Source organism: Coptis chinensis, chromosome 5, assembly GCF_015680905.1.
Source record: "Coptis chinensis isolate HL-2020 chromosome 5, ASM1568090v1, whole genome shotgun sequence".
Lineage (NCBI taxonomy): Eukaryota > Viridiplantae > Streptophyta > Magnoliopsida > Ranunculales > Ranunculaceae > Coptis > Coptis chinensis.
Window position 1 is genome coordinate 8,371,667 of NC_141460.1, and position 63,327 is coordinate 8,434,993.

Genomic DNA, 63,327 nt, shown 5'->3' on the forward strand with positions numbered 1-63,327 from the left:
CGTGTTTGTTAACGTTGGCGGTTGATTACGTTAGGCATTTTCTTCGGCCTGACCTTAATCTCATGCAAAGCTAAGCCAATCTTAATGAAACACAACAACGCTCCAAACAATCCTGATATGCTAGTATGAACCTCTAACAGGAGATGCGAGGTGTGGAAGAAAAAAGTACATGAATGCCTCCTTGCTTCGCTTATGAATAGCGTCTTATTTACGTGTGCTCAGTGTGTATAACAAGTTAGAACACTAAAAACTATGAAGAAATGGAAATTTGAAACAAACCTGTGGAAATCGGGCAGTTTCAACAGAGGGGCAGTCGTCTTTCGCTTCGAAATAGGCCTAAGTAGGGCGCTTAAAGTCAAAAAACATTCGAGTTAAACCGAGTTCCGTGCATTTAAAGCGTGGTTAAGCGGCTGAAGTTAGCCTTGGTAGGCACGGTCACGCCGGGGAAAACCTCAAGGTCCAGTAACCTTGGGGCGTTCGTTGTTTTTGCCTTGGCAAAGCGCTGGTCGTCGGCTTCGACCAAAAAGTGGAGTTCGGGCGTTTGGGCTCGGGTGGCTCAATTTAGCTTGCCTTCATGAATGGTGGTCCGTGTAATTCTCATGAGGAAAAATTTTTAGTGCTGAAATGAACAACCACAGTGAGAATCAAACAAGGGTGGGTGGGTTATGGGACTTTGGAAAACTAACAATTCTAAAGAAAACAATACTAAAGGGAACTAAGATGGCAGCGGCGCCATTTGATAATCCGATAAAATTGAATATATTCTACTCCAAATAAACGATAAAATCTAAACAGAAGTAAAACTAAAACTTTTATGTATACTATTTATCAAAGATTTCTACTCTCAATACTATTGAAGTAGAGTTGGAATAGAAGATTCGTTCCACTCCTAGTTCCTTAGCAATCAAGTTTTCTACGACTATCAATCCTACCAAAGTCAATTTGAGTTTTACGAATTATACTACGATGCAATTTATACTAACAAGATAATGGGATTCAACTACGAAATGCTACGGGTTGAATCTATGATAAGGAATTATGGGGGATTGATTCCACCTTAACTCGACTTAATTTACTAACGACGAATTGTCATAATCCGAATTGAACTGATTTCTTAGAACAATTGGTTTTTCCTAATCCCTAGTTGTTCATGGTAATCTCTACCAACTAACATTTAGCATGTGAACGATCAAACCCATTCTCATGGTGAACTAATCGTTTCTAGAATGGAATGGAAATTACGACTACTCTACGCTAACACAAATCAAGCTTTATCAAGGCTTCTTCAACCCCCTTTTAATGGAGGTTTAGCCTAGAATCATCATGCTATCATTTCCATATGCAATTAAACAAGTCATCATAAAAAGATTGGAACTTTGCTTATTTACACTCAAATGGAAACTACTAATGCAATAATTGATTTAAACTAATAATGACAAATAAGTAAATCTAAGAATTGAAGCTAATAACTAATGGAAAAAGAAACTAGATTATCAAGAACTAAATATTTTATTGATCTAACAACTAAATAACAATCATTCAATACTAAAATTAAAACAAGAATAACAACTAATTAATTAATTGAAAAACTAGATCTAGAACTAAGCTTTAATGGCTACTTGCTATCCTAACCTAATTGATACTTTAGAGCTAAGTCTTATGTGTGGAAATGGAGAAGACCAGATCCATATTTTCGTGCATGGGCTGAGGGTCCATGTTTTGGGCCGGAAAATCGAGCCCAAAGCCCAATTTCTTCAGTCCACAGGGCCCTTTTTCATATGGTTTTGATTTCAACAGGCTTTTCGTCTACTTTTGCTCCTCTGATTAGGTCAAAATTTGAACCATTGGAAAACTCTTTCCGAGCCGGTCGTTTTGACATAAGGTACGCCTAATTCCGAGGCTTGAGTTCAAAGATACGGTCTTCGGAAGTTCTGCTAACTTTTATGTGATGTTTCTGCCCGTCTTGGCCTTTAATCACAGAACTTCTTAGCATCCAACCCTTACTCCTTTATATCGCCAAAGTGGCATATTTCTGCACATAATTGACTTCAATGCCCAAAATACATTAAAACATGTAATTAGCATTAACTCTTATTTATTACTCACATAATTGGTCTAAAAGTATTATTATTAAGGGGTTAAAACTACAGTTTTGGCTCTTATCAGGTGTCATTACTGAAAAACAAAAGTGATGTATATGAAATGTTTACTGGGTTTTATAAAATGGTGGCGACACAGTATCAACAATCTATTAGGGTTTTTCAGTCTGATAATAGTGGGGAATTTGTGAATGGTCTCATGTCTGAATTTTGCCTGTTAATTAGAATTTGTCATCAAACCTCCAATTCTGGTACCCCCCAACAAAATGGTTTAATAGAACGGAAGAACAGGCAGTTGTTGGAAGTTGTTCGTGTTTCCTTGTTTTGCATGAATGTACCTCAATCCTATTGGGGTGAAGCAGTGAAAGTAGCAGCCTATGTTATAAACCATACTCCTTCACAGGTAATTGAGTTCCAGAATCCTTATCATAAACTCCATACATTTTTTCCATCACATCCATGCCTAACTTGGAGCCTCGGGTGTTTGGATGTACAGCTTATGTCCATATCCCACAACCAGATCGAAATAAACTTGATCCTCGTGCGAAGAAGTGTATTTTTGTGGGTTATGCCGAGTTTCAGAAAGGGTGTAGGTGTTATGATCTAATTACTGACAAGATGCATATATCTCTTGATGTCTCCTTCCATGAATCTGACCCATATTACTCAGGGGGAGTTTCCCAGTCTTCCCTTCAGGGGGAGAGTACCAGTAAAGGGAATCCTGATGTCTTTGGGGAATTGGAACACTTGGAGAAACGATTTGAAGTTTCTGAAGCAGAAATTGATCCTGTAGCAGCAGTAGAGATAGAAGCACATGATCCGGATGTATCTGAAACTGTAGTACAAGATATTTCCCCTTCTATATCAATAACTGAAGATCTCGATCAGAATGATCTGCCTCAAGTACCTCCTATAACTGTTAATGAATATGTTGGGTTAGAAAGTCTTGAACCTAGACAATCACAAAGAACTAGTAAGGGAGTTCCTAAGAAACAATATGAACCAAACATCAAAGTCACTGCCAAATACCTTATAACTAACTCTATGTCTAACCATAGCCTTTCTGAGTCACATGTACTTGTCATAAATCAAATTATCTACTGTATCTATTCCTAGTAACGTGTAGGATGCTTTGAAAGATCCAAAATGGAAGAAAGCAATAAATGAAGAATTGGAAGCCATTCAAAAGAATGTAACATAGGAGATAGTTGATATGCCTGTTGGAATGAAGACTGTTGGATGTCGTTGGGTGTTTACTGTGAAGCTTAATGCATATGGAACTATTAATAGATATAATGCGAGATTGGTTGCCAAAGGATACACCAGCAGAGTTATGGAATTGATTATGAGGAGACTTTCGCACCTATTGTGAAAATCAATACGATCCAAATTTTAATTTCGCTTGCTGCAAATAAAGATTGACCCTTGCACCAGCTTGATGTGAATAATGCATTCCTAAATAGGAATTTGGATGAAAAGTATACATGGATATGCCTCCAGGTGTGAAGAACCATCCCAAAGATGTTGGAAAGGTGTGTAAATTGAAGAAGGTTTTGTATGGCCTGAAACAGTCTCCAAGAGCTTGGTTTGGAAGACTTACACAGTCAATGAGAGTTTTTGGGTACAAACAAAGCAATTTTGACCATACCTTGTTTATCAAACACAAGGATGGTAAGATTACAGCTCTAATTGTGTATGTTGATGACATGATTGTTACAGGGGATGATCCGAAGAAAATAAATGAATTGCAAAAGTATTTGTCGAAAGAATTTGAAATGAAGGATCTAGGACAACTGAAGTATTTTCTGGGTATTGAAGTTGCAAGGTCTAAAAAGGGGATTTCACTCTCACAGAGGAAGTATGTCCTAGATTTGCTTGTTGAAACAGGAATGTTGGATTGCAAACCAATGGAGACACCCATTGAGATGAATCATGGACTCGCCATTTATCCTGATCAAGTTCCTACTGATAAAAGAAGGTATCAGCGTCTTGTAGGAAGGTTAATTTATCTCTCTCATACTATACCCGATATTGTTTATGTTATGAGTGTGGTTAGTCAGTTTATGCATTGTCCTAGTGAAGAACATATGGATGCAGTCTCTTGTATTTTGAAGTATTTGAAAAAGGCACCTGGCAAAGGTTTACTGTTTGGAAAGTCTGATGTATTGGATATTGTCGGATACACAGATGCAGATTGGGCTGGTGATAAAATTGATAGACGTTCTACATCAAGATATTTCACTTTTGTCGGTGGAAATCTTGTAACTTGGCATAGTAAGAAGCAGAAAGTTGTTGCCATATCGAGTGCAGAAACTAAATTTCGAGGTCTGGCACAGGGAGTATGTGAATTGTTATGGATATGTACTGTCTTTATAGAATTGGGATTCGAGCTTCAAAATCCTATGGATTTACATTGTGATAATCAAGCCGCCATTCAAATTGCACATAACCCAGTTTAACATGATCGAACAAAGCATGTGGAGGTTGATCGTCATTTTATTAAAGAAAATCTTGACAGAAAGGTTATTTGTTTTCCGTTCATAACCTCAGAGGAGCAATTAGCTGATGTTCTTACCAAAGGTGTATCTCACAAGGTGTTTGACAGCTCAGTTGTCAAGTTGGGCATGATTGACATCTATGCACCAACATGAGGGGGAGTGTAGAAAGTTGTATATTAGTTTTCATGTATAGAGCGCGACCTGCACTCAGATGAAGTACAAATGGAGCGCGACCTGCGCCTCAGGCGTGAGCGAGTTCTAGTAACTTTAGCGCGACACGCGCTCGTCTCCAATACAAACAGAGCGCAACCCGCGCTCCGTGTTTCTCAAGTCACCGATTGTTTTGTTTCTATTTGTTGTAACATCTATATAAACCAAATTGTAATCTCTTAGAATTCAATCAAATAAATATACACTGAATTGAATTGAATCCTCTGGCTCTACAGGGCTGCTATATGGAGGTGTTATAGTACTACCACATAGGTTTTTTGGCATTTTTAGCTGCCCAACCAAATTTAGCTGCCCAAAAACTCAAAAATCATTTCAATGGGCATGTTGAAATTTGAGGTGCTAAAGGGATACGGATGGCACCATTTCTGTCGTCTGGCCATTAGTTGCAAATAAAGGTCGAAATTTTTTAAGTCGGACGACAAAGTTTCTACCCCCTCCCCCCCCCTCCTCCCCCCCTCCCCCCGGCAAGTCTAATGGGGTTGCTAGAAGGGTCTTAAATTTGGCTAATGTGATAAACCCAACCAAATTTGTAGCCTTGTCTAGTAGTTGTCATAATTAAGTTTTGGGATACAAGCAGAAATTGTGTCGCTCGTCTCCCAAAACTTAATTATGACAACTACTAGGCAAGACCACAAATTTGGTTGGGTTTATCAACACATAGATGGCATAAATTGTGTTGCCCATCTCCCGAAACTTAATTACGACGACAAGGCCACAAATTTGGTTGGGTTTATCACATCAGCCAAATTTAAGACCATTCTAGCAGCCCCATTAGACCTGCCATTATAGTGGAAATCTTGGGGGGAGGGGTTCTCATTTCTCCTCATGGTCTACGGGCCATATATGCTAGGATTATTTGGTGAGATACCGAGGCTATCCAAATACCACGTTAGGGCATCGTGTTGCTTGGTTGTGTGTCATCAACACATTTCTCGTCCCAATAGAATATTGGTTATCCGGTCTTAAGACATGAGACAAGTGTGCTTAGTCTCCTCTCAAGTTTACCTGAGGATTTGACTGTAGGTAAAAAAGGGTAATCTTCAGTCTTGGCTATCTGTGAGAATACTTGAGCACTAATGCTTACCAAGCTTGAACTGATGATCGCATATAAGCCGCACAAACCCCTCTCAACCAATGTTTGACACCCCTGGAACGTACGTCATTCACAATTGGGATGCTCAAATTCAAATTAGCATATTACCTGCATCTAACTTGATTGAGATTTTATATTTTGTTACGGTTTTTTTTTCCCCTTCTAGGCACACCATATGTAACACATTTTCCCCAAACAAGTCTCAAAATGAAGTTCTACATGCACCACTCGAATTGCGACTGTGAATAGCTGGAATTTAAAAGAAACAAGGTCCCATATGTTGGTGGCGGCAGTTGAAATCTTTGGCCCTTTCTATACAAAACTCTTTGTCCCGTGTCCTCTGTTTGCATGTTGATCTTGGATTCACACTATCCCTCTCTTCATAATTGACCATAGTAACGCGCGTCCTTTCTCAAGTACATACGTACTTAACTTTACTCACTAGCAATGCCGTACTTAATTTTACTCACTAGGTTCATCATTCACACTTAATTAGAGCATCTTTAGGTGGTGGTAGTATTTCTTTTAAATTTGATGACGAAATTTGGGGAAATTAGATGCAAATTTTAACCAATTCTAAGTGGTGGCAAATATTATTCGCAAATTTGGAATACCTAACATACAAACATTACTAACTGAAATATCAGACATACAAACCTTTAAAGGAAAATGGTCAGTCCTCAAAACCAAACTAACTAATCTCCAAACTCAAATAACTGACCTTTCCTCATTCCCAAAATTCTCAACCAACTCACTTTGTGTTAGAACTCTTTTTTTTCTGTTAAATAAGTTAATAAGCCGTAAACTAAATGGTTTTGGGACAACAGTATAGATTTATGAAGACAGCATATGAGCTTTCGACAAACATGTCCGTTTAATTGACAGATGAACAAATGTATTATAATTTAAGAACATGCAATTGATTAAGTGCGGAGTTGTTAAAGAAAGAGATGTGAAGGTTCTCATCCAGAGTTTGACACTATTACACTAGAATAGTCTAATATCTAGCTATTATATACTAGTAATATCAAGCTACCTACTGTAGTATTATTCAATTGAGTCTTATTAGTTTGACAACCTATTTAATTAAGAATTATAAAGTAAACAAGTTATATTAAGGATAATCATACAAACCATATATTAAAATAGAGGATGTTACACTTGATCGATCATCGATCAGCAAAATTAGAAATTGCATTTGTAAGAATTGAAAAGTACGTCCACGGAATACAAGATTTTCTTTATAAAAAAAAAATAAAAAAATACAAGCTTTTGGATTCACAAATCTCGCTTTTGACGGCGATATAGTTTATGTTAAAAATCCTAGACGCCCGGTCTAAAACCTAACATCTAACAATACTAATTGATAAAGTCGCCTCTTTTGGTCGCAATTCACTTTCTTAACAATTGACTAAGTTAGCCATTAATAAGGTTTCCTGATTTCTTTCAGTGTCATAATAAAGACGGAATCCTGCGTGTTCCCTTTACGAGAAAGACCAGCTCTTTTCCAATATTCTGACTATATAACCATATTTCGGAATTTCAACAGCTCCAGAAACCGGAATTCTAAAATATTATTGAACAAAAATTCGGAGTTTGTATTTTTCAACCCTTATTTTATTATTTTGATTTTTTTTCCAAAACTGAAATATCAGATGGAATTTCAAATTCCATTCGAAATCATAATGTAAAATTTCAAATTCCATTTCTTATTTCAACGCCCATATCTAACTATAATGTAAAACTTTTTTTTTTTGAAAGGCAATGTAAAACTTTAGTATATGAGAGACTTAAAAAATAAAAATGAATGTTTTGCATCAATTAATTTGTCATGGTAAGATGTGGGGGGATGAGGAGAGCGTAAAAGAGATTAAGAGAAAAAAGAACCCAAGGAGTTGGTTGCAAATATCATCGCAGTAGGAAGTGGTGAGTTTAGGTGGGTGATGTGAGGCGTGTTAGTCCATGATCAAATTCAAAAATAAATGTTGATCTCAGTTCGACTCCATGACTAAAGTCAACTTTAGTTAAAGATGTGGTCAATGCTCTCTTTTGGTTATAATGATAATCTTCCAGGTGACCGACTAGCAAAGTCGGTAAACCTTTAGGTGATGATACCAAAGGTCTGGGGGTCGAACCTGATAATCTTACTTAGACATATATTGGGCGAATGAGTTCTTATTCCTCCTCATGGTCTACAGGCCATATGCCAGTAGCTCCTAGTGCATCACGCTACGCCGTGTTGCTTAGTTGTGTGTCGTCATCATATCCCTCGTCCCAATGGAATATTGGCTATCTAGTCTCAATACATTAGACATGTGTGCTTAGTCTCCTCTCAAGCTTACCTAGGGATTGTAGGTAAAGGTAAACAGGAAACTTTCAGTTATGGCTATTCTTAATAATACTAGAGCACTAATGCTTATCAGACTTGTATTGGTCAAATTGCCATGATTATGTACGCCCTACGGACCATATCAACACATGTTTCGGGGGCGTGTTCATGTGAACTTATAAGAAAGAGTAATTGTTCATACCCCAAATAAGTATGAACAATGATTGGTCATACTCCAATAGGTATTCTTACTGATCATACATTACGTTGAGGTGTGAACAGTGATTGTGTCATACCTCAAATAGATATGAACAGTGATTGTTCATATGAACAATGAGTGTTCATAGCCCATGTTGAGCTATGAACAATGATTGTTCATACCCCAAATAGGTGATGTTTGCTCTTTCGTATGTGTATAGTTTTACTCTCACACACTCGAGAACATTTGTCAAGTTACCTTGCTCACGTTCACGTTGAAATATATTTCAAACAAGGGAATCGTTCCAAACCTTGGGACTAGAACACTGAATTTCAACTAACCGGAATTTACTCTCTAGAGAATTTATGAGAAAGATTTTTAAGTTTTCTATTTTCTAAGGATAACTTGATATGCAAGTTAACGTAAAATTACAAAGATTTGGTTACTTAAATGAAAAAGATATATATATATATATATATAAAGAGAGAGATAGAGAATTAAATCTACTCATGATCCTAGGATAAAATGATATACAATTGGAAATAAAGTGGAAGAAGAGAAGAGAAGAAGAATAATAAGTGTTGGATTTAAACTATAACAAGAAATTTTATTAGAAAACTAAGTTTGCTTCCATTAACACTATTACAAGAACTAAAGCTTAACAAAATAAAAATGGAAAAATGCATAAATGGAATCAATGCTCTCATTTCCTCCCTCCATACATATTGAGAGCATTCTCTCCTTGCCCATGTGAAACCACCTCCCTCATTTACTTCTCATTAATTTCATCTTATCACAACACAAATCAAGCCAACTAAACACACTATTCTTGCACAAAAGTCTAGTCAAGGCATTTAAAGACATGCAAGGTGTCAATTTGTGCCAATAATTTACACATTTTGTCTTGACTTGCTCCATGATTGATGACTCATCCAATTTTGTGGGCCTGCAAAGTGGGTCTACGTGTTGCGTCCAGTGGCGGGCTGGGGTTTCAAAATGTTTACAACTTTCCGCTTTTTCGTAGAGCTTATCGCACTGATCGTCTGAGCAGCTCACTCGCCAAAATCGGAGTCCTTGTTCAAGAGATATGGGTTTTGGAAGTTTGATGTTTCTGTGCACGTAATCCCGTTCTGACTTGATTCTGTCATATTTGAGTCTCCGGGCTTTAATCCGGCTTTGTTGGGCTTCACATGGGCTTGGTAGGAAGACTTTAGATATCATCATCTATACATTAATTGCGAAAACTTACAAAAATACGAAAATATAATTATTTTATGATTATTAAATACATAATCAACCAATTTGCTATATCTCTACGGGGTTTAATATTACAGTTTTGGGTGCTTATCAATAGGTATGAATACTGATTGTTCATACTCCAATAAGTGTTTTTACTGATCATACATTATATTGATATATGAACAGTATGAATAATGAGTGTTCATAACTCATGTTGAGGTATCATTGTTCATAACAATGATTGTCCATACTCCAATAGATGCTCTTACTGATCATACATTATATTGAGGTATGAACATTTTGGAGTATGAACAGTGTTTGTTTATACCCTACTCTAATAAGTGTTCATACTGTTCATATATCACATAATGTATGATTAGTAAGAACAATGAGTGTTCATATATATGTCATGTTAAGATATGAAAAATGTGTTCATAACCTAAATAGATATGAACAATGATTGTTCATACTTCAATAGGTGTTCTTACTGATCATACATTGTAAGTACCCTCCGTTCCACACTACAGTGCACGTGTCCATATACCAGGTCGTCCACCTTCAGCTCGTCCCATGATAAAACGATAGAATTGAATAGTTTCTACTCACGAATAAATGATGAAATTCAAACGCAAGTAAAACTAAACTTTATACGAAGACAGTGTTTATCAAAGATTTCTACTCTTAAATCTATCGAAATAGAGTGGAGTAAAAGATTCGTTCCACTCCTAGTTCTTTAACATTCAAAGTTTTCTACGATTATGAATCTATCCAAAGTTAATGAGAGTTTTACGAAGAGAATTATACTACGATGTCAATTCAAATACTAAACAAGATACGAATAACGAAAATGACGGAAATGCTAATTTGATACTAGATAAAGAATTAGGGGGGATTGATTCCACCTTAACTCGACTTAATTCACTAACGAAGAATCGCTGTAATCCGAATTGAACTGCTTTCGCATAACAATTGGTTCTTCCGAATCTCTAGTTGTTCATGGTAATCTCTACCAACTAACATCTAGCATGTGAAACAATCAAACCCATTCTCATGGTGAACTAATCGTTTTCTAGAATGGAATGGAAATTATGACTACTCTACGCTAACACAAATCAAGCTTCATCAAGGCTTCTTCAACCCCCTCTAATGGAGGTTTAGCCTATAATCATTATGTTATCATTTCCAATCGAAATTAAACTAGACATCATATAAAGATTCTAACTTTACTAATTTAACTAATCAATAATTCAAATCTAAATTAACAACTAAGAAATGAAATTGATTCTAATGAATTTAATAATTAAACTAGATTATGATTAACTAATTATGAAATAAAGACAACTAATTTAAGAATTTAACAATACTAAACTTAAACAAGACTTTAATCAATAACTAAATTGGAATGAAATTGAATGCCTTATTATAAACTAACATTTGATTCTAAAAAAAAAATCTATTCGTTCTAATACTAATTAATTGAAAGGGAAAACTAGATCTAAAACAATAATTGAAAACTAATTAATGGAAGAAAACTCAAAACTAGATCTAGAAATCTCTAATGGCTCCTTTCTACCCTAAGCTAATTCCTCCTTAAGAGCTAAGTCTTGTGTGTGGAAATGGAGGAGGCCAGATCCACATTTTTGTGCATGGGCTGAGGAGCCATGTTTTGGGCCGAAAAATCGAGCCCAAAACCCAATCTCTTCAGTCCACAGGACCCTTTTCAGCTAGATCTAACTTCAGCAGGCTTTTCATCCACTTTTGCTCCTTTGATTTGGTCAAGGTTTGAACCATTGGAAAGGTCTTTCCAAGTCAGTTGTTTTGACATAAGGTAGGCCTAATTCCGAGGTCTGAGTCCAAATATACGATCTTCGGAAGTTCTGCTAACTTTTGTGTGATGTTTCTGCCCGAGTTGACTTTTCAACTTTTCAGCTTTTGACCGGGCTTTACAAAGGCTTTTTTTCCTTGAATCTTGGCCTTTAATCACAGAACTTCTTAGCAACCAACCCTTGTTCCTTTATCTTGCCAAAGTGGCACATTTCTGCACATAATTGACTTTAATGCCTGAAATACATAAAAGCACGTAATCAGCATTAACTCTTATTTATTACTCACATAATTGGTCTAAAAATATTATTGTTAAAGGGTTAAAACTACAATTTTGGGCTCTTTTCATCCCACACCATCAGACCGTACTCTACGACCCAACACCCAGGTCGTCCAACAGCATCAATTACATCCATTTATGGAAGCAAACCAACTAGAGCGATCTTAGAGCTCAATCAACGCCACAATCACGAAGACATTAACTTTGTAACATCAAAGTAATGACGAATCATCAAGATAGCACACAAGGTGGATCTACACTTCATAACGACTTGGAGCAAATAAGGAAGGTCAGCTCAAACATCTATAAATAGAGAGAGATGAACTATGTAAGGCTTGATTCAAGTTGACCCCGAGAAACTTGATATGTAGGCAACTCTTATCCCAAGAAGAGTGTAGCCATTCCCTACCCCACGAATCATCAGGTCGTTGTCCAGTAAACACAACATTTACATTGGCACCGTCTGCTGGTTCGTTCTCTTGAGAAAATATACACACCATTTTCTCATGCCCACGAAGCTGGTCACAAACAAGCCACCATGGAAGCATAATTACAAGCATTAGCAAATCAGATGAAGATGCTACAGGAGTCATTCGTGGCACTTCAACAAGAAAACCAGACGATGCGCGAAAACACCACCTCCAACGCCAACAACGGCCCTCCAGACGCAGTGGAGAACAACACTGTCACAGCCCTCACCAACACCACTAATCAAAGGCTGGAGGACTTCGCGCAAAGATTGGAGAAGGCGAATGACAAGGATAGCGCACTCCAAATCGTCCAGAAAATACTCCAGATATACAAGGCATCACCATTCACAACAGAAATTAGTCACAAGCAGCCGTCTTCAGAGTTCATCCAACCAACATTCCCACCAGATGATCGGTAACTTCGTGGTCCAGCCAAAGACGTAGCACGCTTTTCACTGCCCTCGCGACTTTACAACGCTTTACGCCGTAATCGACTACCTTAAGTGCAAACTCTTTCCTGCCAACCTGAAGGACAGAGCCATAGATTGGTTCTACACACTCCCTCTTGATTCCATAGCAACTTCGACAAGCTGGCCGAAACATTCGCGGCAGAATTCGTCCACAACAGGAAGAAGCAGGCCGACCTAGACTCGCTATTCCAGCTAAGACAGGAGCATGGAGAGACAATTCGTGCGTTCCTAGGGCGTTTCAAGAAGGACCTCCTCTCGTTGGAAGCAGGACTCAAAGACAGCTTTGCAACGTCTGCATTCACAAACACCTTCTTAGACGACTCCAACCTAGCAGGGTCCCTCATGCACAACAAGCCAAATACCCTCGATGACCTGTATCACAGAGTCGACAAGTACATCAAATATGAAGAATGGATGGCCCAGCGCAAAGGAAAATAAGTCATTGCAGTAAGCGACAGGCGAGGACCCAAAGAAAGCCATCAATATTCAAACAAACAACAACAACAACAAGAGAGCCAGCTCTAGCAAGCCTTCGTACACAAAAAGGGAATTCTTCAACTTCTCTAGGACACCGAGTCAGATCCTAAAGAAGATATATACAGCACCATACTTCAAGCCCAACATCAACAAGGTGATCGCCATACCAGAGCGTCCATACTGTCATTTCCACAAGCTCCACCACCACAACACCAATGATTGTTGGAGCCTCAAGCACTACCTCCAAGACCTAGTTGAGGCAGGCAAATTGAAAGAATTCTTGCCAGAAAGTGACCTAAGGCACAAGTTGGATGCCAAAGCGCCGTATGGAGCCAGAAGAACGAGCGACCGCCAACAACGTAGGAGCGTAACGTACCAAGATCTAAATCTCTAGGTCGGTCGAGGCACAACAGGAGACAACACTCCTCCGACCACGATGAGGAGAAAGTAATCAACATGATTACAGACACCTCAAACGATGAAACCTTAGGTCGGGAGAAGCGCAGAAGAGTAGAAGCGCTTTAAGAAATCTACCACCTCTCACACAAAGCTGAGGTGATCAATCCCACCAACCCTCAAACAACAACATCAATTTCATTCACAGAAAAGGATCTAGACAAGGTGTGCCTACCCCACAATGATGCCCTGGTGTGTCAAAATCAACGGCTGGACAGTCAAAAGAGTTCTCATCGATCCAGGCAGTTCATGCGACATACTTTTCTACCAAACTTACAAGGACATGCACCTGCCAGACTAGGTGATGATAGAATCAAATGCACCTTTCTATGGGTTCAACGGAGATCGCACAGATGCCATTGGAGATGTCATTCTGCCAGTCTCCATTAGAGAGAAGGAATACATGGTCAAAACTTCAACACGCTTCAGTATGATCGATGTCAAGTCGTCCTACACAGCCATTCTAGACGCGTCGTTGGATTCACAAAATCCAAGCAATCCCATCAACCCTACACTAGGTCCTGCGATTTCCTGGTCCCCGAGGCATCATGGAGCTCATAAGCAACCAATTAGAAGCTCACCCGTGCAATCACGTCAGCACAACGACCTCACCCAAGCCTCAGGTCCTCGAAGACAAAGACGTCCCAAGGAAGCAAGATCCTCAAACGTCCAACACTACAGCAACTGCAGCAGACAAGCTCAAATAGAACCAGGAGAAAAAGTCAATCTAGGCTCAGATGATGACCCAAAGTTTGTTTATGTAAGGGCTGATTTAGACCCCCAAGCTCAAGGAGCAATTTGTCAAATTTCTATCTCTCAATAAAGATGTTTTTGCTTGGTCGTATATCGATATGCCAGGAATCGACCATCAGGTCGCTTGCCACAAGTTAAATGTAGATCCAACTGTCAAACTTGTCAAACAACAACCTAAGAAGCTAGCACTCAAATTTCAAAAAGCCATCAATGAAGAGATAGAAAACCTCAAAAATATTAGATTCATCAGAGAAGTCGAGTACCCGATCTGCCTAGCCAACATTATGGTCGTCCCAAAGAAGAACGGTCAGGTACGACTTTGCATAGACTTCACCAATGTCAACAAACACTGCCCAAAAGACAGTTTCCCCTACCAAGGATTGACATACTGGTAGATCAAACTTGTGGCCATGAGCTTTTATCATTTATGGACGCATACAGTGGATACAACCAAATACTGCTTGCAGAAGAAGACCAGGAAAAGACATCCTTCAGAATCGAAGTAAAGGAACGCTACGTTAAACGCCCCACCATTCGGCTTGAAGAACGCCGGTGCGACCTACCAAAGAGTGGTCACCAAAATGTTCAAAGACATGCTAGGAGAGACTATAGAGGTCTACATAGACGACATGGTGGCCAAAAGAGAAAAGGCGGGCGATCACATCTCACACTTGCAAGAAGCCTTTGAACGACTTCGCCAAAACAAGATGAAGCTCAACTCAGCAAAATACGTATTTGGAGTAGCCTCGGAAAAATTCTTAGGTTACCTCGTGTCACAAAGGCGGATCAAAGTAAATCCAGAACAAATACGAGCTCTCCTTGAGATGCTAGCACCAACTACAAAGCAACAAATTTAAAAGTTATCAGGCATGGTTTCAGCACTCAACAGATTCATCTCACGAGCATCTGACAAATGGAAACCATTCCTGCAATTACTCAAAAAAGGTGCAACATTCACATGGACAGACGAGTGCCATAAAGCCTTCACCGACTTGAAAGCTTACTTATCAATGCCGCCCGTCCTGTCCAAACCAGAAGAAGGAGAAGCACTGGGGCTCTACCTTGCAACAACCGACTTTGCAATCAGCTCAGTTTTTTTTCGAGAACACGAAGGATTCGAAAAACCAGTCTACTTCACCAGCGAAAACGCGTTGGCCGATTTAGAAAAGCACTATTCTCCGATGGAAAAAGCAATGTTAAACTTTACTCTACTCACCGTGGTTCCGACCTTTACTTCCAATCTCCACAAAGATTAAGGTAATCACCAATGTACCTTCAAGCAAGTACTGAGTTCCAGCAACAAAACCGCTCGAATGGCCAAGTGGGCTGAAGAACTCGAAGAACACCACATAGAATTCGTTCCCAGAATGTCTCGTAAAGGACAGGTCATCGCTGATTTCCTTGCGGACTTCCCCATCGAAGACACCAACTGGGAACCCGAGCCCATCACTTCACTCCATCAACCAGCCACCCCTGACACATGGCACCTCTACGTAGATGGAGCGTGCAACAACAGCGGCAGTGGACTGGGGGTTGTGTTAACATCACCAGAAGGCACCCAGCTACAAAAATTAATCAAGATCGATTTTGCAACGTCCAACAACGAAGCAGAATACGAAGGATTGATCACAGGCCTCCGCATGGCACAGCAGCTACAAGTCCCAAAGCTTAAAGCTTACAACAACTCCCAGGTTGTTAATGACCTCATTGGATCGTTCAAAACGTTCTCGTTGGAGCACATTCCCAAGGAAGGTAACAGACATGCATATAGTCTAGCTTTCTTAGCATCAAAGACACAAGAGGTTTGCCCCAGCACAGTCTACATAGACATCCTGGAAAGACCCGCATACCAGAAAGAAAGTGTCAACAACCTCACCGACTTCCAGCCCTCATCCGAAAAGAAAGTCACTCAATCTTGGATCGGCCCATTCCTGAAATACATTTTACAAGGTGAGCTGCAGACTGAGGCAAAGAATGCTCGTGTAATACAACTTCGAGCCCCAAGATATACAGTGAGCAACAAACGATTATTCTACAAATTCACAGGAGGGCCTCACCTAAGGTGCATAACTCCATGCGAAGGCCAACTCATTTTCGACGAAATCCACAAAAGTGAATGCGGTAACCATGCAGGAGCAAGATCCCTGGCACATAAAGCAATAACCCAAGGGTATTATTGGTCAAACATGCATATCGAGGCAAAAAGGTACATTCTTAAATGTCTCCAATGTCAAACATTTGGCCACAACCACCTAAGTCCAGCAATGGAGTTGATCAATATTGTCAGCCATTGGCCTTTCCACATATGGGGGCTAGACATCATGGGACCATTCATCCCACAAAAGAAAACATAACCCAAATACGTCCTGGCAACCACAGATTACTTCACCAAGTGGGTCAAAGCAATCTCACTAGTCCAAGTCAAGGAGGTCAACGTCATCAACTTCATGTGGACCAATATCATCACAAGATTTGGTCTACCCCACACCCTTGTCATAGACAATGGAACCCAATTTGCTGGCACACAAGTCAAGGCCTTTCTACAAAAATGGTGCATCACTCAAGCATTTTCTACACCTAGATATGCACAAAGCAATGGCCAAGCAGAAGTCACAAACAAAGTCATCAAAGGAAACCTCCAAAAGAAGTTAGAGAGCAAGAAAAGCCAATGGCCAGAGCATCTCGAGAACATTCTATGGGCATACAAAACAACAGCTAGAGCCAGTACAAATGAGTCTCCTTTCACACTTTGCTTCGGAACAGAAGCTAGCAGTGATACCATCAGAACTCACACTCACAACCACACGTTCTAACATCGTCGAGTCAGAAGACAATGACATCATCTTGGCAAAAGAAATTGATCTCCTAGAAGAGCGATCAGAAGCAGCTGCAATTACCCTAGCTCGGTACCACCAAACGATCCAACGATTTTACAACAAGAAGGTCGTCCCAAGATCTTTTCAAGCTGGAGACCTAGTCTTCAAAAAGACACTAGCACCAGCCAAGCTCAACCCAACGTAGGAAGGCCCCTATATTGTTGACAAAGTCATTGGAAATTACGCATACTGGATCAAAACTCAGCTCGGTGATATGCTTCCCCGACCTTGGAATACATCTCTCATAAAGCAATTTTATTAATAAGTCTTTCTCCAAATACATAAGTCGATAGGAATAAAATTTCATTAACATTTTGTGTACAACTATCATTTTGTGTATTACATGAGTACCATACAGCTTGCACTACGCAACCCGACCTAGGACATCATAATGCCAGGTCGTACATCAAAGGTGGAGTCTACAACGACTCAACTATAACCACGCAGTGGTTAATTATCAATCAATTCAAACAAGGTCCCCCAAATGGACCCTAACTCAACTTAACACCAACACCAGGGTTATGTATGATTCAACTGTAATTGTCACTCAAAGGCCAATTATCAGACAAGTACAATCCAGGAGACCCCCAAAAGGACCCCAAGTCAACTTAGGACCTCGAAATGGTTTAAGTTAGACTCAACTACAATGGCCATTCAAAGGCTAAGTATAAAAGTGTCCCCCAAAAGGAACGACTCGCACACAACTAAACAGGGGAAAAGCCTAGGTGTCAGCTGCGCAAATCCACCAGATCGTACACAAAAGCACTACAACTTGATACAATCAGATGACATATTACAATCAGACGACCTAGCAACGTCAAGCAGTTCATCAATACGACTATTATGCAACATAGGTCGTTAAACAACAAATCAAAAGCAGCAGAAGCAATCACATGAATGCTTCAAGCCAATTCCAACAAGTAAGTAATTTAAATATTTCTACTTACATACAATTTCGGTTAGATACTTGAGGCCCCAAGTTATCTTAGGAAAACGACCTCAGCATCCCCATCATAAAAATATATAGTGTATCAGTATCAGTATCAACTAAGACAAAAAGAGAATATTATTCAAACATTTCATCCACATCACAAACAACCAACAAGCACAGCAAGATCAATTAACAAAAGGAAGATTCTCCACATTCAAAGGCTCCAATGGTCCACCCTCTCCACCTATTGGGCTACTAGTTGGATCAACAACAACTTCAGAAACCTCCGAGACAGAAACAACTGGAGCAGCACCTAGATCGGATGGCAGGTCAAACCGTCTATTAGCATCTGCACTAGTATCTTTAACAGATACTGTTGCAGCCCTACTTTCAACTAACATCTTCAGGAGCTCATACTTACGATCTAGCTCCAGATAATCATCTACCAGAACGTCAGTATCACTACCCTCCACCAAATCAACCAGGTTGTTATATTCAGTTTTAGCTCGTTCAAGAACTCGCTTTCTTGCACTTTCAAATGACCCAATCTGCGAACCTCCAAATTGTAGAGTCAATAGAGGGTTGCAATAGAGCCATTTTCCCACCCAGCTCTTGCACCTGAGCCCTCAGCCCTGCGACCTCAGCCCTCTCCACTTGTTGCTCGACCACCAGCTTGCCATAAGCCTTCCTGCTGGCATCGAACTCCTTTTTGTACAGATCGGAGAAAGATGCCATATCCCTTAACTTCCTGTACATGGCCAGAACCTGACAAATAACAAATTACGATTAGATCATATATACATTGACAAAACCCAAAGAAAACAAGCTCAGAATGGAATAAAGCTCACATAGCACATCGACCGATCCATCTCCTTCAGGTTCACCTCAAGACTCTTACCATCCAGCTTACGCCTATCCCCATCATGAACAATGCTCTCCATCAGCCCTCCAGCAACCAACGTGGACTTGAAACTGTAGTCCCCATTCTTCACAAACTTCCTCAAACAGCTAACAGGATCCTCATACATGACGAACCTATCCAGAACGTCATCATCACTCTTCTCACTTGGGGCCGCACTTCCTGACCCCTTACACTGTTCAGCAATAGGCTCAACATCATCAACTTTCTTCTTTCCACGGGCCTCAGCCACCCCAGCATTAGCAGCCAGATCAATCAGGTTCATCTTCTTCAAAGGTACCCAACCTAAAGAAGTACGACCCTCAGCAGTACTAGGTTGTTCCTCAGACTCAGTTCGGGCCCTATTAGCCCCCTCCGACTCAACCACATCGGAGCGCCTCTTCAGAATAGGCCTTTGGAACGAAGTGGGAGCATCACCCTCCCCACCAGCACTTCCACCAGCAGCAACACCACCAGCACTTCCAGCACCCGCATCTCCAGAGAAGAAGCAGTTGGATGCAGAACGATCTGCATCACCAGAGGAGAAGCGGTTGGATGCAGAGCGTCCTCCATCCCTCAGCTCAGAACGTTGGGATGCCAAACGATTTGCGTCACCCAACTCAGAGCGTCTAGATGCAGAACGTTCTGGGGCAGCTCCTCCAGCCATCCTAACTGCCCCAGAGCGGCTTTCAGCAGCTCCTCCAGCCATTTTAGCTGCCCCAGAACGGCTATCACCAGCTCCTCCAGCCCTTTTCCCTCCAGAAACAAGTGTTTTCTTTTGGCTCTCCCTCTCTATAACAGAATCCGAGCTAGAATCAGAAAGATCAACCACTACCTTGCGAGCCCTCGCCTTTTGCTCCAGCCTCTTACAGTTGATTTTCTTTCCTCCATGCCTCTTAAAATAATGAGCTACCTCCCCCAACAAAGCTCGTTTCTCCTCCAAACTCAAATGAGCAAACCTTTCAATAACACCGGCCTTAGTACGAAAAGGAATAGAGATCTCTGCAAAAACAAAACAAATAAATCAGAACGTCCAAATTATAATATACCATACACACATTACGACCTAAAACCAACGACCTACCAGGCAACTGTACAACCCGATTTTCAATCTCCAAACCAGGAGGACAATATCTACCCACAGCCAACAATGGCCTACACCCTCATTCCTCCTTACTCACCCCCACAATAATAGAAGATTTCCCTTTACCGACCTGAAAACTAAAATTCAAAGCACCCGATCTCCTCACAACAAAATGCTCCAACACATCTAACAAACAGATATTATAGCCCCTGTCATTCAACAAATCCAACACATAGAAAATCCTCCAACTATTCTCTATGAACTGACAAGGGGCTTTTCCCAAAAAATTCAACACCTCCACATTAAGACGGGAAAAAGGCAACCTCATCCAAGCTTTCAACTGTCCATAACAAACAACTACTCCTCCACCCCAAGGAACGTAGTCTTTACCATACAAATTCCTCTCCTCACGCAGGTCGTACATGGCCAGGTCAGCCTCCACCCATCCAAACTCCTCCCTCATAGAAGCATAACAATCTTCCGACCTAGGCTTCCTCTCATCCTCAACCCTCGTCTCCAAAGATGAAGACGACGAGGCATCTGCACCACTACAGACCTTATCATTAACCTCTTCATCACTTACCGTTCTCTCTCTCCATTCATCAACTTCAACCTCACCACTCAAACTATCACTAGTCATAGACATTTCAAGGTCAAAGAAAGATTAAAAGATCAAGTTTTTAAGTTGAAAACACGCACCTGATAGCAAAGGAAGAGAAAGTTCTTTCTTTTCTTTTCTTTCTTTTTCTTTCTTTCTTTCTTTCTTTCGCTCTGGTTTTTCTTTTTTTTCCTTTGCTTGAAAAGTGAGCAGATGAAAAACCTTTTACAAGTCAAAACCCTCCAGCTGCCAAATCCTCGAGAATACAAAAATGTTTTGTGTTCCCAAACACCTAAATCATTACTCGCCCACAAACACCGTAATTTCAGGCCCACAAATCCAGCCCACCAGTTCCCACACATTTTCCAAAACCTAAATTCAAAACAAACAGCTGTCAGACACGTGCTTTTAAACTTTACTTTTTAACTGTTCTTTTACCACGCAACAACTGTCCAAAGAACAAATAAAAAATAAAGGGGGCTGTGTAAGTACCCTCTGTTCCACACTACAGTGCACGTGTCCACATACCAGGTCGTCCACCTTCAACTCGTCCCACACCATCAGACCATACTCTACGACCCAACACCCAAGTCGTCCAACAACATCAGTTACAGCCATTTATGTAAGCAAACCAACTAGCGCGATCTTAGAGCTCAATCAACGCCACAATCACAGAGACATTAACTATGTAACAGCAGAGTAATGGCGAATCATCAAGATGGCACACAAGATGGATCTACACTTCATAACGATCTGGAGCAAATAAGGAAGGTCATCTCAAACATCTATAAATAGAGAGAGATGAACTACGTAAGACTTGATTCAAGTTGACCCCGAGAAACTTGATACGTAGGCCACCCTTATCTCAAGAAGAGTGCAACCATTCCCTACCCCATGAATCATCAGGTCGTTGTCTAGTAAACACAACATCTACATACATTATATTGAGGTATTAACATTGATTGTTCGCGATATAGGTATGAACAATGATTGTTCATATGAACAATGAGTGTTCATAACTCGATATTGAGGTATGAATAGTGATTGTTCATACCCCAAATAGGTATAAATAATCATTGTTCATATTCCAATAAGTATTCTTACTGATCATACATTATGTTGAGGTATGAACAGTATGAACAATGACTCCAATAAGTGTTCTTACTAATCATATATTATATTGAGGTATGAACATTGATTGTTCATATCCCAAATAAGTATGAACAATGATTGTTCATATGAATAGTGGTTATTCATAGCTCATGATGAGGTATGAACAGTGATTATTGTTCATATACTAAATAGGTATGAACAATGGTATGAACAATCATTGTTCATACTATATACACTGGGTCATTTCGGTTTGGCCGGGCCACTTATTATTTTGCATTAGGGGTATACTTGACATTTCATATATCTGAGCCGTTTGGTATACTTGAACTTTTATCTACCCATCCCGGGATTAAAAAAAAAAATTGTCCTTAAGAATTATTTTCTCCCCCAATCTGTCACGGAGAGTTTCGCCCCTTAGGTTGAGTTCAATGGTGCATCACCCTCTATCTCCATTTCACCAAAAAATAGTGTTTTGAGGATGGGGAGTCAATTTTGGTGTCCAATGGTTCGGACCATTCTATGCCACTTCAACCGGCGCAGAATTAAAAAAAAAAATGCATTCCATGCCACTTCAAGTGCCACCGTTTGGGATTTTACAAATCACGCCACTTCAAATGGCACGGTATGAAATTGAAAAATGCATTTCACGCCATTTCAAATGCTGTTTTGGGTTTTTACAAACCACGCCATTTCAACTTGCGTGGAATGCACTATTTATTTCTCAATATTACTCTCTATATATGGAGATAAAGAGCAAAAACCACCCACTCTCTCCACTTTTGAGTGAATGGGGAGCCATTCCACGCAGCATTAATATATTTTCCCCCAAAGATTCAAAATGAAGTTCTAGATACACCACTCGATAGTGATAGCTGAAAAGAAATAAGGTCCCATATGTGGGTGGCAGTAAGTTGAAATATTTGTCCCCTTTCCATACAAGCTGTTTGTCCCGTGTACTGTACTAGTGTGTGTGCATGTTGATCTTGGATTCACACTATCTCTCTCTCTTCATAATAATAATAGACCATAGTAATGCGCGTCCATTCTGAAGTACGTACTTAACTCACTCCACTAGACTTGAAAACCCAGCATTGCATTCATAGATTTTATTTGCTGACTCATCTTCTTCCTCCTCACACTTTCTCTCTCCAATAAACAAAAAAAAAAAAAAAAACATGAAAATACCAGAAAACCAACAATACCATGACACAAACCAGCTTCTAACAAGTCTACGAACTGAAATACCAGACATACAAACCTTTAAAGGAAAGTGGTCAGTCCTAAAAACAAAACTAAACAATCTCCAAACTCAAATAACTGACCTTTCCTCATTCCCCAACTTCACAACCAACTCACTTTGTTCAGAACTTCTTTTTTCCATTACTCAAACTTTAACTGACACTCTTTCCTTAGCCAAAAGCTGTAAAGACCCTAACTTTACTTATGGCAAGCTTAGAACTCAAAGTGACATTGATTCCATTGTTGCAAAACTTGACCAACATGTTAAAGACTCTGATCTTTTGATAAAAAGTGGCGTTCTTCTAGAAACTGGTGTTGGTGATAATTTGTCAAAGAGGGAAGCGGTTAGAGTTGAAGCTAGAAACTTGATAACTAGACTACAGATTGGGAATTTCGAGTCGAAAAATGGTGCAATGGATTCTTTGTTGAATTTGCTTCAAGAAGATGATAAGAATGTGTTGATTGCCGTTGCGCAAGGCGCTGTGGCGGTGTTAGTGAGATTACTTGATTCGAGTTGTTTGGAAATTAAAGAGAAGGCTGTTTTCGCGATTTCTAGAGTTTCTATGGTGGATAGTAGTAAACATGTGTTGATTGCTGAGGGAATTCTGTTATTGAATCATTTACTGAGGGTTCTTGAATCTGGAAGTGGGTTTGACTAAGGAGAAAGCTTGTATTGCTTTGCAAGCATTGAGTTTTTCAAAGGAGAATGCCAGGGCGATAGGTTCGCGAGGTGGGATTTCTTCTCTTTTGGAGATTTGTCAAGCAGGTACTCATAGTTCACAAGCTGTTGCTGTAGGGGTATTGAGAAACCTTGCTTTGTTTCATGAAATTAAGATTAATTTTATTGAAGAAAATGCAGTTCCTGTTCTTATTACTGTTTTGAGTTCTGGGACTAATTTAGCTCAAGAGAATTCAATTGGTTGTTTGTGTAATTTAGTGTCGAAAGACGAACACATGAAGATTTTGGTCTGTAAGGAAGGTGTGATTGAATGCTTAAAGAATTATTGGGATGGTGCTACAAGCTCTAGGAGTCTTGAAGTTGCGGTTGGGTTGTTGTTGAATTTAGCTTCTTGTAGGCCAATTGCTGAGGTTATTGTTTCAAAGGGTTTCATACCTCGGGTAGTAGCACTATTGAGTTGTGAGGTTTCGGGTGTTAGAGTTGCTGCTGTGAGGGCGGTTTATGAGCTGACATTTTCCACAAAACAAAGGAAAGAAGTCGGAGAAGCTGGGTGTGTTCCTACATTGGTTAAAATGTTGGATGTGAAGGCCGCTGAAGAGAAAGATGCAGCTGCCAAGGCATTGTCATCAATCATGCAATATGCGGGAAACAGAAGGATTTTCCGGAAAGAAGATAGGGGGATGATAGCTACAGTTCAGCTTCTTGATCCTTCGGTCCTTAATTTGGAAAAGAAATACCCAATCTTGGTGTTGCTTTCAATTGCACAGTCAAAGAAGTGTAGGAGACAAATGGTAGCTGCTGGGGCCGGTGCTTACTTGCACAAACTTGTGGAGATGGACATTGAGGGGGCTAAGAAACTTCTTGAAAGCTTAGGCCGGAATAAGCTGTGGGGAGTGTTTGCCAGAGCTTGACGGAAAAAATAATGTCAACACGGATCATCAACAAAGCTAGATAAAGAAGCTTCATAGCTGTCCACTTGATCTGTATGTACATGAGAGCAAGTGATGGGTGTGTTCGTCGGATTGTGACATAACCAACAAGTTTAAACAAGTATCATAGACGGCAGCTATGAGGTTGTCCTCTTAATCATTGTGTACATTAGCAATGTCTTCATTTATTACAGCTTTCTTTTCTTTGGTTTGCTCGTAATTGTGGTTATATTTACCAGATTTTCTCTGAAGTAATTGCTGTTGTATACAATCGCGTAGAAAATTTTGTTTGTTGACCTGAAATTCCAATAAAACAAGCATGTTAATTATTTATTGTACTCACCTTTCTTTAATGAATTATATGAAACTATTATTTCTGCCTGTTTCTATATGTGATGTTGTTGTGTCATTTTATCATTTTGGTGAAGTAGATTTTGGTAATTTGAAAGATGCTAGTTTAAGTGTTTTGTACATCTTTTGTGTGTGAGGCACCAGATTTCTATTACTTTTGTGTGAGGTCGGGTGTTGGCACAACGGTAAGGTTGCTCCATTCTGACACAGAGGTCTTAGGTTCGAGCTGTGGAAAAGTAGCTTGCAGCACTTTGCAGGAGTGAGGTTGTGTACATCTGACCCTTGCAGAGCCGCACTGGTCCAAGTTGGTTGTTAGGTACTTTGATGCCCCATTGTGCTTATTCTGAGTCTAGAGTTTCTTTTCGTTACTATCCCTCTGTGGAAGTGTGTGCAGGACTTTACATGTTCAAGAACTATATTTCACACTGTGTCTTGATCCTCCTTTCTCCAAGTTCAAGTATGAAATGAGTAGATGACACTTATACTGCTTTTAGCTGTTTCGAACTTTCAGCCAAGAATACCACTAGGAGCGTAGGAGGTATAATGTTGGACATTGGAGAAAGTCTATGTAAGAGATACCCTTGAGCAACAAACTAATTTTCTATAATAATCATATGTTCACTTTCCTCAAATCAAATTTTTACTTTTGTTTCTACAAGAACAGAAAGAACATCTCAGCATTTGTTAGCAGACAAATTAAGAACCAGAGTGTCCTACATATTGAAGTAAAAGCATCTGAAATTAGTTGTCAGTTTACTGGTAAATTTGGTCATTATGCATGTTTGCTGTGTTCATTCACGTCATTATTTTCGTTGTTCTGCTTTCTTGTTTTATGCAATTGTGTAGAAGATATTTTTTGTTAACAAGGTTTGCTCTTTTCACCCTGTTCCTGTTGAAATATTGGAGGCACTAAATGAATTTCCTTTTTTCTTTTCCTTTTTTCCCCTTCTCCTTAGCCAATTACTTACAACGTGGGTAATAGAGAGTTTATATTTGTTTCAGCGAAACTTAAAATTTTCTTGCAGGAGTGGTTTTGGGTCTTGCAGTAGGTTTTTGTAGAAATACCATTGATTGAAATGTCAACCCCAGTTGCAATCATAATCAACTAACTCATTGACTTTTCTCAATCATTTAATATTTTTAATTGTTTTTTTTATTTGTCTTTTACTAGACCAATATATTCAAGAGAAGAATAATCTCAGCATGTGCCACATTCATATACTTGTTATTCTGCATACATCTTTAATTGTATTGGCATTATGCATTGATAATAATTTCTAATCTTGTATAACCTTTACAGCCTTGTATATATTCCTTTCCCGAATCAAAATCGTTCTCAAAACCAGCTCTTTAGCTACCCCCAACTAGCTTTTAACTTTGAAGCTCTAGAAGATGAAATAAAGTACATCTTTTGGAACGCGTAAGGACGTTGCTAAGATGTTTATATCTTTTGCAACGCCTTTTGCTTTATAATTTTCTGTTTATTTCCTTAATGATATGTATCATGAATGCATTATTTCCAGAGACAACATTGGATGCTTAAATGAACCTTCTTTCCACCCTGCTGTCCCTAAAAAAAATGCAGGATATGAAATTCATGCCTTCTTTGGCCATGCTAGACTACTTTGTTGCTTCATCAAAACAATTTCCTAAAGAATCTGCCCTTTTACTAGCTTATGGTTAAAGAATAGCCTTTTTTTTTGGGGGTGCTTCCCCTCTCAGCATGTGAACACCTCAATATTCTCTGTCCACTGCCCCATCATGTTAACCATTGACTATGTTCTAGACAATTTATATCTTACATCATTGGACCTCCAACCAGAGCCCATCCCAAAAGAGTGGATAAATTCGCAAACATGAGATGTATAAGTTGGACGTAGTTCTAGAGAATCAATAGATGCAGGGAAGGAGGGGATGCGGACATGCAGTTACATTGCTTTACACTACTGATATAGATGCAACGGCGAAGTGCCTACATATACGAACCAAGTGGATACTGTCACGACAAAAAATGCAGAAGCAAGGCTAAGAGCAACTGAGGTATGGTTTCCTTTTTATTATAAAAAGTTGTGTAGATTTAACTTCTGATTGACCATCCTCCAATTCTTGCAGTGATTGTCTTTTCCTTTGTTGTGCATACAACATCGAAGATGTGATGGTGCTACGAAGTCTTGCATTCTCTCTGGTGAGATCTGAATCTTCAGTATTGAGAATAAACAATGATCTGAACCTCTGCCTTTGGTATTTAGATACTCAAAATCTCCAGATAAAACTTCAGCTTTGCATTGCTAGAAATTTGGTTGATGAAGACTCTCGAACTACTCAGCTTGTGTTTGTTTGGGAGAAAATCAGTTTTGAATGGAGGTCTAGAGTTTGTAAGTTTACTTAACCATACTGATGGTTTTTTTCTCAGTTCATACTAAACTCTTTGCATGGACGTTGGTTAATTGTGGAGTCAAATTTAGGGTGAATTTTGTAATAATTTTTGTTCCATATTTCCTCCCCGTTCTAATTTTTTGCATGCATGGATGTTTGCTTTTTCTTTTTTCAACTAATATAAGAAGCGGTTTAAGGACTTGGAATGTGGTTATGCTACCAAAACCTGTATGAAGAACAAAAATAATTTCTGATAAAACTTTTTAGTTTTTAAATAGCAGCCAAGTTTTCTTTAAATATACATCTTTTATGGTATGGATTTTGGTTGTGGAATCACTACAAGTAACATGACTTCTGATTTAGTTAAAGTCTCTCACAAGGAAACTTTTGTAATTTGGAAAGGGAGAAAATGACAAGGCCCAAATAGTAAAGAATAGCCCAGACAACATAAAGTGCATTAAAATGGTTTAATTGCCATATTAATTAGCCAATTAAAGCATGGTTTATAAACGGCTAGTACAGAACCTACAACATTGACAGTAGTGTTCTTCGTTTCTATCGCTCATATCTTTCTTAGTGTGGTGTGAAGCTTTTCTTGATCAGAGGAAACGAGCAATGGCGGTTGAAGGAATACAAGAGTTTGATAGATTGATCATTAACATGCATAGAGAGGTAATATGCCATTCTTCTGTCGAACAGTCTGACTCACTTAACCTGCTTTTTCTTAGAAAAGCCTTCAATTTATTTTGATTAATCATCTTTAAGTTAATTTATTGGATAGATGTGGTTCATGGTCATGTTTTTGAATCTTGATTTTGTTATAAAAACATGTCCACAACTGCGTGTTCTGATAACTTCTTTACTTTGATCTAAATGAGGACTACTTCTTGTAGGAGGATAAAGTGGTTTAATCGTTTCTTGATATTTCACGTATTATTGCAGGGACTCACAGATGCGATACTTGTTCGCGAGTGCCTTGATCATCGGGATGCACCTGAATATGTTATTGAGATGATGGTTGACTACTGCAACTTCGTACAATCGAGGATTAAACTAATAAACAAACTTCTGTACGTACTAAGTATTCCTGAATATTATACCAATGGTATTTCTGTTGTTAATTTGTTATAACGTTGGATTAATATTTGACTTCTGTATATTCTATTTTGTAGGAATAAACCTGCTATCAATTTTGACGAGGTTACGGAGTATGTTCACAAAATCAAAGGATCTAGCCAGACGTAAATAATAATCTTAAACTCGATGCACTTACTTTCTGAATGAGTTCATCATATGTTCCTACGTTTCTATCAAAATCCATCTTATATGTTAAATAGTTTTTTTCGATAAGTATTGTTGGCTGTCGAATGAGTCAAATTCGCGCCAAAATGCTATATTGGTAATCCAATTAATTTTGAAGGTCATGCAGAGAACAATCTTTTATAATATTTAATGTGTTTGTCTTTGTGTGGTTCTTTGCATGATGTACATCACAAACTTAAACATACACCTATGAATATCAGCCTTATTTAACGTTTTCTCAACGAAAACAGTTGATCTCATCTTCCATTTTCAATACAGGCCATATATCAACAACGTATAGGAAAAGCCTATTGGTTGGATGGTTTAAATCGTTCAATAAAAAGTTTCAATTGCCCTATTTGTTTTTCAATGGCGTACATATCTGATTAACTTTGCATAATCAGACACGTGTAAACCATATGACCGATTGTGTTTATAATTTATCTTTTTCCTCTACACCTGTTAGTGCTTTCTTTTCCACGTAAGTAGTAATTCTTTTTCTCGATGTCAGCTTCAATATTGTAGAGACGCCTCTAGCTAGTTTTGTAAACGGGGTATGCACTTTAAACTATTGCTCCCTTGTGATTATGCCATAATTGGTGCGAGAAAAGTAGAGAGGAATTCTGGCCGGCATCATAAAAGCAACTCCACACCAAATGAAGCATGCTCTAGCTTCAACCTGAGCAGCATTATGTGCAATTAGGAATTAGTTGATCACTCTTGTTGTATATAATTAGACCAGCCTGGCGTCTGAACAGCATAGTATAGTTTCCAAATGGTACTGTGCAGTTTCATCATAGTCACTTCTTATCGTTTATTTTTTTTATGCTTTTGCTAAACACAGTGCATACTTCATAATTATTCCCGCCATCAAACCAATTTTTCATTGAAGTTATGTTACTTATCTCTACTTTTTTTTTTGTTGATAATCATAACTCATCTCTATTTGGTACACTGCAGTTGTGGGGTTAAAGGAGTATTATCTGCCTGCCTAGCATATCGGCAAGCTTTTGACCAGAAAGACAAGGAAAGGTGGGAGCTACATTGTTTAATCAATTAACCGTTTCAGACACATGTTTTCTACTAATATGTATTCACAGCTTGCGTTGAGCACACTTGACGAATACGAAAAAAGTTTCTAATACTGCTTCATTAAATTAGATTAGCTTTTGCCCTAGTTAAGTTATCGGAAACTAATAGTAATAATAATAAAAAAAAAAAAAAAAGACTTTCGCTCTAGTTACTAGCAAAGCTGCTTTACTGAGGGATATGGCTGGAGTGTTTCAAATAGTTATGTATTATGCACTTCTAGTCTGACTCCCAATTCTGACTCCTGAATTCGATCCTGTTGGTTTGCATTGAAATACAAACAGGCACTTTATCTATACGAGTCAATTATGGTCAGTTATTTAGGGAATCGGTTTTTTAGAGTCAGCCTATATTGTTTGCGACTTTGAGTTACTAATGACTATTGCCTGTTGTGGAAACTGGTCATTATTTGGTAATATTAGGGTTTGGGAAAAAGACTTCATTAGAGTATTGGACATAACAGCCACCAACCTGCTGTAAAATGACGTCAGTACCGTTTTGATATTTTCCGAAAAAATGTTCTTATGATTTACTTTTCTTCAGTTATAGCACTATTTCTACACAACTTGAGTTCGATTTTAAGCAAATTCTTAATATGTGTGTTCGGCAACCAGAGTTAGCATAAATCTAAGCCACTAGAGCCATAACTGGAGAATTTTTCACAACTCTCTGTAGAAGTACATTTCATTTCCCTTACTTTAGTGTTGATATTATCTCTTCTTATTTGAACGATAATTTTTAAGAAATTAATCATCAACCAATTAAGCAATAGTTCACTGGATTGATTGTCTACTGTTATCCAATCGGCTACTGTATCACTCCATAGTATCTTTAGTATCCTATTTTTAACCCAGCGAGCTGTTCCTCCTGCATGACTACATACTGTGCAGCTATGACTGGGATGGATTTTTTTCTATCACTATTTGCATTTCCTCATCATCCTCCTTTCTATTAGTATGTCGTTATGTGATTGAAATAATAAAAAGTGTCCAAATATAAAAAGTTAAATGGCATAATTCGGAACCGTCATCATTACCGCCTCTTTATTTCAGCAATCTTGGCATGTCAATTTTTGAATGCGCACGTGTAATCTCTCTTTAGTGTTCCTTCTGTTTTCCCAATTCGCTATTCTCTTTACTTGGTTAGTTGGTTTCTACTTTCTCTGCACGGTACCTTGTTATCCATCTTTCGTTTTACTTACAAATAATGTGCTTTCTATGCTATAAATTCTCTTATTTTCAGGTGCATTGATATGCTGAACATGGTCAAGCATGAATTTGATCTTATAAGGGTCAGATTTGAGCACTCGATTAAGGTGAGAAATGATACTTAATTGTGCCTTTTAAAACTTGCCATATATGACTTCTGTTGAGATATTAAGCATATTTACTTACTCTCATCCTTTTCGTCAAGAGATAGTATACGTCGTGTCCTTGAAATTCGTAGCAGAGTAATTAAGATCAAAGGAGACTTGTTGGTGTCAATGCCTTCTTGACGACAGGACTGGGAAATTAATTCTTAGTAGTAAATATCTAAATGTGATTCTTGAGAGGAGAAAGAGAGAACGTTTTTTCTACATGTGATTCTTATGGGTAGGGAAAAGAAGAACGTGGATCTAAATGAGGGAATGCAAAGTTGTGACGACTTCCTGCATGTTACCACCAACTTTATCCCCACCTAACCAACTACCTATAGGAGGTCTGGGTTTTCCTTGAGCCTCGATGCTAGTAAGTAAGTAGTGATTATTGTTACCTGTAGGGATTGAATTCTGGTACAGTCTTCACCCTTTTGGATAAGTGCCTACCATATACCGTCAGGGTCAAACCCTTCAGATATATATTGTAGTCCACCACCTTTTAGGATGATTTCTCCTTGTCTATTACACCATACTTAGACTACACTTAAGCACCGGCGTTATCCCAGTTTAGCACCAACATCCTCGTTGTTTCCCTAAATGGCCTGCGTACTGAGTAAATGTTAATTGTCAGAGAAAACCCCTAGTTCTTGGGTGCAACATTAATGATGTTTCAACAATGACAATATTTTCAAATCGGACTTGCCAAGTTCTAGGTGTGTTTAAGTTCCAGGAAAACTTAAACAATCAGAGGTTCATTTACTGGATTTAGGTTTTCCAGAAGTATATCTCAGTCATTTAAACACACTATTGTACCTTTTCATTTGTATCCTTCCAAGATCGAGAAAGAATCAATGAAAGCAGTTCATCTCTGCTTTATATGCTTTTGGTGCTCATTTTTTGTGTGCACTCTGAAATATACGATCCATCATCTGATAGGCTTTTTCTTTCCACTCAGCGTATGGACTATTATGTACAAAGTGAATACAGGAGAAAATAAATCTTAGCTCCACTGAATAGAGTCACTCACTCTTAACATCCTTCCTCATTGGATTCCACTCAACGTTCCTTTGAGAAAACTGTTAAATTCACGCTGTCGAAAAAAAAATCCTAAATCCCTCACGTTCAATAAACACTTCTATATAATCCATTTCACATGCCTTTGATGCAAAAAATGCGCCTTGCTCTTAGAATATTTCAGCATCTTTGTATTTCATGGCTCATCCCATTTTACTTCCATGTTTTGCCCGCTTGGCAAGTTTCACCTATGATGCTCTTTGTGAAAGTCTAAATATCCAACTTAAAATCACTCAACACATCATCAATTATCCCATCATGTGTGTTTGTTACACTGCATTCTTTCCATGCTTTCATTTTATCAGTATATGTATATCAATATATGTATGGAGCACACCTGCATGTGGGGAGAAAGTTTCCATCTCAGGAGCAAAACACACAAAAAGGACTTTGCAAATTGCAAATACCAAACCTTTTGCAATATTTACAGTTACCAATGAGAGCTTTCGTTAGTGCCATACAATTATTAGCAAATCCAGACTTATGATATAGAAGTTGGGACATTTTGAAAACTTGGAAGTGAGAAAAAGTGATGAAGAAATAAAAAAGAATTAAGAAACACACTGATAAAAGTATGAATCGAAAGAAAGGGGTATTTCTCTCTACACAAGATGTGCATCACCTTTTACCATTATTTGATACAAACATGCACATACTAACACATACTTTTCTTTTCCCTGTATATCTTTTTCCTCATTCACATTGTTAATTAGTTTTCGTTTATGCTTCTGTTCTGATAATTATAATCAGTCCATGATATCTTCAGTAGAATATAAGATAAAAAAATAATAAAAGTCTATGCATTTTTTTTTACGCTTTCGATCTGATTTTTATTTTTATGCTATATTATTATATTATAATCAAAGATTCATAAATTTCAAAGTGCAACATATTTAATGCTTAGGGAAGAAGACATGGGCATACTGGAGATGGTCTCAAGTTTTACACTAGCATATTCCAACAAAAGTTCCTATTGACATGGTTAACAAAATGCTAATTTATAGGATGACCCTGGATACTGGAGATGGTCTTTAGTCTTGCACTAACTTGTTACTACACAAACTTCTTTTGACATAGTTACTGACATGCTAATTTGTAGGATGACCTTATTGGTTATAAGGGTTAATGTTGTCTGTTGTGTTTCAAAATCTAATATGCTACTATTTGTCTTTAATTTTCCAATTTTTTTTCCCTGCCGCTGTTTCGTTTTCTTTGTTCTCTGTATAATTCATCTTATGTTCACTGCCGTAACTATGTTCTATTCTTCTGGGCACACGGTTTGCAGGCAGGGCAGGAAATTCTCGCTACTAATGGCAAAGCAAAGTGATGAGAGATCTTGCTTCTGTGTTCCATTGCCTACAGGCATGTGTTAGTGACTAGCATCCAATAATCTAGTTTCTTGGCTTTTTGCTAGAAGCTTTGTGCTAGTCTAGTTCAGTGGTCAGTTAGTGAAAGTAAGGTGGTTGTGGTCTTGAAGGAACAAAAATGAGTGTTGTCTTCAGGGTTTTATAATCATAATTCATAAAGACTATTTGGATCTATTTAAGTGTTTATTTTACAATTTTCATTTCATTCTATGTGCACCCCCTAAGGTGCCTTTGTTTTGGTAACCATTATTGTCAGGATAGCATTACTTTACAGAATGCTATCACTCTTCTGCATTTTTTCAATAGAAAAATGGCATGTGCAGATGTGCTGGACAGCGAGAATATAGTCATATGGCATTTTTTTGCCTTTTAATCTGAAAGTATACAATAGGCTCGACTTTGCAGTTAGACCTTTGCCTGATTTCGAGCACCATTCTTCATCGAACAATCCCACGTGACCTAGCTGATAAAATACCAAGGCCATTGGGGCCGTTGGTAATGCTCTCATTTATAAGTGATTCTGACTTGTAGGAGAGAGGAGGGCGTCTTTGAAAGAATTTACAGGTTGATGTTTGCCAGATTCTAAGTTCTCTTTCTTCACCTTTCTATAAATTTTGCAGGCATGGATGTTTGCCATTTTTTCTGTTTCAACTAATAATACAAGAGGCCATTTTAAGGACATGGAATGTGGTTACAGTGTTACACTACCGAAAATTCTGATAGAAGTACAATATTTTGCAGCTTTTAAATAGCAACAAAATTTTCACTATCTATTTCGTTCTTTAGGAACCACTCCCACCAGGCCATCTCCTGATTTTGTTGAAGTCTCACAAGGAAACTTTTCTAATTTGGAAGTGAAAAAAGGACAAGGCCCAAATAGGAAAACATAGGCCAAATGGTCAACTTTTCTTAATTTGGTAGCACAGAACAAAAGTGCATTTAAACGGTTTAAATGCCATATTAATTAGCCAACTAAGGCATGGTTTATAAATGGCTAGTACAGAACCTCCAACAGTCACAGTAGTGTTCTTCGTTTATATCGCTCATCTCTTTTTTGAGTGTGTTGTGAAGGTTTTCTTTATCAGAGGACAGTAGCAATGGCCCGTGCAGCACTAGCGAAGTTTGATAGTTTGCTCACTAAATTGGAGGATGAGGTAGTAATCTAAATTTTTGTTAAAGTATCTGATTTACTAAACAACTTTCCTAGAAAGCCTTTAAGTTTATTGTTGTTTATTGATTTTTAAGTTGATTTACCAGGGAAATGTGTGTAGTTCATATTACGGTTTTGAATCTTGATGTATGTACAAAGACATGCAGATTCGATGAGTAGTTCACTACTGCATGTTTTTAGTTCCTAGTGGTATACTAGTTTCTTGATTTGGTTGATTGCATTGCAGGGAATCCTAGGTGCGGAACTTTCTCAACTACGTGTTAAAAATCCGGATGGGTTGGAATTTGTTCTTGAGTTGATGGAGATGTATGGCACACTGGTACAAGAGAATATAGACCTACTGAACAAACATCTGTACGTACATACATACCGACAACTCTTGAACATATATATTATACTAATGGTGCAGTGTTTATGTTTTTAATTGTAATAATTAACCTTGGATATTCTATTTGTAGGAAGGAAGCTGATTTCCATGAGGTTACCAAGTGTGTTCACCTAATCAAAGGATATAGCATGGCGTAAAATACTAATCTTAAACTCGATGCACTTATAATATGAATGAGATCAATATAATCACATTAATATTGAAGCTTTAGTTAGCTGTTGTGACTGAATAATCTTGTTCTACATTATATTTCCATCTAAATCCATCTAATTATGCTAAATGAAGTTTATTTGATAAGTCTTGGGATTGGTTGAATTGATTGAGTAATATTTGCACCAAAATGCTTTTCAATCTGATCATCAAATAAAATTTAAAGATCTTGCAAAGTACTATCTTTTATAACAGTTTATGTGCTTGGCGTTTGGTCCTTTGCATGAAGAACTTCACAAACTTAATTAATGACTGTACTCACTTATGAATTTTGATTGAATATTTTACATTTGTTCAATATCAGATAAGTTTATCTTTTGTCCTTCTTTTCGTATGTGATATCACAAATCTTTTGGAAAGCCATTAGGTTGGATGTTTTAAATCAACAAAAAGTTTGAAATTTCCTACTTGTTTTGTAAATGGTTATATATATTTGATCACGAAGTAGAAGTCCATACGATCATTGCATACATAAACAGGCACATATCAAACAGATAAAGATTGATTCTGTTAATTTATTGTCATTTTTCCTTTCCAACGACCTAGTGTTTTCTTTTCCCGTACTAATTGCTTCAACAAGTAGTAGTTATTCACTATTTTTGTAAGAGATAAGTTTTGACAAGGCCTCTTTGAAGTGCCAGCATTAAAAACACGGTAAAACAGTAAAACCTTCCTTCTTTTGCTAGATAGATATCGTCTTAACTAGCCTCTAAGCTAGCTAGTTTGTATAGGGCATACACACTTCAGCTTTGTCAATTGTGCCATAATTGGAGCAAGAAAAATAGATAGGGGAGTCCTGGCCAGGGTCACAAAGCAACTTCAAACCAGTTGGCGAAGCATGTTCTAGTTTCAACCTGAGCAGCTTAGTGTTCAATTAGAAACTATTTGATAATTCATGTTGTACACAAATTTACTGGCCTGGCCTCTGAACAGTGAGTTTAGTATCCAAATAATACCATACAGATTCATCATTATCATATCTTATATATAGTTTATTTCTTTTATGCTTGTGCATGCTTCTTAACTAGTCCTGCTATTGACCTGAATTGTTAATTGCTTTTCTCCTTTGGTTCTGCAGATGTGGTACAAAGAAAGTATTTTCTGCATGCCTAGCCTACCGCCAAGCTTATGACCAGAAAGACATGGAAAGGTCAGAGAGATGCTGTTTATCTGTTTCATTCTCATGTTTCTTACAAATATGCTTTAATCCGTATGTAATCATTATATTGCCTAGAATTGCACATGTACACTGGAAGATCATGAAACAAGTTCAAGATACTGCTTCGATCATTAAATTAGATTTACTTTTCCTCTAGTTGCTTTCAGTCTACCTTACTGAGGGATATATAGCTGGAGTGTTGCAAATAGTTATGTGTGGTAATGCTTTCTACCCGACTCCTTAAATCCGACTCCCTATTCCGTCTCCCTAACCAGATACGGCTGATTTGCATTGAAATACATGTGGGGGCTTGTCATTATACATTGGTTAGTTAGGCTGAGTCCAATGGCTCCCTATCCCTTTAAAAGTAGTGTTAAAGTCAATAAAGTAGAGCTAAAGTCAACAAAATAGAGCTAAAGTCAACATATTTTACTCTCTATCATTATTTTTCTATGTATATCTCTCTATCTCTATTTTACTCTCTATATATAGAGAGTAAAATAGAGATAGAGAGTAAAATCCTTTGTATATATACATAGAAAAATAATGATAGAGAGTAAAATATGTTGACTTTAGCTCTACTTTTAAAGGGATAGGGAGCCATTGGACTCAGCCTTAGGGAGTCAGTTGTTGCGAGTTGGCATACAATTGTTGTTTGTGTTACATTACTAATTAATAATCATTGCCTTTTTGTGTCAGTAGTAAGCAGGTATTATAAGGGTTTCCAAACACCACTTCATTGGACACAAACCCTGCAGTAGAATATATTATTATTACTGTTATTCTGTTATGTCTATGAAGCTTGATTCATTTTCTAGCAATGTTTTGACTATGTATTTCAGCACCGGAGTTAACATAAATGTAAGCCACTATAGAGCCTTCAATTTATAAATAGATAGATGAATTAGCACAAGTCTCTCTGCAAAGGTACATTCAATTGCCCTTAATTGAAACGATGATATGAACTCTTCTTTTGAGTTATGAGAACGATATTACTTCAGAAATCAATCCTCAGCCTAACTGATAGAACCAAGTACCGAAAAATTTACTGGATTGTCTGTGATTGTCCTATCAGCTAGCTACTATATCACTCTATTGTATTCACTACACCATTTTGCGCCAAATTGGAACGGATGGCTCTGTTCCTGTTGAGCCCATGAGCCCATCCCAAATGCGGCTTAAAGTTGGTTAGTTTTGTACACAATTGGGGATGGGCCTAACAGGAATGGGGCTCATCCAGGTGTAGTGGGGAGCCTAGTGGTTGTTAGTATCATAGTTAGTAATTCATGGTACAGCAGAAATTCAATGTGGGAACGTATCAGCGTATAATTCAAGGTCATGCACAAGTTAAAAATTCGACATAAAAAAATCGTTAAATTCGATGCGGGCAGTATTCACACAGTATTCGTGTATAATTCAAGATCATGTATACACACTAAAACTTGTATTCCAGCTCTAATAAAACATGTTATGTTGCTTTAATAATTTGGGCATGCTTAGTATTGGTTCATTATACATTATCTATGTTTCTGTTGTTTGATCTTTACAAAATGTGACCTTGTTATTTGTTTGGTGTTTAAAATGGTTGGTAACACACAAATGAACTTCGAATTATTCTGAGTATTACTAACTATGGTTAGTATCCTATTTATCACCCATTGAGGTGTTCCTACCTCCTGCATGGTAATGTGCAGCTAAGACAGGAATGGACTTTTCCTTTTTACTATGTAGGTTTCCTCATCAGATTCTCTTGTTTTTACTTTCTCTGCACCTTATTATCCATCTTTCTTTCTATGTACTTACAGATAATGTGCTTTCTACACTATAAATTCTCTTCTTTACAGGTGCAAGGATATGGTGAACATGGTTAAGCATGAATTTGATAACACAAGGGCCAGACTCGAGCACCCAATTAAGGTAAAAAAAGATATATAATCATACCTTTTGAACTTGCAATATATGATTTCTCTCGAAACACAAAGCTTGACTTCTTACTCCCATACTTCTGATCAAGAGATAGTATATGTTGTGTCCTTGAAATTTATATCGTATTTATCAGGATCCAAGGGTTTGTATTGGTGTCAATACTATCTTGGTGACGTGACTGGTAAATGAACTCTTAGTAGAGGAAAACTCTTAGCTTGATTCTTATGAGGAGATAATAAAGAGAGAATGGTTATCCTGCAGGTGATCCTTATGAGAGGAGAAAGAGATAAAGTTGTTTCTGAATGAGAATGCTAGGTTGTGACTTGTAGCTCCACTTTACCACCAATTTTATCCCCATCTTCCCAACCAACTATGGGAGGTTTGGGGTTTTCCTCAGCCTCGACGCTTAGTGATTGATTGTCACAAATAGGTCTTGGAGAGAACTTAACTAATATGGGAGTGAATTCTGGCAGGTGCATTTCGCATACCCTCGGGGTCCCCAAGAAATAAGTAGTCCCCCGCCTCTTAGGACGACTTCTCCTTGCCTCTTATAGCATACTTAGAAGACCGACTGCACTTTAGCGCCCACATTCTCCCCATTTCAGCACTAGCATCCTCTGTCTTGTTTTTTCCCTGAATACCTGGATAGTAAAGATTAATTGTCAGAAGTCCAAAGAGAACCCTAGATATTGGGAGCAACATAACTGATGTGAGACTTACAGAGTTACATTCATGGTGCAAAACCATCGCCTCTTTGGACCTTTGGTCTAGGAGCCTTTCCAGCATACCCTTAGGTGCCCTTGGCTTTTGTAAAAGTTGTCCAGCAGCCTGCTGAGATCAGTTCTCAATGCTCGTTGTTATATTACGAATGAAAATGTTATACAAACTCCAAGGTCTTCACAATAAAGAGCAGAAAACATGGTTATTCAATGCCATACAAATTATTCTTATTGTTTAGAAATTGCAACATTTGAAAATTAGGAAGTAAAAGGAAAAAAGAGTGCTGTGGGGGTTGTGTCTCTCCCTCAAATGTGCATCACCTTTTACAACAATTTAATACATAGCTACATACATGCACAGACTAACTGCAAATTTTTCCTTTTCCTGTATATCATTTTACCCTTTCACATTGTTAGTTTTCAACTTATGATACGGCTGTTCTGATTAATACATATGCAATATCTTCTGTAGGATAGAAGCATATATAAATATCTATATTATGCACTTCTGTGTCCAATGTTCTCTGAACTTTTGTTTTTATATTTTGAAAAGATCCATAAAGTACATCATATTTTGTGCTTTGGGAGGAAAAGTGGAAAACATGGACATACCGGAGATGGTCTTACACTCTTATTCGTAACATCATGAAATCCTACTGACGTGGTTACTGACATTCTAATTTGTAGCTAGGATGTCCATGTGTATTTGTGTTGGGGGGTTACTTAGCCCCTCAAAACTCAAAATCCTGGCTTGTGCACTGGTGAACAGATAAATAGTGTCCCTGTCAGAAATATTATATGCTATCATTCATGTTTCTTTTTTCTCTTTCCCTGCTGTTTCTTTTCTCTTTTTTTCTTTGAGAAATACATTTTATTTATTTTTCATTGTTCGATCTAACTCTGTGCTTTCTCCTGCACCCTTTGGTTGCAGTTTGCGCAGGATTTTCTTGCTGGCAAACTGAACTGATGAGAAATCTGGTCCTGTCTGCTGCTGCCTACAGTCGGGTCTTAGTAAATAAGATAAAATAATTTAGTTTCTTGGCTTTTCGCTTAGAAGCTTTATGTGCGAGTCTAGTCAGCAGTCAGCTAGTAAAAACAGGAAGGATGTGTGGCCTTCAAGGAACCAAAATGACGGTTGTCATCAGAGTTTCATATAATAATAAGAATATTTGAGCTTTATTTAAGTGTTTCTTTGTTTTACAAATTTCATTATAGATCCTTGATTAGAGCTAGCATCCCCGATGGTGTCTTTTTTTGGGTAAGCATAAAAGTTAGATGAAGTAAAATTTTAACGGCGGCATTACTACAAAGTATGCTATGCTGCACTTTTTAAAAAGAAAAGTGGCATGTACTGGACAGGGAAATTGTAGTTGTAACTTGTAAGGATGTAAGGTATTCCTTGTCACCTTTTGATCCGATCAATTATATCTTAGGCTTGAATTCACAGTACAGTTAGTCCTTTGCCGGATTAGTATCAGTTAAAATTGATATTGGAATAATACCGGGACCGTTGGCAATGCTCTTAGTTAGAAGTGAGTCTAATTAGGAGAGTTATAGGATGTTGTGAAAGGTTTCAGACATTGATTTTTCAATTCTTAAGGTTGAGAAAAACCAGTGAAATGAAAATGAACACGCCACTGGTCCCTAGCTGCTGGGGCTTTTACCTTAGAAGGCAACTCAATCAGTCCATAGTCCATAGACCAAACAACAATCGATGTGATCTGTGGTTATGTATGCATATCTGAAAACCATTGCCTTAGTGTCTTCAGGTAACTTGATACCTTTGTTTGTAGCAAACTAGTCATGGCAAAGATTGCCAGGCCAGGAAAGATACTCTCTCTTCTTTTTTTTGGTCGGCAAGCAAGGTTTTTGAAGAGGTCTCTTACCCCTTTTCATTAATAACATAAAAGCTCGTTACATTTTATTTTTTATTTTTTTTTTTGATAAGTAGATTTTATTAGAAAAGAAGTGCAAAGCACGGTTACAGAGAGTGAGTGAGAACATCACATGTTCTGTAACTAAAATGAAGCAAACAGAGAAGACAGAGAAAATTGCATCCCTATAATATAATACCTCCAGAGTCAGCCATTATCACACGAGGCCAATCCAGTACCAAATGCCTGAATTGGTATTGTCGCCTTTCCTCGGAGTTGGACATCCAATACCACAACACACCTTTGATTTCCCCGACCATTTGTGATACCGAGCATTCTTTATTCCTAAAGATGTGGTGATTTCTTTTCTTCCATACTACCCAAATAACAACATATGGTAATAGACTCCACATGATCGATTCGAAGCTCTTCCCTCTCATTTTTGGCCAATTTACAAGAAATTCTTCAACTAAAACAGTTTGCACTAGCAAAGGGAACGCCATAGCCATTGGCCGGATCAAGAGAGACCATACCTCCAAAGCAAAGCGGTAGTGCAAGAAATTCTTCGTTACATTCTAAAGTATTGTTTGCTATTGGCATCATCAAAGACAACTTTCCTAATATCCTCAGAGAAGGAATTAGGAATGATTTCCACTTAAGTGGTACTAAGAACATTTGCAGCTACACTGTCGGCCAATTTATTGGCTTCTCTATATATATGTGCTTGACATCGAATGCCTCAAACTGACTAAATGATCTTCTAATACTCTTCATAATGTGTATGAACTGCCAAGGATAGTTGCTTGTGTTTTTCATGTGAGAGACCACATTTTGAGGAGTCAGTTTGTGCATGTAGCTTCTTGATATTCTCTTACGCCTATACTATCACTTTTGATTATTCTGCCCTAATGAAACTTTTATGGGTGCATAGCAAGCTAATAGATGTTGGACTCAGGACTGCCTCGATACAAATTGGGGGGCCTACAGAAAACTTACATCTGAGGCCTTCTTGCCTAAGCTACCTAGAAATGACAGAATATACTAAGAGTCCTTCAAACATGTGAGGCCTTGGTTTCTTGCGTAAGTTGCCTAGTGCAACATATGGTTCTGTCATGGAGATGAGAGGAGAATATGGACTCATAACCTATGGGCTGAAACTTAAAAACGAAGATGTATTTAGATCATACACCTGTGACCTGCCCTGCCTACTTGTATTTTAAGTGCTTCAGATGGACACTAGCCAACATTTTCTAACTAAGAAAAGCTTATGTCTAGTACCGTGTTGGCTTGATAGTTGATACTAGTAGAAAGATGAGATCTCTATAAAGATTCAGTCAGTGACTTTAAGTGTATTTCTATAGCAATAGATTGTGTTGGGGTTAATACCGATACCAATCAATCCCCACTATACAGATAATTTGTAATATGAAGCACTTCTCCTCCAGACAAATTCTAAATATCCACTACAACCTAGCTAGGATGCCCGACTCTCTAAACAACTATCAATAACAAATAATAATGTAAATAGAAGAACAAGCATACCATAACACAAAGATGTACAGTAGTTCACCAATGATGCCTACTTCCACAAAAGCTAATCATTTTATAAAGTGGGAATGACGATTACAATCACTCATTTCAGTCTCTCACCTTACTAACTAGATCACTCATCTCTCTTTACAGGCTTGTCTATATGTAAATGTTTTCTCTCAATCTTGATTGCTCTCAAGATTTGGTTTTCTCTCTCTTGTGTTGTCTTTTTCATGTGTTAGGTTTTGCTAAAAATCCAAACTTTATATTGCAAACTCGGGGTTCGCAAAAATAGAATCTTGCGGAAAAATAGACATTGGCGGGTGCGCTCTCGGCAAGACCAATTCGAGCGCGCGCACCCTCAGCGAATAACTCAGAAAAATCCAGTAACATGAGCGCAGACGCGCTCTCGGGCAAGACCAGTTCGAGCGCATGCGCGCCCAAACTTTTTCACACAAACATTACTGATTTCTCTCGTCTTCTTCCTCATTCTCATGTGAGGGATAACTCCAACAAGTTGTAGGCAGAATTAATTGTAGTTTTTAGGCAGTCTGTTTGATCTTTTATGTGAACATTTCAGATTTTTTGGAAAATTAGGATTGTTTTTTTTTTCTGTGTTTGATTATTTAAACGCCTAGAACAAGCTAAAAGTTTCAAACTTTGTCATGTGGGAATGTGGGATCAAACATCAACACATGAATACTGCATTTTCTATGAGAATTTATATTTTCTTGAGAAAACTTTCCAAGCAATCGGACACGATAGATCTTTAAACAAACACACACGCACACAGACACTCAAAACTCAGCACTGTTGCATTTTGCGTGAGTTTGTAGTTTAATACGAGACATATAATAGGATACGTACATGAACACAACGGGCACCTACTTAACTTGTGTACTACCTGATTGATATTATTAACCACCTACTTGTTCCATGTATCATATATCATATATGATAGGAATACGTATTGCGGTAATGTAGTTATCATTTAATTTATTCGGTCTGTTATATGTGACAACCCTACCCATGCGATGGAGGTAGCCCTTTGTTAGTTCATAGCATTTGGAGCTAGGAGCCTACGAATATGACTTCCATAGTGTCTCGTCAGATATGATAATTAGCCAAGTTCTGCATTGGCTTTTCACAGTTAGGCAAGAGTACTCCATAAAAACATTATATACATACATACTTAATAATTTTTGGTCGCAAAAACCTGGATTATACTTGAGGCTCAAAGTGGTGAACCCATGTAGTAGGTATCAATAGACATTGTCTTGAAATCCAATTTTATCGGACATGAGCGGGTAGGTCTGACACTCATGGACAGTACGTTGGATCATAATTTGGCATTTACATAGTCAATCGTCTCAACAAACGTGACAGCCCATTCAAGACTACAAAATACTAGTGGTCCTGTATACAGTGTTCTAAAAAACGCTAGGCGGTCGGAGAGCGCTAGGCCTTCTAGACAGTGTCCAGACGGACTAAACGCTAGGCAGTTTTTTTTCCTAATATATATAGTAATACACATATATATTAGAAGAAATGAAGAAAATCATTTACCATAACTCAAAAAATAAACATAAACAAATATACATAATAGTTTAGGAATATTGACTTCATATAGTGGCATATAATTTACATTAGACTTAAGTCTTTTAAACTCATTCATATCTTAAACCAACACGGGCCTTTATTTTTCGACATTTAATCATTTAAAAAAATAAATAAACTTGACTAGACCGCTTAGAGGCCGCCTAGTCAGTCTACCGATTTTTTAAACGACTAGGGCCTAGGCGACTGGCACCGCCTAGCACCTAGAGACCGCTTAGACCGATTTTTAGAAAGCTTTTGAGTTGACTCTATGAAATAAAGGCCATTTCAGCGACCAACACAAAAGTAGGCCCATAACCACAAATTGGCTGATTTTGGGGCTTCTTTTATAATACTTCAAGTTCTATTGAAATTCAGGATTTATAAAGGGTCCCTTAAAAAGGCAAACTGGGGCATGGTAGTCTGCAAAAAAAATTGCATTAGACCTTTATAAGTCATGGCTGAACACAATTGTTCGGAGCATCAATGCCAACATATATGCCTATTCTTGTAATTTCGACAAATGATAGTGCAGCTGAAATGTTGGCCTGTCACTGTGAAAAATTCGCAAATAGAGTATAATGTATGTCAATACCTGTACACCACCGTTTTGTATTTCCATTGGGTTTGTACTCCAATGTGTGCTGACCAACTCCCCATCCTTTTAGCTAATTCATTCGAGAAACTATTTCACATGGCAGGTAGAATTGGCATATCAGATCCCACAATTTGAGGTATGGGAATCTGAAACCCATGACCACGACCATGACCATCTGAGATTCTGAGCTACCCATAAGGCCATAACCTCCCATTCAATGCAAAAAAGTATATTTGTTGCGTCAGCACGTCCTTCCCATTGCCATCTCTATTGGAAGTAAATATATTGTATACCTACGCTTACTTTAACAAAAGATTGTGCAAACTGACTTTTTGGCTTTCGAGCTGTAGAAGACTGGATTCTATTTTGCATTGAATGGGAGGATGAACTACGCCATATGTACAGCTATTTTGGAACACGCTTCTTATAGCATTTGACGCTGTTTGTTTATACTTTAGAATATCGCCACTATTGAACGCAACTCGGCAAAAAGTGTTAACTTGTCTTCATACGAAAAGGTATACGGATATTATAACTCGTGTCTCTAAATAGACTGTTTGAAGAAAAAAAATATAGATTCGATTTACAATAATAATAATCATTAAAGCTGGACGCTTTATTGTCCACCATGTTCGAACGGTAGAACAATTCCAAACAGAATATTACAAATATCAGACAATAAGATACTCTCATAATACAAAACCAGCTCAGCAAAAAAGTGTTCATCTGTCTGCTCCAAAAAAAATGGTCCCAGCTCACTTGACCAAGCTACAGAAAAAACCAACTTTTCCCCATACTTATCACGTGTAACATCCAGGCACTGTACTAATTACCAGTTGATGCAAAAAAACAAAACAGTAAAAAAAAAATCCCTAAAATAAATAACTTTTAGTCTTTTACCGTTTAGTTACAGAAAGTGATAGCAAAATGGAGAAAGTGGGAAAGTGACTTGAGTCTCTCTAGATATTTAGGTGAACACTCAAAACTCTATCATATCCTTTCATGGTTTTGTGTTTTGTTTGACAATTATTTTATATTTTTTCACCCAAGAAGAAAAAATGAAAAACTCAGGAGAAAGAATTCCATGTGATTATTGTGGAGATGAAATAGCAGTATTATTCTGCAGAGCTGATTCAGCTAAACTATGTTTGTTATGTGACTTACATGTTCATTCAGCCAATGATCTATCACGCAAACACTTGCGTTCACAGATCTGTGATAACTGCAACGCAGCACCAGTTTGTAGTCGTTGTGTTACAGATAATCTTGTTTTGTGCCAAGAGTGTGACTGGGATGCTCATGGTAATTGTTCAGCTTCTCATGACCGGAACACGGTTGAAGGCTTCTCCGGTTGTCCGTCCCCTCTCGACCTTGCTTCGAGGTGGGGACTTGATATTAGTGAAAAGGAATTGTTATCTTTAGTTAATCCAGTGATCATCAACTCCAACTCGGGTTTTACTAATTGGTCGTCTTTAGATTCCATTTTATTAATGGATTCTTGGTTTGGTAACGAAGATTTAATGGTACCAAATGTTCCTTGTGCTGAAATTCCAGCTTCGTCCAAGCTAGTACAGAATCCGACCTGTGGGAAGCATAAGCAGTTGATTTTGAAACAGTTGATGGAGCTTTTGAAGAGGAATTTTGGGAATGGAAGGGACGGTGAAGATTTGAGTCCTGGGACACCTAATAGGAGTGCTGGACAAGGGAGTGTTGATGAAAGTGGTGTTGAACTGGAAATTGGGGTGAATTGTAATGGTTTTATGCAGCAGCAATTGCCGTTTACTTCTTTGCTTATGGGGAATGAGAGTTTAGATCTTAAAGGAAATGTTCGTTTGATTGAAGAAAATAGTGGAAGTCTTTGGGGATGTAATCCTCCAACCAGTGAGGCCAGTCAGGTATTGATTCCGACACTTTCTGTTGTGTAATTGGTATCGTGTTTATTTCTGTTTTGCTATTGATATTTGGTACTTGGGGTTGGAAACTTTAACTAGATTATTATATAGGAGTATACCCATTACTGGCTTAAATGTGTGTTCAACATCGGTAATTGATTATTCTATTTGAGCAGCATGGAGTCTTTACCAGTTTTCAGTTCAACACTGAAACTGGAACAATTATATATCCTGCAATACACATTTGACTGTGTTTATAACACTTGTGGTAATATCAATCTTCAAGAATTCCTCTGAAAACAAATGCATCGGACAACTTCCAAGCATAGATGTTATCCTACTAATTCTAATACTTATGTTAAATGCCAGCTTCTTGGCTTGCTACATATGTCAAAATTATGTTCACATTTTAATAACGCAAATCCTTTCATGATCCATCCACTGAATGTTTTTTGGATCTTAAAACTTTTGTTGTTCTCTTTCAATGGATGGAGAACTCTATTTTGATCTGTATCTGATGAGTATGTGATCATAGATTTGCAGAGAGAGATTTATGGAGGGGATGTTGATAGAATTGAGAGGTCATTGTCTCCCCAGACTGCTTAAGATATTTATGTTTTGGCACATATCTCATTGGCTTATTTTGTTCATGTTGGGAAACATTGTTCATATCCGTTTGTCCAACCCAAAAAGATTTAGTTTTGTAATTAGCAGCAATAAATTATTATTTGATTCCTTTCTCTCAAGTTTATCAAGTGGCACTTCCTTGTATTCATGTTACTGTTTGTAGTTGGTATCCGTACCTCATTTATTTCGGTAACCTTCCTCTCTTTTCGAATGAACTTGACATGTGCTTTTCTTCGTCAATATTTTTATCTGTGCAGATATGGGATTTCAACTTAGGAAGATCAAGGGATCATGAAGCACCTAACCAACTTGAAGACGGGTATGGTACAAGTGATGCAGGATTTATGATACAGAGTTACAATGACATTATGAACAGAACTTCCTCGGAAACGACAAAAGTTCTAGAAAACGATTACGGGATGAATTGCTCCATAATAAACCATCATGTGAAATCAGAAAAGGTCAGTTGTTCTAGATTTACTTATCGTTTAAAGTGATTTAATTGAAGTTTGCACATTCGTCTATGGCAAATTATATTTAATATTACGTACTTTCTCTTTTGTCATTATGTGATTACAACACACCTTTCTCCAATTCAACTCTAAGGAGCTATATGGTTGTTGGTCAAGATCATCTATGTATTAGATGTATGCAAACATTATGTTTCTGACAAGTAGTAATATGCGAAGAAAAAAAAAACCTTCTGAACATAGGGACTAGGGAGTACTTCTGACTTCTGAGAAGAGGGGTTTTTATCTTCTTGAACTGTTGGAGTGACAAGGAAATATTTTCCAGATACAAACACATTTTTGCTATGGAAGGAGTGGGGAAGTTGAACCGTCCACATATTCACTACACCAATTTATCCAGTTTGGAACAGACATCAAGTGTTACTGTTTGCTGTGTGCCTAAAATTAAAGCACAGTTGGTACAGTTGCATGTGGTTTAGTTTTAGGAAACAGCAAACACGAAAAAAATTGCAAAAGTGGTGTAGTGATTGGGCCCTAAGTATGCTAGAAACAGCATTTTATGTTTGGACACCCATTTTTCTGCATTGTGACCAAGTTTTTTTGTTACTTTGTACATTAGTGAGGGTATTCCATCTAATGTGTGTAATGTAGTCGAACTTGTTCCTTTCTGTTCCATTTCTCTGAACTGTTTTCTGCTCAATTTAACGTAAAGCTAATCGCAGAATAACTCAAAAAAGCCTGCATCATTCCAGAGATCAACATCTCTAAGCAACAGCTTAACCTTACCTAAAGCCTGTAGCATCCCCAGAGATACCAATTACATGGAACAGCCTCTTGTGTTTAGAGTTGAAGCTGCAAGAACCCCAACGAAGGTCGACATGGAGCTCTTAGCTCAGAATAGAGGCAATGCCATGTTACGTTACAAAGAGAAAAAGAGAACTCGGAGGTATGATCTTTCTCTGTCATTTATTTCTCTTCCTTTGCATATTTTAGGTAAATGATTCTCTGAATCGAATAACCAATTGAGAATATTGAACAGATTTGATAAGCACATTCGATATGAATCAAGAAAGGCCAGGGCTGATACTAGGAAGCGGGTGAAGGGTCGGTTTGTCAAGGCAAGTGAAAGTCCAGGTGCTGATGAGTAGATGAATTGGATTGGGAATGAGCATTTACGAATGTCAATGTATGCTGAATAACTATGTGAAATCCCAAGAGGTAAGTTGATGTAATGCTGCTCACATGTGGGCCATCTCAGTATGGGAATAATGATGGCTGACCCTTCTATATGGTGCCATTATTCCCTAATGTTGTATTAGTCTCTGAATATGCCTAAAATATGAAATGGTAAGCATCTGTACATAGTCTTTATTTCATCTGTTTCGAGAGATTTATATGTCAAGCAGTGAAGCCAATCTGGGCCATTGTAAATTCACTAGATCTTCATCTTTTTTATGACTACTATGTCTCCATTTTTGCCTTGGCAAATCAGTAAATCTTTGTTTTCTGGTGGTTATGTACTGCGTAAAAATTGCCAAGAGCCTCAGCAACTAAAGTTAAATACTTACATAGTTACATGGATGAAAACCTGCCAGCAGTGTTCATCACCGACTCGCGGATCAAAGGGAGTAACTGAAAATATTAGTTATTATGGAATTGGCGAACTATGTAAAGGTGATGTGAAGTGTCTAGTTGTAGTGTTTTCTGATAGGCAAATTACAAATTATATTTTGTGAAAATATTGTTGCCGAAACGGTGAACCTAGTCTGTAATTTAAGGTAAGGTGTATACATGAAAAGCCCCAAATGATCGACAGCATAATGCCCACTGACATTGACTCTGCTACATGCTTGGAGGCCGGCCATAAACCAAGGCAACCAGGCATTAGTGACATGTATAAATGTGTACCTATATCTACATATATTGGCAATGAAGGAAGCATAATTTTCAGATTAGAATTCAATAGAGGGATATGATTTGCTAACCAACTCACTATATATTGATTAGGACTTCTACTATGATGAATGTAACATGGACCATTTCGTTTTATACTTCTAACAACATGCTGGTGTTTTACAGGATATATATATAGCCTTCTCCAGGACTGAAACCATCTTCTTATATGTTTTCTACTGATTGATATCATTGAGTAAGGAAATAATTATGAATAACAAATGGAGATTTAGGTGCATAGAAAATTTGATCTTTTCCCACTTTGTGTTGGAAACTTGCATTGACTTCGTAAAGGAATTTCAACTTATTGAATGATTGAATATTTAACAAGATATTTCAGGTATACACAACAACGTATGTTTTGACTTTTGAGTCTGGAAGAGCTATCATTTTTAGTTTCGCAATCAAATTACCAATTCACTCTTATCCGTGGAGCTACCTTACAAAATAAGATATACATGTGTTTTGGCATAAAAGAATGAATATCACTGTTTAAGACCTTTATTATGTCTCATTTGTGTTTGATCGACTACATTATTGGTACATAACTTTGACCAAATTAGGTCGGGTATAAAAGGTCCCAACAAGAAAATTGGACATTTCAATACCAGATGTTGAAATTTCAACTGAATTCCGGGTTTCAAATTATAGAAATGGATTGTTAAAAAATGGTTATATTATTAAAATCTTTCTAATTTAGTTGCCACCCATTTTTCTTCTTTTTCCCTCGTTACAAGGTAGTATATATTTAGTGATATGAAGAGACATTTTCCACTTGTCAGTGCTGTTTACTTCTCTTTTGTGTTTGTTTTTCAGATGGCAAGTTCTAAAGAGCCTTTGGGTGATTCAAATTGCTATCGATCAGTTGTTCTTGGGGGGACTTTCGATAGGTTACACGAAGGACACCGTGCTTTCCTTAAGGTAATATCCCTCCTTTTATTAGCTCGTGTTTCTATTGCCTTTTCACACGTGGAACTCTTCTTCCAGGCCTCGGCTCTACTGGCAAAACAACGCATCGTGATTGGAGTTTGTGATGGACCCATGTTGAGTAAGAAACAGGTTGTTATTATATGTTTCCTTTATTAGTAACTCAATTTAGGCTATACAAAAATGTATTGCATGAGAGATGAGACTCTCTCATTGCTCCAATCTCTTGGGTAGGAGGTTCACGCCGGCGACTTGTTAGGTGCCCCTGAAATAGTGTATGCTTCTATGGATTGCAATTGAGGACCTCCCTCTAGTTGCCTGCCTTTAACGACATGTATATCCTGTACTTTGACCAATATGGTCTTACTTATAAATATGTCCTATCTTTTACTTGATAAAAAAGAAGATTTTCGATAGCAAAGGTTTGAACCCCAAATTTTCCTAGAGAAAGGGTAGAATCACGAACTGTGATGTAATCTGGGTTGTGCTCCATTAAATTAAACTGTGTTTGTGATGGTCAAAGGGATATTGTATCGAATTTTCTTTTCAAATGCTCAGTGTATTTGATGTAGATTGTTAGCTCGTTGTTTTGAAGACATAGGTGTGCACCCATGTTTTCTTCTCATATTCTAGGCGTGCGCCTATGGCTCAAGTATTTGGTTGTTGCCCACGTGGCGTGTTACTATTGGTTTATTGTTTCTAGGTTTAGTATAAATGAAAGGCTTGTAGTTAGAGTTGTTTTAGTTGTGTTTGTGTGTATGAACTATTGAGTAATTATCAATAAATAATAAATGTGAGACTTTTAGGGTTCTATAAAGTGTAGATTTCAATTAATTTTTGTTTCCTCCACTGCAATCTACATTATTTGGTATCGGAGCGGGTTGATTTTTGGGAGATTTGTGCATAAAATACTGTTTACGAAACACTGTTCAATTGTACTGTTCACAGAGCACTGTTCACCGTGAATCGTTCTTGAGAAAAAAAAATCGATCAAGATATGTCTACAGCGTCATCAGAGATGAAAAATTCATGGACAACTCATGGATTTATATTAACCCTTAGAGTTTGGGTTGCTCAATTAGAAGAGTGGAAATAAGTGTTAATGCAAAACAGGTTAGATCGATGAGAAGAAATGACTAGTTGACTTAGGGAGGCATTAGTGGAGCTTCTGTAGCCCAATGTAAATCACTATAGCATTGGTTGTTGTCGATGACAACAAGGAGAAAGAAGGAACTTATGAAACCGTTGTGTCATGTCCTGAGCGTGATTACAAAAGTATACTACAGGTTAATCACCTTCTTTTGCAACAAAAACGTCCTGCTGACCAGATTTATAAAGGTCTTGTTCATCCAATTCAGCAAGCACAAAGTGGTGGTTATATTGATCCTTTTTTATCCAATTTGGAGAAAGATTTTGCTCGCAGCCACAAAGCACTTCAACGCCTATTTCGTGACTTACAGTATCCGTTGTGTTTCAAGAAAGGAGTACTAGCAGCATTATGGTGCCATGTTATTCGTTTGAGCCGATATTTGGGTAAAATTCGAGGTCAAATTCTTAAGAACCATGGGAGGGTGACGTATACGACTATGAAGAGTTTTTGTATACTGGTAGATTTGATTTTCACAAGCTTATGGACAAGCTTCTTCAACCTGGAGAGAGTGATGTAAATTGTTAGCTCGTTGTTTTGAAGACATAAGCTTGCGCCCATGTTTTCTTCTCATATTATAGGCATGCACCTATAGCTCAAGTCCAAGCCCAATGGGTCAAGAGTCCACTAGTTTAGTTATTCTATTTTGGTTGTTGCCCACGTGGCGTGTTATTATTGGTTTACTATTTATAGGTTTAGTATAAATAAAGGGCTTGTAGTTAGAGTTGTTTTAGTTGTGTTTGTGTTTATGAACTATTGAGTGATTATCCATAAATGTGAGACTTTTAGGGTTCTATTAAGTGTAGATTTTAATTAAGTGTTGTTTCCACCACTACAATCTACATTACTATCGTTTCTCAATATTAACATCGTCGTCATTGTTGTTGTAATACTAAATATGTTGAGTTAATAGAGTCCTCGATACTAATACCTTTGGGACCGGACGAAATCCCCTATTTAAACAGGTTTTAACCTAAGTCACATTGACACTGATACAAGTGTCAGTCTCCGACACAGAACGAGTGTCTGAGGGAGACCTACATAAGTAGGACACGGGACACAACTAATAAAAAGGATAAATATTTCTATTTTCAGTTTCACAACTAATTCTTGGGCTCGAGACCTTACGAAGCGCCTCCTTATATGTAAATAACTATGAAAGTGGCATATCATGGAGTTGTAATTATGTTAGTTGATTATTTTACTTGGTTTTAGGGTATAAAAGAAACCGTAGTTAGAAATTGTATGCACAACGTGTCTGTGTGTCCGACATGAATGTATATGTGTCCAACATGGAAATGTCCGTGTTACTTAGATTTTAACTAATCAGTATAATAACATGTTAATCAATTGGTTAGATAATAGTTATTAAGTTATCCATATATTTATTGGCTTTTCAAAAAGTTTATCTATGTTCATTTTCTTGTACTATTTATTAAAATTATATATATTATTTATCATGAAAAGGATTATATAACATTGCCCTAGTATATGTTTCTTTATACATCTAAAAGAAGTTATATTTTGTATAAGGATATATGTAAAAATCCAAGTGATATTATATGATTATTATCGTATGGTAATAGTGTGTTTAATCAGCCTCAATCTCTAGTAATCAAACACAAGCTATTCTACAGCATTACGTGTCATAGTTGGTCTCATATGTACTTCTTATTACTTCTTATTAATTCATGTAATAAGTGTGACATATTGAACGCTATAGGGAACATTTTGAAATCTATTATCTTACCGATTTAGTGCGATAAAAAAATTATCGCATATCAGTTTAATGGGTTTCTACTGTAGATCTCTCAGACTCAAAATTGATTCCTACGTTAGTTAGTAAATTTGAATGTTATTTTATTTGTGTTAACCTTGCCTTTCAATATCAATTACTTTATCAGTTTCTTCATGTCGAACTTGAAATTCTGACACCTTTATGTGGTAGTTTTTTCTGTTTTGATAAATTGGCATCTTATTCTCGAGTGGTTGTCGGTTGTCATATCTAGTGTTCTTATCTCATTGCTAATTTATAACTTCTCTTTGCGTATGCTTAGGATCAAAATAATTATCTGATTTCTTCCTTTTGCAGTTTGCCGATCTAATAGAACCTATAGAAAGGAGGACACAAAATGTTCAAGATTACATTAAGGTACTAAACTGAAACTTAATACTTAGAAGGAATCTCATAAGTGACTTGTAAGAACTTTAAGGTGAAATGAGATCTTCTGTAACTTGAGAGCTATGTAACATGGTTACTTCATATTCTAAAATAGTATCGTGTCTAATATATATCCGTGTTGAGCACTCGTGTTGGACGCACTTGAGAATTATGTATACGTTTTCAAACAAGGGTTTCTTTTAAACGATGTTACATGGACACACCATATTTTAAAGATAATTTGTGTTGGATAGGTGTCCACGATGCCAGTGTCGGACACGACACGAACACACGAAACTCCATATTCTTATGACGTATTGGACACCAACAAAACTGTGTCAATGTGAATTCGATTGAGAGAAATATAGAGGTAAGATACACAAGGTGCAGTGGCATCTCTCCTAGTCGTCTTATGTTGTTGTGAACCAACCATGTTGGTTATATAACCCAATCAATTATGTTCAGGTCATTCAATTTTGTTTTCTCGTCCATCAATTGTGTTCAGTTCAAATCAACTATGTTCAGGTTATTTAAATAAAGAAAAAGCATATCCTTGCTTCCATTTGATACTTTGATCAAAAGTTCCACCCTTTACCTCAGTCCTGACTAAGACCTAATGATATCCTACTTATCATATCTAATATTTTGTGACTTTGTTGTTTCTCTCTATTGCCCTCTGAATATATTTTATTCTGCAATTGTTTTTCAGTCTATCAAGCCAGAACTGACGGTGGAAGTAGAACCTATTACAGATCCTTATGGCCCTTCCATCATTGATGAAAACTTGGAAGCAATTATTGTCAGGTTTATACGAACTTCTCTATTGATTGAAGAATTATAAAATCAGTAGCTTTACTCTGTCCCATCTGCGTTGAGCTAGAATTAAGCTTAGACATTTGAGATATTGTTGACTTGCTTTTGTAGTTACTTACCTACATTGTACGTGACAACTTATTACTTCTGCTTTATGCATTTGTGGAATATATGATCTTTGCATTGATCACGAGACAGCATTTTTGTGTCTCTTTTTGTTCTTTTTGAATGGGTGGTGATGTATAGACCCACCATATTTCTAACTGAACCCACTTTAAAGATTTTAGACCAAAGTGCCCATATAAATTGAAATCTACACTTTTTTTTTTCCCCTCCATTGCAAGTCACCAATCGGCTAAGTTGGATGACATTATTTCGTAGGACTGTAGTGTTGGCAGTGATCAATTTGAGTTTTGGTTGTGAGAATCAATTTTATTTGTTTTACCAATTTGTAGATTTTACTTTGTGAAAGAACTACTTGTGTGTGCTGATGGACTTTTGAGTACTGATATTGATACGACTAATATGAATTAATGGGGTTCAAAATATGAACATAAGTAGTTTGTTATTAGAATTAGTGATACTTCTTGTATCCTTAAACTATAACATTCCGTTAAAATTGAAAATTTTTTTTCCCTAGGAAAGCTAGATTGAATTAGAGGTACGGTATTAGTTACATTACTGGTAGTGCGTTTGGATGATGGCGAAAACGTTGGTTGTGGTAATATGTAGGTGACCGGTGACTTGGGTTGGGGAAGGAAATCAGGAAGAAAGAAGAAACGAGAAAGAATGAAAGGTGGGTGTAGAGTTCAATCAATGCGCATTTTAGTCAAAATATTTTAAAAAAGGTTTAGTTAGAAATATGGTGGATTTATATATCACCAATATGTAGGATAGTTACAGTATAAATGACTTTGATTTTGCAAACTCTAACTGAGAAAACAGTCTTTGCTCTCTTTATTTATAAGATGATTTTTAGTTTCTCATTAGATTTTACTAAAACAATAGTTGGATTGAGAATTTTGCCTCTGGTCTTATTTGTGAAGACCATACTATGTGAATTGGAAATTAGAATCAAAAGCTTTGTGAGTTTAGACACTACTTTTATGCAGTGGAAAGCAACATATATCAGAACTGAAGTGACTAGTTAGCTGTTTGGTTTGCAGTAAGGAGACCTTACCTGGTGGAATTGTAGTTAATCAGAAGAGAACTGAGAGGGGACTGCCACAGCTGAAGGTATATAGACATTTTTGTTAATGCCTTAATGCACAACCATGTAATTGATTGAGTTTGTAATACTTCAGAAACTCGTTTCTTAATACCTGATTTTTGTAGGTTGAAGTGGTGGATCTAGTTACGGAGGGATTAATAGGGGAAAAGATGAGCTCTACTACATTACGGAAGATCGAAGCTGAAAAAGCCAAACAGCAAGAGCAACATCCTTGTACAACATAGACAATATGGAAAGAGAGGGCTGCTGGTCCATTTTTCTCTTTCCTCATTTTTGCACTGCACTTGTGGTCCTTGTCCACTCTTTGTTGTGAAAAGTTTCTCTTAGTTTTCTGTACATATCTAGTACCTTACCTAACCAGCCTACCAAATGAAGAGAGTGAAAAAGGAAAAGAATCTGAGAATTAAGATGTATAATTGTTTAAGATTTGTGGCTTTTCTCTATTTATTTCAAGGAATAATAGAATTCTGATGTGCTCAAATGACTGGTGTAATTTTTTTCTTGGAAAAGATCAAGGAAAAGCTTAATTGAGTCCTGTTGAGGTTACTTAGTTTGAGTTATCCTTTAGAATCAAATTTATGTAACGAATTAATCAAGGTTCCATCTAGTCTGTTTCTCATATATCTGACTTGTTTACCATATGTAGGCATGTCAGTACGTCACCTGGCAGACTTTGTAGAGCAATATATGTGCTAGTCATGGGATCATGGCTATCTGTCTTCGCTGGATCGGTATGAAGATGGCTGAACCTAGAGATACGTTATCATTTCTACGAACACAAGCTAGAAAGTTATATGCATTTTGTAACCGGTTATCTTAGTATCAAACTTTTGTCAGTTAGAAACTACCCAGCCTACTTACCAACAGCCCAATTACCTCCCTTCGATCATTTTCCTACGTCCAAGTAAGTTATTAAACGCTGGAAAATGTGTTACCAAACGCACCAGAAATGGAGAAGAAGAATTGTAAATTCCCATACATCATCACATCACTGATATTCGTCTTGTGCTTGCTTTCTCTTTCTGATCACGTAAATGCAGTTCATATTCTTTCGAAGTCAAAACTTGAAAAATGCGAGAAGTTTTCAGAATCCGAACCTTTTAATTGCAGTAATAAAATCCTAGTAAACATGGCAGTTCCAACCGGAGAGAGTGGTGGGGAAGCATCAATTGTAGCAGAAATAGTACAAACAGAGAATGCCACCAGTATGCGGACACTGCGAATCCCGCCAACTATCACAGTTAATAAGTCTGAGGTGTATGCGATATATGACCTCAGTTACATAAGAGTAAGAAACTTATTTATTTTGTTGTTTTGGGAAATGTAGATTCATGTTTAAAGTGTTTGGGAGTTTTTTTTTTGAATGTGATTTTCAGGATGTGGCTTATAAACCAGTGGAGTACTATTTTCTGACGCGCAAATGTGAACCAGATACTGGACCTAATGTTGTTGAATGGGGTGAAACGTTGCGGGACGTTAATGGCAACAAGGATGAGAGAACTCAGCCAACTTGTTGTCCTTGTGGGGCACAGAGCCGTGCTCCTTCTTCATGTGGGCATTCTTTTACTGGTTTATTTAGAGGGAAGCAAAACACCGCGCATTGTCTTCGATTTCCAGGTGATTGGTTCCATGTTTTTAGTATTGGAAAGCGATCACTAGGATTTAGTATTCGAGTTGAAGTGAATACAGGATCAAAAATATCAGAGGTGGTTGTTGGTCCGGAAAATAGAACTGTGTTATCAAATGACAAATTTTTAAGAGCTAATCTTATCGGTGATTTTGTTGGTTATACAAGCTTACCTGAATTTGAGGACTTGTATCTTGTAGTTCCTCGGCAGGGTGACCTTGGACAACCCAAAAATAATGAAACAAATTTGCTTCAGCCGCAAAACCTTGGAACAAATTTGTCAATGTGGATGCTGCTGGAGAGTGTACGATTTGGTAACCTGTGCGACCAAATTGGTGTCGGCTATGACGCGTACGATGGGCAACCGGATTTTTGCTCCAGGCCATTATGGAGTTGCTTACGGAACCAACTATGGAACTTTTGGGAGGGTGATCAGGAAAGGATTGACCAGGGTCTGGCTCCCTTGTACCAAGTGGAGGGAAGATTTCAAAGGATAAGCCAACATCTAGATGCAGGGACAGGGACTTATTCCTTCTCCATAGGAATTACTGAAGCTCTCAGTTCCAATCTTTTAATAGAACTAAGTGCTGATGATATAGAATTTGTCTACCATAAGAGTGCTGGGAAATTCTTAAATGTTACCATTCCAACCTTTGAAGCTCTCACTCAATTTGGGGTTTGTACAGCTACGGCTAAGAACATTGGTGAAATGGAATCATCATACAGCTTGGCGTTTAATTGCTCAAGGGATGTCAAGCACATTGACGAACAGTATTTCATTATGAAGCCCGAAGAAGTAGTCACTCGCGCATTTGATATATATCTAACCACGGATCAAGCTTCAACACATACATGCATAGTTATACTGAAGGCCTCCGATTTTAGTGAAGCGGACAGAGCAGAGTGTCAATTCACTACAACATCTACCGTTCTGGTTAACGCGTCTCAGATTACTCCTTTTGAACCACCAAAGAACGACGACACAAACGGTTTTTTCGCATCTATTCAAAGAATGTTGGCTGATTTCTTGACTGGAAGAACATGCAGAAGTAAATACTCAGGGCTTTTCGACTTCCGTTGCCACATACAGTACATGTTGGCTAGTGTTGTTTGGTATGGTGGGAAGCTAAGAAGTGTACACCCAAAGCATGAAACAGATAACCACCATTATAAGCTTAATAATAGACATTGCCATCTTGATAGACTGATTACCACATTCATAAAGACAGATCCAACAAACATGCACGGCGTAAGCACAAGGGCGCCACGTTGCATGATTACTCGGAAAAGGGATATTTTAAGGATGAATATTTTGAGTATCATCAGAAACAACAAAAGGGAAAAAAGACAAACCACAATATTTAGGATTAAGGACAAAACTCACCCCTGAACTTCCTGATTGTCACTTACACCCGTAAATTTTTTTCCCAGCGAAAACCTCCCCCCGGAAGTTGCAAGTACCAAACACAATATTTAGTTTATAGCCTTAGATATATATGATGTCATTTTCTTTTTTATATCACATTATCAATCATTTTATTTACCTTATTGTAATTAGGGTGTGCTGGTTACCCAATTACCCAAACTGGAACCGGAACCATTTATAGCGGGTCTGGGTTCTAAAATGTTAGACCCATTTAAAGTGGGTCTTCAAGAACCGACCGATAAAAACCGAAACCGTTAGAACCGAATAGTAAAAAATAGTAAAAAACCAATGGGTACCCTAACCGAAACCGGAACTGATTAATTTGATTTTGATATATAAAATTTAGTATTATATTACACTAAATAAAGACAAACCCAAACATTATTATTATATATAGTCTATATTTGTTAGGTGTAAAATTATACTAAATATATATAACATTTAGCATAATAGTGAATGTGTGTTATTAAATGTATATTTTATAATATTACATTAAATATGTATATTATAATATTAATAATAATGTTTACGTGTCTACATCTATATGCATAGTCGTATACTATGAATTAACTAATGCATGAACATGTACGTGCTTGATATATTACATGTATATATATTAGATAACGAATACGTACAATGCTAACTATACCTAACAATTGTAGTACATGTAGTATTTATTCTATATATGACGCATTACGTATAGTATAATATACATATGTTCGATTTAAAATATATACATGCGTATAATGTATGAGAATGTATTTAAAATTTTTAGATAACTTTCAAATATTATTATTGAATTTAGGACCATTACTTCTTATGAGAGGACAAAAATATCGATAACAAGTGTTATAGTCGCCGTAAACCAACTTTTATATCGGTTATATAACTTAAAAAAATAATTTTAGCAATAAAAATATATAACCCGATAAGGAATCGGAACCGGAACCGACTTAATTAATGGGTATGGGTCTAGGTTTTCAAAATATAAGAAAAAACCCGAAAGAACCGAACTCGATAGGAACCACTAAAAATAGACCCAGAACCGAAACCAATAAGAACCGACCCAGAACACCCTTAATTGTAATTCACTGATATGATGCAAGTGATATTTCTGTCAAAAGAGAAATGGATTCCAAAAATAAATTGATTAGAATTTGCGAACAATGAAGGAAAAATTAATAACAATACCTATTACATGCCTTAATTATTTGTAGAATTGAATAGAAATCAAACAATTTGGTAGCTAGGATTTTTTTTTTCTTATGGCTATGACTTTTGGAATTGTTAAAGAAGATGATCAATTTATACAATTACAGGTAACCGTTGGAGTTGACTCACTGATTGATTTTCACATTATCCATTTATTTCTTGCCACATTGGAAAATAAATTACAAGGTAAATAAAATGATGAATGACATCATGTATGTAAAAAAAAAAAAAATGACATCACATCAGATATATATATATACCAAAAATCAACCCTTATATATATCGGGCTCATTACGTCGACATACAAAATTGACATACTAAATTGACATATATATTCATATATATATATATATATATATATATATATATATATATATAATATATATATATTTTCCAGACAAGACTAGACTAGAGACATCCAATTGAGCTGATTTTTTTGTGGAGATACTATCCATAGTAGGTAAGTCATCTCTACCAAAAATCAGCCCTTAGCTTCGAAGTGAAAATCTGTTTTTGAAATCGTATGTTAATTTAGTATGTTAATTTTGTATGTCAATTTTGTATGTGTAAATTTAAATTTAGTAGGTAATATATATATATATATATATATATATATATATATATATATATATATATATATATATATATATATATATATATATATATTTTTTTTTTTTTTTTTTTTTTTGATAGTCAGATTTAACATCAATATTCCATGTATAAATAGTTTTAGCCTGATAAGACGTTTGGTCATTAAAATAGGCTTCTTCATACAGAATGTCTTGGGGAGTAGGTCGAGGATAATAATTCCTACTATAGCCTACATGACCCATCTTATGAATATTTTTCTCATAAGTGACCTTGTTAATATTGGGTGAAACAAAATTTGTTTCGATATCCAAAATCTCATTTGGATTAATATCATCCTCAAAATTAGATTCCTGAGATAGAATGTTAAGATTCAATTTACTTAATCGAGTATATAATTTCTCAATAAAATCATTTTTGGATGACGATTGATCCAATTTGAAGTTTGGAATATCCAAAGGAGGCTGAATAGATGGTCTAATATGACCAGCAGAAATATGCTGTTTTATTTAAAGGTTCTTTATCCTTATTTTTACTAGGATCTATCCTAGGGATATGTTTAAGGATATTTTCAGCATTATTCTCAATTCTAATTAATTGAGCTCCAATAGTCTGTAAACACAAATTCGTATAATTATTTTGTTTACAGATTTTATTAATATCTTCAATACGAACAGATTTGTGCGTATCTTCTTGGGGCTTGATATAAGCTGCAGTTTCCAGACTGTCTTTCAACTTTAAAGGTGTCGTAGGAGGATGAACGGCTGTCATCTCCTTTTCATCAACAGTTGTCCATTTCTTTTGATGAAATTCTAGAACACCAATATAATTATCAACAGGAGCAAAATTACATTTCTTAATAGTAATGTTCTCCTTATTAGTAGCAACAGGTTGAGAAATAATCTCTTCATGTACTTGAGTAAGACTTACCTCTTTATTAGGTAAATTAATATCCTTATTAATTAAGGTATAATAATTATTATTATTAGATAACTCACTATTTACATTGGCCCTAAGCCTAGCCTCTTGTTTGGCTATTAAATAGTCAGTCATCTCTTTTCTCAGAGCTACACGTTCAACTCTACCATTCAGGATTTTATGATCCTGATACTCAAGACAAAACCATTTTGCAAGAGTAGTTCGATTCCTTTGATGATAATCATAATAATCATTATAAGGTCGAATCATAGGTTTCAATTCTGTAGGAGTAAAATATTTACTCAACTTTTCATATTTTAATTTATAAAATTGATAAGTTTCATAAGGTGTATAATCCATTATAAAACAAAATCCATTTCTGACGCTGTGGGAGATTCCCTAGCTTTTTGTGTATAAATACCATGTGGTATTTGTTGATTAAAGATACGAATCTCTTCTACAAATTGATTATACTGAGATATGGATTCAGTATCTGAAATTGAATGCCTAGAAGATTGTGGTATGGAGATCTTATAAGAGGATCTCGAAGATAAACTTCTACTAACAAAAGGTTTCTTAAAGTTCAATATAACTTCACCTTCTGTTGATTGAATTATTTGATCTAAATCATTATTAATGATTGGCTGTGGTTGAACAGCGTTTCTGCAAATCCATGAATCTGGAAATTGGATTTCACTCCAAAGAATCATCCTAGGTGTAGCTACACTAGAAGTTAAAAGATTTGTGTCAATTAACACAGTCTTACCTGGTGTAGTTTTATGTCGTGCATTTGGTGTTAGAGTTTGTAACACCTTATAGTGAATTCTGTAAGTGATTCCAATCACCTCAGATCCAGGTAAAAAGTTATAACCTTTATCCTGAATTTGTAATGATAAAGAATCATAAAGATTTCTATCTGATAAAGATAAACTTTAATTAGGATAGACATCAAAATAGATTGGTCCATGACAAAGACTAGTCTCTACAGCTCCCATGAGGGACGGTAAATAGTCGAGACATCTAGCATCTCTGAGAGTTGCTTGAATACAAGCATTCATACCTAAAAGGGTCAAAGGTATGAAAGCAACCTGTATTAATCCTATATGAATAAATTTATAATTTTTCACATAAGGATATAAATCCCGAGGACATAAAAGATGCAAATTATTACTCATGGAATGTAAACTAATAGTTTGTTCCATAGTTTTTACTGCAATTTTGCAGGTCAATTTTTTCATCCAACTACCATATTTATATATGGTCTTGGGATCCATATTAGGAATCGTCCATTTATTCATTTTGTCCTGTGTGTCGAGATCATACTCGATTAATTATGTGTTCTTAATTGAACTCAGATCATCATTATTTGATGACTGTGCCATGGGTGTTGAGGTGTTAGTGCAAAACAGGTAGAGTATAATGAATTATAACTATACCAAACAGTATTAAAACTATTCATGATGCAATTGTTGATACATCGTCT

At 37.2% G+C, this 63,327-nt stretch overlaps 5 protein-coding genes and 1 pseudogene across 6 annotated transcripts; all 6 read left to right on the plus strand.

Annotated features, from left to right (window-relative positions):
- The first annotated feature begins 22,962 nt into the window (after window positions 1-22,962).
- LOC147496516 (ARM repeat superfamily protein) lies at window positions 22,963-25,103 on the plus strand. Its single transcript, XM_086559506.1, is given in 2 exon segments — window positions 22,963-23,810; window positions 23,812-25,103. Coding segments are annotated over 2 exon segments (1,653 nt in total). The 5' UTR covers window positions 22,963-23,093; the 3' UTR covers window positions 24,748-25,103.
- Window positions 25,104-27,293: 2,190 nt separating this feature from the next.
- On the plus strand, window positions 27,294-33,853 carry LOC147496517 (histidine-containing phosphotransfer protein 1-like). The gene is made up of 8 exons (XM_086559507.1): window positions 27,294-27,301; window positions 27,366-27,491; window positions 28,070-28,164; window positions 28,435-28,562; window positions 28,665-28,733; window positions 29,755-29,826; window positions 31,126-31,198; window positions 33,600-33,853. The coding sequence occupies exons 3-8, from the start codon at window positions 28,108-28,110 to the stop codon at window positions 33,639-33,641; spliced, it is 441 nt and encodes a 146-aa protein (XP_086415633.1). The 5' UTR covers window positions 27,294-27,301; window positions 27,366-27,491; window positions 28,070-28,107; the 3' UTR covers window positions 33,642-33,853.
- A 153-nt stretch (window positions 33,854-34,006) lies between these two features.
- On the plus strand, window positions 34,007-40,438 carry LOC147496518 (histidine-containing phosphotransfer protein 1-like). Its single transcript, XM_086559508.1, has 6 exons — window positions 34,007-34,835; window positions 35,079-35,206; window positions 35,311-35,373; window positions 36,529-36,600; window positions 38,454-38,526; window positions 40,186-40,438. Exons 1-6 carry the CDS (start codon window positions 34,779-34,781, stop codon window positions 40,219-40,221), a joined length of 429 nt encoding a protein of 142 aa, XP_086415634.1. The 5' UTR covers window positions 34,007-34,778; the 3' UTR covers window positions 40,222-40,438.
- Window positions 40,439-45,679: 5,241 nt separating this feature from the next.
- LOC147496519 (zinc finger protein CONSTANS-LIKE 14-like) lies at window positions 45,680-49,357 on the plus strand. The gene is made up of 4 exons (XM_086559509.1): window positions 45,680-46,747; window positions 47,629-47,832; window positions 48,564-48,787; window positions 48,881-49,357. Exons 1-4 carry the CDS (start codon window positions 45,911-45,913, stop codon window positions 48,987-48,989), a joined length of 1,374 nt encoding a protein of 457 aa, XP_086415635.1. The 5' UTR covers window positions 45,680-45,910; the 3' UTR covers window positions 48,990-49,357.
- Window positions 49,358-50,392: 1,035 nt separating this feature from the next.
- On the plus strand, window positions 50,393-56,619 carry LOC147496520 (phosphopantetheine adenylyltransferase-like). 2 transcript variants are annotated; one of them, XM_086559511.1, is made up of 7 exons: window positions 50,393-50,531; window positions 50,611-50,715; window positions 50,782-50,853; window positions 53,961-54,020; window positions 54,739-54,833; window positions 56,009-56,078; window positions 56,178-56,619. In XM_086559511.1, the coding sequence occupies exons 2-7, from the start codon at window positions 50,611-50,613 to the stop codon at window positions 56,295-56,297; spliced, it is 522 nt and encodes a 173-aa protein (XP_086415637.1). In that variant the 5' UTR covers window positions 50,393-50,531; the 3' UTR covers window positions 56,298-56,619. The 2 variants fall into 2 exon arrangements, with proteins under 2 accessions (XP_086415637.1, XP_086415636.1); XM_086559510.1 differs by lacking the exon at window positions 50,393-50,531 and having other exon boundaries at window positions 50,541-50,715.
- A 266-nt stretch (window positions 56,620-56,885) lies between these two features.
- On the plus strand, window positions 56,886-59,090 carry LOC147496521 (protein HAPLESS 2 pseudogene; annotated as a pseudogene).
- The last annotated feature ends 4,237 nt before the right edge of the window (window positions 59,091-63,327 follow it).

Coding starts and splice junctions, on each gene's coding strand:
- LOC147496518 (XM_086559508.1), top strand. CDS start 34,779: ATGGCCCGTGCAGCACTAGCGAAGTTTGATAGTTTGCTCACTAAATTG. Junction 34,836..35,078: donor TCACTAAATTGGAGGATGAG/GTAGTAATCTAA, acceptor ATTGCATTGCAG/GGAATCCTAGGTGCGGAACT. Junction 36,601..38,453: donor GACCAGAAAGACATGGAAAG/GTCAGAGAGATG, acceptor TCTTCTTTACAG/GTGCAAGGATATGGTGAACA.
- LOC147496517 (XM_086559507.1), top strand. CDS start 28,108: ATGGCGGTTGAAGGAATACAAGAGTTTGATAGATTGATCATTAACATG. Junction 28,165..28,434: donor TCATTAACATGCATAGAGAG/GTAATATGCCAT, acceptor GTATTATTGCAG/GGACTCACAGATGCGATACT. Junction 28,563..28,664: donor AAACTAATAAACAAACTTCT/GTACGTACTAAG, acceptor TCTATTTTGTAG/GAATAAACCTGCTATCAATT.
- LOC147496519 (XM_086559509.1), top strand. CDS start 45,911: ATGAAAAACTCAGGAGAAAGAATTCCATGTGATTATTGTGGAGATGAA. Junction 46,748..47,628: donor CAACCAGTGAGGCCAGTCAG/GTATTGATTCCG, acceptor TTATCTGTGCAG/ATATGGGATTTCAACTTAGG. Junction 47,833..48,563: donor ATCATGTGAAATCAGAAAAG/GTCAGTTGTTCT, acceptor AGCTAATCGCAG/AATAACTCAAAAAAGCCTGC.
- LOC147496520 (XM_086559510.1), top strand. CDS start 50,551: ATGAAGAGACATTTTCCACTTGTCAGTGCTGTTTACTTCTCTTTTGTG. Junction 54,021..54,738: donor ATGTTCAAGATTACATTAAG/GTACTAAACTGA, acceptor ATTGTTTTTCAG/TCTATCAAGCCAGAACTGAC. Junction 56,079..56,177: donor GGGGACTGCCACAGCTGAAG/GTATATAGACAT, acceptor TGATTTTTGTAG/GTTGAAGTGGTGGATCTAGT.